Source organism: Carcharodon carcharias, chromosome 7 (genome assembly GCF_017639515.1).
Source record: "Carcharodon carcharias isolate sCarCar2 chromosome 7, sCarCar2.pri, whole genome shotgun sequence".
NCBI classification, from domain to species: domain Eukaryota; kingdom Metazoa; phylum Chordata; class Chondrichthyes; order Lamniformes; family Lamnidae; genus Carcharodon; species Carcharodon carcharias.
Window position 1 is genome coordinate 133,390,759 of NC_054473.1, and position 72,089 is coordinate 133,462,847.

Below are 72,089 nucleotides of genomic sequence, written 5' to 3' on the forward strand. Positions count from 1 at the left end.
GTATACAGATTTTAAAAACAAAATCAAATTCTCATGTTCCCAAGCTATTCAATAGCCACAACTCAGAAGACTTTAAATGTACCAAACAATAATCCTGACTGCTGCCCAATCTCAGAATCTCATTTTTCCCTTTGCTATCTAAAGAGACAGGCCCATTTGATGTTATTCATCTTCCTTTTTCTCCTCAGCTATTTCACTTATTTATTTTAATTTGTTAATTTTAGTTTACCTATTACTTCCTACATCTTTTTCAGCTCCTAGCTTTATTTCTATTATATTTGCTCATATTCTGACTTTGGCCTCATGATCTCCCAGCACGGTTTAAATTCCCATTGCCCATCTCTGTGATTCTCAACTCCATCCACACAATGTAAAGTGTAAACTCTGGTCTTCTCCCCCCAACCAGCTGGAGTCCTCAAATCACTTCAGTAACATGTCACCAGAAAAACTGCCAATCTGACAACATTATTTTTCGTGGATCTAACCATTTACGTTAATTTTAGTGTTAAAATGAGAACCTGTTATATTGTAAGTTTTAAGGACAATGATTTAGTTAATATGTCAGTTGTTTGAAACTGTTGTACATAAGCAGTGATATGTAGATTGGTGAGGCAATGTAGCTTTCTAAAGAGCTCTTTCTGGCCTTTGAAAAATTAATCCTTTTCTCTTAATTAAATGCAATCGAAATATTAAGATTGATTCGGTACCCTCATGGTAAAGAAGTTTAACTCGTGCAGCTGGACCTAATTAGATATTTACACCAAAATTTTAATTATTTCTTTGTCAGAAGATGCCAGGGTCCTAATTATGCTTACAGAAAGTCTTTGAATAAACAGCAGCCTCCTTCATCTGATTGGCACTTGTTGCATCATATGCACTTGTGACATGATCTAATTTCCCTGTGAGTGAAGGAGAAGGGCGTGGTTATCCATGATGCTCAGCCTAGTGCAGCTGTTGGTGGCTTTGCTGTTGAAAGCTGCAATTTAGAGCACAATACTATAAGGTCTCATCATTGTGACAGTAAACATTTTAAGTTTTCCAGCTGAGTAAGCTAGGAAATTGGACTAATCGAGATACAGCTGGCAAGTGTGACCAGTAGGTCACTTATCTTAATGAGGTAGATCATTTTCAATTCTTATATAAAACACAAACAGCTATTAAAAACTCTACCAAGGGAAGTGACATACCTTAGTACCAATATTTGCTTGGATAAGAATTCTACCTATCACTGTAGTCCAAATGTTCCAGGTTTGCTGCATACTACAAAAATAACATTCATGCGTTCACTTCAGTGTCAGCCATGGCTCAGTTGTGAGCTTTCATGCCTCAGCATCAGCAGGCTGTAGATTCAAGTTCCATTCTATGCCTTGTGTACAAAAATCAAAGTTGACACTTCAAGTGCAGGACTGCGGATGAGACATGAAATGAAGGCCCCGTCTGCCCTCTCAGCTGGAAGATGCCAGGACAGTATTTTGAAGAAAAGGATGGGAGTTATCCTGACCAATATTTATACCCTCAATCAACATCGGTGTTGCATGTGAAAGTCGGACAGGTCGTTCAGAATCCCGCAATATGCGTCCACCAGATCAGATAGGTGTGCTTTTAAGTATTCAGTGTCCACTGTTCAGCTATTTCATGCTGCTACTATGCAGTAGCAACACGAGTGGTATTTGCCACAAACAGAATGCTGCCATCAAGCCAGAAAGACGTTCTGCCTATCACAAAAATGAGTAATGTGGTATATGAATTTCAGTGCCAGTGTGATGCTAGATAGGCTGTACTTCCCAAAGACTGGCAGATCATATCAAACAGCATGTCCCAACCACTGTTCACAATGGGCAGGGTACAGACCGTACCCAACCAGCCCTTGCTTGCAAAACTCAAAACACAGTGTCCAACGTTAGATGTGTTTCCGCAATTGGACAACATTGCTAAGGATTACGCTACAACTAAATTAAGATTGTCAGTCAGGCTCGAATGTGGCACATTTTGTGTAATGGATGCTACATATATTAATGCATGGAGCCCTGTTCTTTGCAGACAGGAAGAAGTTGTACATACATTGCACCAGTTTCAGCTAAACAAAATTGGTGACAGCCATTCACTGACTCATTCCTCAGGGCAATACCTTGACCAATCAAGGTCAAGCTGCCTGGTTTAAACTAAAACAATGCTTGGCAGTTAACTGTCAGTCACCATCAGCGGCGCATTCTCCATGACAACACCACTTGCCAGCCAATCATCACTTTCTTTACATACAATATAAATTGTTGTTTTCCCTTATATTGGTAGTCCTGCAAGTGTCCTGATGAGTGCAAGACAAAAAGCTTAGACATTTCTCTTTCTTCAGCCATACTCAAATAGAAAGCTGTGTGTATTTTTCAGTAATATGTGTATATTATCAACATCTCATGTGAGGTTTAATTTGAGCCCTAAATAAAGGTTAATGATGCTTATGGTAAGCTTAATCTGATTTGACAACCTTAAGAAAAATGTATATGTACTGGTTAGCAATCATGTAATCATGTTCCAGAGCTACCTTTCAGCAGCTGGCATCACTGGCAGTAACACTGCTGTTATTTTGACTTCACCTCAACCATGTAGAAAATGTTTTTTATTTTAGCTGCCTGGAATTTATTTTAGCTGCCTGCAGTTTCCCCTTTCTCACAAAGCTTTCTTCTAGTTGCAGAGGATGAAATTGGGCCTTGTGTCCCCATGTGAAAATGTACAATGAAGTCCAATATCAGGGCTGACCTCCCATGCCCAAGCAGCACTGGAAACACATTGAATGCCATATTTGCTTAACACCATCTTAGCCAATGGAGTTCACTTAATAGAACTTGAAATTATTGTCACCATTCAAAAATTGTATATTAAATTACACTCTACTTTTATTTTAAATGCTAACATATACTTACTCATGTACAATGTGCTTTGATGTCTCTATGAATCATTGTGTTTCACTAATTTCATTCAGATCGCATCAATAATCTATATGACAACAAGCAGGGTAAAGATTGAACAGATCTCATTGTTGTTATTTTTCTATTCTACAATGTGGCAAAGCAAGTTAAAAAAAATAAAAATTGTAATTTGAGCAAAAGAGGAGGTGTAGCCACTTGCAGCATCTGTGTTGAAAACTGACCTTGCTGAACTTTGTAAGGTTAACCGCTCTTTCTCATTTTAATAGACTCTCTGCAAAAGGTGCTTAAAGGGCTGCTGCTCTCCCTTAAAAGGGCTGGGCATTTTTTGATGTGATAAAACAATTTTTCTTTAGCAACAGCCAGTAATTGTTCCTTGCACAGTTTCCATAAGTATGCCATGCGAAGATGGGTGGAAGGAGTGTTGGGAATTCTAAACCATTGACTGAAAATGCCTAGAAGGTCCTGCTATATGAAGTGCAACAGCAGAGAGGGACACTACAGATCAGAGGGGAGCCTTTGTAAAGCAGAAGTGTAAGCTGTTTGGATGGAGGTAGTTCAGGAATTGAATACTTAAAGACCTGGGAACAAGTGAAGAAAAATACTTCTGTAACTGAAAGAATGTAAAGATAAGTTTACTCACTTTTCAATGCATTATTCTTGGGGCACCACAACACACCCAAAATGTGATATACCAAAATATAGATTATCAAGGCAATATCATGTAAAACAGACTGTTCCTGGTTGCATATGCATCTGCATATGATCATGCACTTCATCGGAGGTGGGAGGTGGGAGGGGTGGGGGGTGGGGGGGGGGGGGGGTGTTTGCTGGTGCAGGGTTAGGGGCAACATTATGTTTGCATGTTAGTCCCCAGCCTGTGCAGCAGAACCTGGTCTCCAATTGTCTTAGCTACCCCTACCATTGGGCAAAGACCTTGCTCCGTCACGACTGCGTGGTAGCTGCTGTGCAACAGCCACTCCATGTTATAAGAACGCACATATGGGTATCTTCTACCCCATCAAAATGAATTGCGTGATGTGGAACATCAGGACTCTTACGGACATTCCCAGCAGTGACAGACCAGAACCTTGCACCGCTATCATAATCTGGGAATTCAGGCACTACCATATCGATATCGCTGCCCTGAGCGAGACATGGCAGGCAGGAGAAGGTCAGCTCAAGGAACAAGGTGAAGGATATACCTTCTTCTGAAAGGTAAATCAGAAGAAGAATGCTGCCTCCATGGAATTGACTTCACCATGAAAAACGAATTAGTTGACTTGTCTCAGTGAGCCCCCCTTGTTGACTAAATGAATGTCTCATGTCCCTTCAGTTCAGCCTAGCCCAGAAACAGTGCACCGCAGTTGTCAGCTCTTATATCCCAACCCTAGATGCAACAGATGACACCAAAGAGGGATTCTAACCAGCTTTGATCGTCCTGTGTCCCAAAGGGAGACAAGCTGATACTCCTCAGTGATTTCAATGCCAAAGTTGGGAGGTGCACAAACCATGGAAAAGTAATTGGCATGGAAGCTGTAGGGAAAGCTAACACTAATGGAGTCCTCCTTCTGAAGTGCCTAGAGCATAGTCTGGTCATAAAGAATACCCTATTTCATCAGAGGGACAATACAAGACCTCATGTCAACACCCTCATTCTAGACATTAACGCCTGCTTAACAATGTCTTTGTCCGAGCGAGGGACCATAAAGATGCTTGCATCACTCATGCAATGGCAGGAGCTAACGCCTGCTGGACCAACCATTGCCTAATCAGGGCTACTATTTCCATCAGCTTGGCTCAAAAATGGCAGAAGTGCTGCTGCAAGGAAATCAATGTCAATGAACTCAAGGACTCTGTGAAGAAAGATCTATTCAGTCAGTGCTTCACAAGCAACCTGGCCACACTCAACAAACAGGAACCACAGAACGTCCACAGTGACTGGTCTGCCCTTAAGTCTACCAAAATCAGCACCGGCAAGGATACTGTTGGTTTCTCCACCAGAAAATATCAAGACTGGCTTGACACAAATGACTAGGCGATCCAGGAGCTCATAAATTACAAGCATAAACTGTTCCTGGACTGGAAGCACCACCAAAATTCAAAGGAAAGAAAGCAGGTCTACAGACAAGTGAAGGCCAAGGTCCAACAAAAACCTGTGACCAAAGGAACAAATAGTGGGTGGAAAGAGCACAGGAAATACAGCAACTCATCAGCAGCCATGACATGTGTGGATTCTTCAGTGCAGTCAAGGCAATTTATGGCCAAGCGCTCAAGGAACCACCCCACAGAGCTAAGAATGGAGCAACTCTCATCAAGGACAGGGAGGCAGTCAGCACTCATTAAAAGGAGCACTTCGAGGATCTCCTCAATGGGGACTCAGTCCTCAACATGAGTACCCTCAACCACAACCCACAGCCTGTTACCTGCCGCCACCTCAGCACAATCCCAACCTGACTTGAGGTTGGAAAAGCCAATAAGGTCACCGGCACAGATGGAATCCTGACCAAAATAATAAAATACGGCAGAGAAATACTATTGGCATGAATACATGACCTCATCTCCCTCATCTGGAAGGAGTAGATCATACCAGGGGATCTGTGAGATGCCGTAATCGTGACCACCTTCAAAAATGGAGACAAGACCAACTGCAGCAATTACAGAGGTATCTCTGCTGTCCATCACAGGGAAGGTCATTGAGTCCTTCTCAGTCACCTTCTCTCTTAAGAACTCCTACCAGGGTCACAAAGCGAATACCGTCCATTAAGAAGCACAGTGGACATGATCTTCACAGCAAGACAAATCCAAGAAAAATGCGGAGAGCAGCAGCAACCTCTATTCATGGCCATTTTTGAACTCATAAAGACCTTTGACTCTTTCAGCCAGGTGGGATTGTGAAGTGTCCTCCCAAAATTTGGCTGCCTGCAGAAATCCATCGCCATCCTCCGTCTGCTGCACGATGATATGCAAACTGTGATACTTACCAGTGGGTCTACCACAGACCCAATATGAGTGCAAACTGGGTTCAAGCAAGGCTGTGTCATTGCACCAACACACTTTTTTATCTGCCTTGCAGCAACACTACACCCCATCTCCATGAAGCACCCCACCAATTAGAGCTACTTTATAGGATGAGCAGGAAACTATTCAACTTACACCACTTCCAGTCCCAAACCAAGATCACCCCAACCTCTGTCAGTGAGCTGCAGTATGCTGATGACACTTGCATATGCACACACTCAGAGGCCAAGCTCCAAACTATCATCGATGCATTCACGGAGGCGTATGAAAGAATGAGCCTTAGGCTTAGCATCGGGAAGACAAAGGACCTCTATCAGCCTGCTCCCGCTGCTTAACACTGCCCCCTGGCTATCAAGATCCATGGCAAACCACTGGACAACATGGGTAATTTCTCATACCTTAGGAGCCTCCTCTCAGTGAGGGCAGACATTGATGATGAAACTCAACATTGCCTCTAGTATGTCAGTGCAGCCTTCGTCCAACTGAGGAAAAGAGCGTTTGATGACAGAGACCTCAAACCCAGCACAAGCTCACAGTCTACAGGGCTACATGCTACCTGCCCTCCTGTGTGTCAGAGACATGGGCAACATTGAGCAGCCATCTCAAACCCCCGGAGAAATATCACCAGCGATGTCCCAATAAAATTCTGCAAATTGGCACGATAGGAGATCCAGTATCAGTGTTCTCAGTCAGGCCAACAACCCCAGTACCGAGGCACTGGTTATGGTTAATCAGCCATGTATGGTGAGCCACATTGTCCACATGCCTCACACAAAACTCCCAACACAATCTCTCTACTCTGAGCTTCATCACAGCAAGCCATTACCAGGAGGGCACAGGAATCGTTTCAGGGATGTGCTCAAAGCCTCCTTAAAAAATGCAACATCCCCACTGATATCTAGAAACCAGATAAAAGCAGAATACTGTGGATACTGGAACTCTGAAACAAAAACAAAAAGAGCTGGAAAAACTCAGCAGGTCTGACAGCATCTGCGGAGAGGAATACAGTTAATGTTTCGAGTCCGTAGGACTCTTCATCAGAACTGTCAGATATCTAGGAATCAGATATCTAGGAATCTCTTGCTCGAGACTGCCCAAACTGGAGAAGAAGCATCCGCAAAAGTGCCAACCATTTTGAACGTCTCCGGGTAGCCCAGGAGGAGGCCAAGCACAAACAGCGGAAGGAATGTACCAAAATCTGAGCCCCCCACCAACTCATCTCATCAAACAGTACCTGGCCCACCTGTGGCAGAGTGTGTGGATCCAGCATTGGACTTTGTAGTCAGCTCAGGATCCACAACCCCAGAGTGGAATGAAAGTCATCCTTGCTCCCGAGTGACAGCCTAAGAAGAAGAAGAAGAAAAAGAAGAAGATCATGTCAAGTACGGCTAACTTGAGTGTGACTCTCTACACCCTATACACTAGAAACCCTGGTACCCAGCACAAATTGTGACTGTGACCTGCTGATGCCTCCTTTACGTAATGATCAATGATGATGGTCTACCAAATATCAGGGTCTAAACTTAACAATGTTGCACTCAGGAGAAGAACATGGGGCAGAATTTTTAAGTCGGTGTGTGGGGGTCGGCCCGACACGCTGACGCGTAAAACGACGCCGGGCGTGCGTCCAGATGTCATCACGCTGAGCAGCGATGTTTTGTTCGGCAGAGTTGGCTGTGCACCTGCCGATATGTAAACGGCCTATTAAGGCCATTAAGGATCTCATTAAGGCTATTGTAAACGCTGCCCACCCAAGCTTATGGTTGGCGGGCAGACGAAAAAGCCAAGCGGCCTCCGCGTTTTTTAGGAAACCTCACCCACGAGTGGGATGAGGCTTCCTAAAGCTTTTATTAAATAAATAAAAACTTTTCCCTAAAAATATAAATATGTCCCAGTCATTTTTGACCCATTTATTTAATTATTTCAGCTCCTTGACTCAGGGAGATTGAAGCGCTCTTTCGTGTGAATGCATGAAAAAGCGCTGGCCCTGACTCTTCCTCCTGCCCTGCCCACAGAGGTAGTGCTGAATGCTGCCAATCAAGATTACGCTGGTCGGGCCTTAATTGGCCCGCCCACGTGAAATGGCAGCGTGGAGCTGATTATGGGCGTTGATCAGCTCTGCAACTGCCCCCGTCCGCTCCCTCCGAGCCCACCCGCCATCTGAAAAATTCAGGCCATGAAATTTGGTATGAGGCTGCTTACCAGAACTTTTGAGGCTGTAATGAGGCTTATGCTGGTCTTCAGTGCAGCTTTCTGAAAACTGGCTTTGGTAGTTGTCAACTCTGGTTGAATGTATTCCTACAGGTTTCATCAAATCACCACCCACACTGCTTAGTCAAATAGCCTTTCTTCTCCATCTCCAATACTTTTACAGCTAATAAACAAAAGTGATCAAAATGCTTCTATGATTTTCTTCCATGGGTTACTCACATTCGTACCCAGGAGATTAATCCTTAATTCCTGGAAATGCCAGAACAATTCTGTGGGGTTGGCCTCCCTACGTACAATGCAGTGTATCGGATACATAGACTAAGTTCTTTTCTATGTCTAACCCTGGGGCACTGCTGCTATCCGCAGAGCTTTACATTATCGGGCTGTAAGTCTCCTTAAAGCCGAATAGCTGTTTTATTAGGCAAGCTATAGCAAAAGAAATGTTTTAAACCTAGAGTTCCAGGTCATTGCCACTCACTGCATAAAAAAGTCTTCCTCATATACCCCCCCCTCACCTCTTGCCCAAAACCCTTAAAACTGTGCCCCAAAGTTCTTGTACCATTAGCTGATGGGAGCTATTTTTCCTTTTCTACCTTATCCAAACTTGTCATAATCTTGTATCTCTATCGAATCTCACTGCAATCTCCTTTGCTCCAAGGAGAACAACCCCAGCTTCTCCAGCAAAACCTTGTATTTAATTCTCTTATCCCTGAAACCATTCGGTAAATCTGCTCTGCACCCTCACAAGGACGTTCATATCCTTTCAAAAGTGTGGTGACTGGATGCAATACTCTGGTTGTGGCCTAACAAAAGCATAATAAGGGTTCAGTATAATTGCCATGCTTTTGTAGTCAACACCTCTATTTATGAAGCACAAGGTCCAATATGCTTTGCTAACTGCTCTCTCAATATGTCCTACCACCCTCAAAGATCTATGCAAATGCACTCCCAGGCCCATCTGTCCCTGCACGCTCTATAGAGCTGTGCCATTGAGGCCTTATGACCTTTCCCTATCCTTTCTCCCAAAATATTTCTCTGTTTTAAATCTCATTTGCCACTTGTCTGCCTATTCTGCTAGCCTATGTCCTGTTATGTTCCCGTTCTGTTGAAGGGTCATGAGGACTCGAAACGTCAACTCTTTTCTTCTCTGCCGATGCTGTCAGACCTGCTGAGTTTTTCCAGGTAATTCTGTTTTTGTTATACCCTGTTATAGTTGATTTGGATCATCCTCACTGTCACTCCTCCAAGTTTGGAACATTTTGTATATTTTATGTTTTAGATCTATACAGCGATGACACTAGCTTGTGTGTGTGTAACAAGTTATATTCAGTGTGTTACAATATCTACTCCATGGTTCAGATCTGGTTTCCAGCTCTTCCTACAGTTTATTTACTTTGCTCTGAATCCATACACAAGCTTAATCAATCAAGCACAGTAAGCATCAACAGTAAATAGATTCACATAATCAAACACAGACCAACTGAACATTACAGTATCATTGGCAAATTTTGAAATGTTACTTTGTATTCCAATGATCCAAGTCATTTATATGAATCAGAAAAAAGCAATGGCCCTAGCACTGACCATTGGGAAACACCATTGTCTATCATCCTCCAGTCTGAAAAATCACCATTTAACACAACTCGCTGTTTTCTGTCAATTTATTAATCCAAGCTGGCACTAACCCTCTTCTTCCATGAGCCTCAAGTTTTTAATCAATCTTTTATGTAGTACTTTGTCAAAAGCTTTTTTAAAATCCAAACAGAAACATCCATTGCATTCCCTTCATCAACATTCTCTTTTACCTCATCAAAAAATTCAGTTAGTTAAGCACAATCTACCTTTACAAATCCATGCTGGCTGTCCTTAGTTAACTGCTCCAAGTGTCTTTTCTTTTTTCCGCTGATTGTTGTTTCTAAAACCTTACCCACCACTGATGTTAAGCTGAGCAACCTGTAGTTACCAAGACTGTCCTTACACCCTTTCTTGAATAAGGATGTCACATTTGCCACTCTCCAATCCTCTGTCACCTCCCCTGTATCTAGGGAGACTGGAAGATTATGGCGATTGTTCTGCTATATCACCCCCACTTCCTATAGCATCTGGGATGCAAGCCATCCAGGCCAGTCTACTTATCCACTCTAAGCATAGTTAGCCTTTCCAGTACCGTCTGCTTCTCAATCTTCATCCATCCATTGCTTCTGCACTTCTACAGGTACTTAGCACCCTCTTCCTGAGTAAACATCAATACAAAGTACTCATTCAGTATTTTAGCCTTGCCCTGCACCTCCAAGCATATATCACCCTCTTTGTCCCTAATAGGGACAATTAATTTTACATGCCATTAGAAGATTTTTGAGTTCTCTTTTATGTTGACTGCCATTCGATTCTCATATCCTCTCTTTGCCAGTCTTATTTTCATCTTCACTTTCCCTCTCAATTTATTGTGTTTGACCTGGTTCTCACTTGAAGAATTCACGTGACATGCATCATACACTTTCTTCTTTTTAGTCATTATATTCTTTATCTCCCTCTTCATCCAGGGATCCTTGGCTATGGTCCCCTACCTTTCAACCTTGTTGGAATGTACCTAGTCTGCACCTGAAGTATCTCCTCCTAATGATTGCCCATTGTTCCGTAACTGCTTTTCCTGTCAGTCTTTGGTTCCTTTTGACCCAAGGTAGATCCCTCTTCATCCCATTGAAATTAACCCTCTCGCAATTTAGAAGTTGTACTTTAGATTTTTCCTTGATCATCTCCATTTCTAGTCTAAACCTTATGATATGAATTTCTGTTTAGTTCCCCACTGACAGTCTAAGAAAAGGACCGCCACTGCACATACTGCAATGTCTTTGATGAGGCAGCCAAGCAAAAACAAAATCATCTAGCAAAGGTAAGAAGTCACAGTTGAGAGTATTGGTGGGCAAGTATGGTTTACACAATTTTCAACAAGATGGGTTGATTTTACTTTATTGTAGCAGGTCTGGATCAGCAAGTGTACTTATATTCTTCACTCAGAGGTAACAAACCTGTAGAATTCTCTACCACAGAAGGCTGTGGTGGCCAAGTCACTGAATATATTTAAGAAGGAAATAGATAGATCTCTAGACTCTAAAGGTGTCAAGGGGTATGAGGAGCATGCGGGAGTATGGCGTTGAGATAGAGAATCAGCCACGCTCAGTGAATGGCTGAGCAGGCTCAAAAGGCCAAATGACCTCCTCCTGCCTCTATTTTCTATGTTTCTATGTTTCTTTATTAAACAGTAATTAAATATGTACAACTTCACATGGACAACCTTATGTAACAGCCATAGATCCAACAGAGAATTCACATTAGTGTACACTTGGAACAGCATTGCATTGATGAAAAGTGGTAACATTCCTGCCATACAAGTGCCAGGAAATGGCCATCTGCAAAAGAAAGAATCTAACCATCCCCCTGACATTCAGTGGCATTACCATTGCTGAATCTCCCACTATCAACATCCATTGACCAAAAACTGAAATGGACCAGCCCTATAAATACTGTGGATCCAAAGGCAGGTCAGAGACTAGGAATTCTGAGGCAAGTAACTCACTTTCTGACTCCCCAAAAGCTGTCCACCATCTACAAGGCACAACTCAGGAATGCGATGGAATACTGTTCACTTGCCTGAATGAGTGTGGCCCCATCAACACTCAAGAAGCTCAACATCATCTAAGACAAAGCAGTCCACTTGATTGGCACCCCATCCACCAACTTAAAGATTCTCGGTGGCAACATGTACAAGATGCACTGCAGCAACTCAAAGAGGCTTCTTTAACAGGACCTTCTAAACCCATGACCTCTACCACCCACAAGAACAAGGGCAGCAGATGCCTGGAACACCACTAACTGCAAGTTCCCCTCCAAGACACACACCATCCTGTGTTGGAACTATATCACTGTCCCTTTACTGTCAGAGGATCAGAATCCTGGAACTCCCATCCATGCAGCACTGTAGGTGTTTCCACAACACACGGACTGCTGCAGTCCAAGCGGGTGGCTCACCATTAGCTTCTCAAGGGCAATTAGAGGTGGGCAACATATACTGGCCTTGACAGCAACATCCACATCTCTTGAAAGAATAAACATAAATCAACTCTTAGACTATAGATACTTCTGACTTTAGGGAGAAAATGGGAACTAATTGCAGTTTAATAATAGACAAAGGGACTGATTAGCCAGGTTGACTAGATTGTGGGGCAGAATAACGGCAACAGCATGGGTTCAATCCCCATACTGACTGAGGCTGCCATTGGGATCTATCTTCTTTGTCTTGCCCCATAGTGATATCATGGTATAAGCCATGATTAGCAACCCTCAGACAAAGAAGATGCTATATGAAGAGAGAGAGAGAGAGAGAGAGAATTGGTTACAGTTAGGTGCAGAGTCAATGTCCAAGAATCGAAGGGGGAGGCTGAAGCCCAGGTTTGGCCAGTGCCACATAGCAACCCTTGTGACATCCCTCAAAGTTACTCTAACGTTTGAGTCAGGCTCAAAACAGCGACACAAAGGGAATTTAAATGTTAAGCAAATTAATGATATGCAGTCAGTTTTGTCTGAGTCCTGACTTACAAAATTAATTGACCTCAAATTGATTGGATGGGGAGTTGGGGTGGGAGGTCATGATCCCTTTGTCTCCCCTCTGCTCCCATTACTGGTTAGAGGACACTGAAAAATAAAATTTAAAAGAGCCCATTCATGATGTGATTCAACACACATTTGCAACCTTATCCAAAATTAAACCCTATTACAGTTTGCTAAACTATGTTTAATTTTATCAAATATACAACATTTAATTTCTAAGCTCAAGTTCTGTGGAAAGCTCTATAATATGATTCTGCAGCAAAAGCAATTAGTCCATAATAATATATCAATGGAACTTTTGACAATACTTTATGCGAGAGGAGTTTTTTTTTAAATATGTACAAAGTTCTGTCATGGAAAATCCTATTGATATAATTAATTGCTTTCCATTGAGAAAGAAAAGAATTGGAAAGATTTCAGGACATTCAACTGACTCACAGTGTATTTGCACAATATTGTCAGACTTGAACGCCAACCCTTGTAAGATACAAGTGTGCACCACCACCTAAAAATTTGTCAGGCTAAGCAGAAACTTCAGATAATATAGGATAGCACAATTCTTGACCACTAAATGTATTTGGTGTACCTAGCAGTCACATTAGGCCAAACAATTATGTTCAAAGAGCACATCAAGAAGCTGTTAAAGGAACTGAATTCTAGGAACGGAATAGAACCCAAAACTGACACCATTTGAGAAGCTGAGGCCAAAATATTCCGAGCAGCCATTTTTGATCTACTCAGTTGTAGAGTACTGTGTCCTAGTATTCTCATGCTTGATCAATGCACACAAAGTTGATACTGAACTCAGTCATGTGGGATCTTCACAAGATCTTAAAAGCTGACTTAACCCACACTTCCTGCACAGTGCACCACCAGTGTAGTGGGATGCCTTCAGTTAAAAAGAGATAAAAAGAGATGGACAATCCAAGACAACAACTGACCAAAAGCATTTCACCATCCAAAAGGCTGAAGTCCATTAAGATCTTTGTCTCTTAAAATCCCTTATCCTAAAATATCAATGTGGAAGGCTACAATGCAATAAAATGGCAGGAAATGCTGACAATTTTTGAGCGCCTTGTTCCTTCAGAACAATTCCTTCCTGGAACTGACCTTGAACAAACACACTGGCATTCTATAAATTGAGTGAGAGCTGGGGTAAATGTGGAGAGTCCAGACAAGCACTCAAACATTGCCTGATGCAGTGTTTCTTGTGAACATCCTGTGTTTTAAATTATTTGGTTCGCTTTGTCCGGTGAATGTGAGCTGCACCCTTGATATTCACATATTGGTTGGAGCTTGAAACAATATAGGCAGAGGCACCAACTAACTGAACAAACACTGAACAAACACTGGTGGTTTTTTGGAGCTTAGAACAGGACACTAACACCATGTGTGCTTCTTCAATCACTTCCAGCTCTAGACATACAGTTGCCCAAGTAGCCCCTGTTGTATTGGTCGATACAATCATGTGGTCAGTTGACTACATTACCCCAAAGGTACATAGCACTCCACCTTACTACAGACCTCTGGGGAACTATTTAACATAAATGACTAAAGTACACTAGCCATTCAATGGAAACCAGATAGCTGGACAGTTAAAAATCAGCATGGTTACTTAGCTGCCCTTGACCTCCCTGAATACTGCTAAACTGGAGTTTATATGCTGGCTTCTGTTGGGAAGTGAACTGGTCGCATGGTAAAGTGACTCTGCAGTTAAGATAGCAGTTGAGTTTAATTCATTTTGGTGCCTAACGGCCCAAAATCTACCTGGAATCAAAATTTGGTTCATAGTAAATCCTGGCTGTGCTTTAGAAGACGCAAGCTACAATGATGATCCTGCATCTTTCACCTCTTCCTGTATTTGTTGAACAGCACAAATTAGCTGCCATGTACATTTCAAATGTACTTCAATGGCTGTAAAGTGCTTTCTGTGAAGAGCTTTGCGATGTCTTGAGGTAATGAAAGGCACTATATAAATGCAAGTTTCTTCTTCACTTTTTAGCTACTTCTGTAAATATAGCTGCGTTGGCCCTTAATCTATCTCTGTCCATTTCTCTGCCCTCATAAGAGTTCGCTCCTGCCTATCCTGTACCAGTTCTGACAAAGGACAAACATTTTTATAGTTCAAGTACTAATGGATTTTGCTGTATGTTTCCTGAACTTTGTTTTTGATAACAAAAATCACCATTTTACACATTGTGATAATACAATGGTGGTGCTGGTCTGTGGATGCAAACTAATACTTTTTGTTTTGCGGGTCTATTCATCACATGATCACCTTAATGTTTGTCGATTTTTAAATAAAAGCAGGTTTTTGATAAATGGATGGGATCAAATAGTTTCTAATTTAAAATTTCAAACCAGCAGTGACATCCGAGTTCCTCGGGCAAATGCATAGATGCCACTGACCATTCGCACAAGATGAATTACTCATTACCCTCTGTTTATCTGCTTATAAAGGTCCCTGCTCCAAGCAACTGAAACTTCTAATTTACAAAGATTGATCATTTTGCTTGCAGGCTGTTATTTACCAAGTGTCTTGGCTTATCTGTTCCTTTCGTAATTTCATCTTCATCTAATTTGGGGTATTTCTGCAATTAGATAGCCAAGTGATACTCAACCTGCCATGATCTTTTTCAGTCAGATTATGCCATTAAGTGTTTTGTGTCAAATGTTGATTGAAATTTGGCTTATTTCTAAGAAAAACAGACTACACTGGTAAGCAAATAACAAAAAAACCATTCACGGAACTGTGACAGATGAGAGTAGAGCCTCACTAACTAGATGGCCCTTAGAAACTGAAATCCAGCTGTACAGCTGCACCAACAGGAGTCAACCCTATATCTTTTATCTTACATTTGAGAAAGTGTTCAAACTTTCACAACAAAGCATTCTTTCTTTTGGCAACCAATGAAAGGGCAATCTCAAAACCTTGTGAATGTATTATGAACTTTTAAACAAAAAGTCATAAACTCTTCTTTCAAATTTTTGAAGTGTTGCATAATCATTGGGTGTCATAAACCATTTCACAATTCAGAATTTTAATCTCAAGTTCTAAGTTACTTTTTATGTTTGTTCCTGAAGAATAAAAATTAAAACAACAGTCAAACTGTTTGCGCTATTTCTCACCAAGCCTAAGATATGGAGTTCTTGTCCAGTAAAGCAGTGTAGGGTAATGTTTCCATGGAGCTCCCCATTTCTGCCTGGAGCTTGAGGTAGATCCATGCTTGTTTGCTGGTTTTCCTCCTCCTAGTATTCTAACCACGACAGTAGATCAAAGACCACATTAAGAAAAGGAAGTTGTTGCAGAAGCCCCTTGGCAAGAAAATCTACCTCAGCTCCCACAAATAGCTTGACACAAACATTTGCAGTCAGCTGCATCAGCTGATATAGCCAGGGACAAGCAGAAGCCAAAGCAGAAACCAGGGACTTTACTGAGAGCACTTGGAGGTCTGTTTAAAAATGCTACTTAAACATCTGCCTTGACTGTTGCTAAACAGGATTTGTGGGTGAATCCAACAATGAGGCACTTCAAATCCAATCAGCATAAATGTATTAGGCACACACATCAGTTTTAGAAGTGGGGTTGGGTTGGGGGGAGGCGGGGGCGGGGGCACCCTGGTCTCAAAATAGTGTCAGGCACAGGTCTGGTGGATGCTAAGCAAGTGGGTACCCCAGGAAAAATTCCGAGGCTTTGGCTTGTTCATCACTAACAGTGGCTTCATAGCACTAGTGCTGACCAAGTCCTGATGGACATGTCTGCCAGATTGGACCTGTGGCATGTTGTAAGAGAACCAACAAGGGGGAAAAGCCTGTTTGACCAATATCTGACAGATGCATCTGTCCATGACAATATTGGTAGGAGTGACCACCACACAGTCTTTGTGGAGATTAAATTTTGTCTTCGCACTGAGGATACCATCCACCGTGTTTTGTGACACTACCACCATGTTAAATAGGATAGATTTCAAACAGATCTAGCAGCTCAAAACTGGCCATCCATGAAGCACACTGTGTGGGCCATCAGCAGCAGCAGAATTGTATTCAATTACCATCTGTAACTCATGGTCTGGCATATCCCTCACTCTACCATTACCATGAAGTTAGGGGCTCAACCCTGAATTAATGAGAAGCGCATGAGAGCATGCTGGGAGCAGCACCAGGCATATCTATAAATGAGATGCCAACCTGATTGCAATGGTCATGAGTTTGAAAGGTGCTGTCTAAGGAGACTTGGTGAATTCCTGCAGTGCATCTTGTAGATGGTACACACTGCTGCTACTGTGCATTGTGGTGGAGGGAGTGAATGTCTGTAGATGTGGTGCCAAACAAGCAGGCTGCTTTGTCCTGGATGGTGTCAAGCTTCTTCAGCATTGTAGGAGCTGCACTCAACCAGGCAAGTAGGGAGTATCCCATCACATTCCTGAATTGTGCCTTGTAGATGTTGGACAGGCTTTGAGGAGCCAGGAGTTACTCGTTGCACAATTCCGAGCCTCTGACCTGCACTTGTAGCCACAGTATTTACATGGCTGGTCTAGTTTAGTTTCTGGTCAATGGTAATCCCCAGGATGTTGATAGTGGGGGCTTCAGTGATGGTAATGCCATTGAACATCAAGGGCTATGGTTGGATTTTCTCTTGTTGGAGATGGTCATTGCCTGACACTCATATGGTGCGAATGTTACTTGCCAGTTGTCAGCCCAAGCCTGGATATTGTCCAGGTCTTGCTGCATTTGGACATGGACTGCTTCAGTATCTGAGGAGTCACGAAGGGTGCTGAATATTGTACAATCATCAGCAACTATCCCCACTTCTGACCTTATGATGGAAGGAAGGTCATTGATGAAGCAGCTGAAGATCATTTGGCCTAGGACACTACCCTGAGGAACTCCTGCAGTGATGTCCTGGAGCTGAGATAACTGACCTCCAACAACCACAACCATCTTCCTTTATGCTAGGTATGACTCCAACCAGTGGAGGGTTTTCCCCCTGATTCTTATTGACTCCAGTTTTGCTAGGTCATACTCAGTCAAATGCTGCCTTGATGTCCACATTGTCAGGTAAATTAACATCTACCTGACAATGTGGAAAGTTGCCCAAGTTTGTTCTGTCCACAAAAATCAGGACAAATTCAATCTGGACAATTACAGCCCCATCAGTCTACTCTCATTCATAAATAAAGTGATGGAAGGTGTCAACAACAGTGCTATCAAGTGGCACTTACACAGCAATAACCTACTGACCAATGCTCTGTTGGGTTCTGCCATGGCCACTTGGCTTCAGATCTTATTACAGCCTTGGTCAAAACATGAAACAAAGAGCTAAATTCCAGTAGTGAGGAGAGAGTGATTGCCCTTGACATCAAGGTAGCACTTGACTGATAGTGGCATCAAGCCCTAGCAAAATTAAGTCAATGTGAATCAGGGAGAAAACTGTCCACTGGTTGGAGTCATACCTAGCACAAAGTGGGTGTGGTTGTTGAAGGCCAATCATCTGAGCCCCAGGACATCACTGCAGGAATTCCTCAGGTCAGTGTCCTAGGCCTAACCATCTTCAGCAATGACCTTCCCTCAATCATAAAGGTCAGAATGGAGATTTTTGCTGATGATTGCACAGTATCAGTACCATTCATGACTCCACAGACACTGAAGCAATATTTGCTCGCATGAAGAAAGACCTGGATAACATTCATGCTTCGGCTGATAAGTGGCAAATAACATTTGCACTACACAAGTGACAGGTAACTACCATCTCCAACAAGAGAGAATCTAGCCATCTCCTGTTGACATTCAACAGTATTATCATTGTTGAATCCCTCACTTTCAGCATCCTGGAGGTTGCCATTGACACAACTGGACCAGCTATATAAATGGAGCAAGTAAGAGGCTGGGAATTCTGTGGTGAGTAACTCACCTCCTGACTCCCCAAAGCCTGTCAACCATCTACAAGGCACAAGTGAAGTGTTTGGTGGAATACTCTCTACTTGTTTAGATGAGTGCAGCTCCAAAATACCAAGAAGCTCAATACCATCCAGAACAAAGCAGCCCGTTTGATCAGCATTCCATCCCCCACCTTAAATATCCACTCCCTCCATCACTGGTGTACTGTGGCAGCAATGTGTACTATATACAAGTTCCAATGCAGCAACTCGCCAAGCCTCTTTCAAGAATGCCCTTCAAACCTCCGACCTCTACCACCTCAAAGGACAAGGGCAGCAGATGCATGGGGACACCACCACCTGCAAGTTCCCCTCCAAGCCACTCACCATCCTGACTTGGAACTATATCATCTTTCCTTCACTGTCACTGAGTCAAAATCCTGCAACTCCCTCCCTATCAGAACTGTGGGTATATCCACACCTTATAGACTGCAGCGGTTCAAGCAGGTAACTCACCATCACTTTCACAAGGGCAACTAGGGATAGACAACAAATGCTGCCTATCCATTAATGCCCACATCCCATGAACGAATAAAAAGTGTGACATGGGCAGTAGACAGCAAGTAGAAAATCGATGCTATAACATGTAAAGCTATTTAGTTTTGAAACAGAAAGAAATTGAGATTTCTATTGGTCCAGAAACAAGGATGAATCAGGATGTAGTGACAACATGTGCACAGCAAATGCAATAAAGTGCAATATTCCCATTGAATTTTAAGAGTAGAAATTTGTATTGGTCAAAATAGGCAGTACCGCATCAACAGCCTATTATACACAAAGTGGCATATTTGGTCCATTGGGTTTAATGGGACTGAATGTTGAGCATGAATTACAATCTGTGTCATATATTGTATCACCATCCATGCCAATTTGTACCCATGGTCTATAATCAGTTGTATTTCTTGAGGAATACTTACAAACACTTGAAATAGTATTTTACTAAAATGATATTGTAATGGTCTAGTTAGAACTGTAATATGTGAAGAGATCAAACAGATTTGTTACAATATTGCAAAACTGAATAGAATTATTGTTGAAGAGAGGTGTCAAGCTCATTCTACATAAAGTTAAATAATGCAATGATCAGATTTGGATTTGCTTGTGAATTGTTGTCATAAATTAGCCACGTGTTTTCCACAATTCCATCAGTTAAAGGGTTGTTGACTTATCAGACAGCGTTGTTCAAATTGCACTGCTGGCCCCAGAGTGTCAGCCAGTTTGGCTTTAGTACAATGAATATATTTGCTAACTCTGTAAACTGCTTTACAAAGATGTATAAAACCCAAGAGAGTTGTGTTGTGGATGCCATTTCCTGATCTTTGTGTCCTTTCCACATAAACAGCAAAATAATTTGCATAGGCCAAGTGGCTAACTTCTAGCAGTTAAGGCTCTAATTGATAGATTGAATATGTTAATTATTTTGACAGCAAAAAATATTTCCATCCACAGAAGTTTTCTTTTAATGATGCTAGCATCTAGCTTGATAAAAAATGGTCTATTTTCCTCATTGCAATTCAAACAGCTTGGAAGAACACCTTTAAGTATTTCTGATCCATTAGGATAGTTCATGTAATGCAGGATGTTTGGCAAATTTGTGAAGAATGAAACAAAGATCATATTGACAAATGTTCACAGACTAAATAAAATACTCCAAAAGGTACAATTTGTTATATAATTGTTTCTTTTAAAACGTTATTTGAGATAATCAGCCAAGCCAATAACATGGCTTATTTACGCTTGCTAGAAGTGACATACATTCATATGCAGGGACCCATTCTCTGAAAACAAATGGAATATGTTCAAGCCTTTCGCCTTTTTTGAATTAGCCAGGATCTTGGGGAGCTTATAATTTCCTATTGCTTTCTTATGACAAAGCCTCAGCTAATCAGAGTCAACAAGCCAACCAATCAGCACTCTTTTCTCCAGTAGAATAATTTGTTGAAATTGTTTGAAATTTGGCATTCTTGCATTTATCCTTTAAATTCATTCATGGGATGTGGGCTTTGCTGGCTGGACCAGCATTTATTGCCTATCCCTAGTTGCCCTTGAGAAGGTGATGAGTTGCCTTCTTGAACTGCTGCTGTCCATGTGGCGCAGGTACACCCACAGTGCTGTTAGGAAGGGAGTTCCAGGCTTTTGGCTCAGCGACAGTGAAGGAATGGTGATATATTTCCAAGTCAGGATGGTGAGTGACTTGGAAGCGAACTTCCAAGTGGTGGCGTTCCCATCTATCTGCTGCCCTTGTCCTTCTAGACAGTAGTGGTCGTGGGTTTGGAAGGTGCTATCTAATGAGCCCTGGTGAATTCCTGCAGTGCATATTATAGATGGTACATACTGCTGCTACTGTTTTGTTGGTGGTGGAAGGAGCGAATGTTTGTAGATTTGCACAATCAAGCAGGCTGCTTTGTCCTGGATGGTGTCAAGCTTCTTGAGTGTTGTGGGAGCTGCACTCATCCAGGCAAGTGGGGAGTATTCCATAACACTCCTGACTTGGGCCTTGTAGATGGTGGACAGGCTCTGCGGAGTCAGGAGGTGAGTTGTTCGTCGCAGGATTCCTAGCCTCTGACTTGCTCTTGTAGCCACAATATTTATATGGCTAGTCCAGTTCAGTTTCTGGTCAATGGTAACCCCCAGGATGTTGATAGTGAGGGATTTAGTGATGGTAATGCCATTGAATGTCAAGGGGCAGTGGTTAGATTCTCTCTTGTTGGAGATGGTCATTGCCTGGCACTTGTGTGGCACAAATGTTACGTGCCACTTGTCAGCCCAAGCCTGGATATTGTCCAGGTCTTGCTGCATTTTGTCCTGTTGAGTGCAAGACGGAAGCGTCGGCAACATGTCTCTCTCTTCAGCAAGATTGAAGTTACATTTCATTGCATTATTTCCTACAACAGCAAAGTATTAACCTGCTTTGAATTAGAAATAGCCTTGGGAACATAAAATTTCTTACAAAGTACTTAAGTGTTTATTCGGAGATTGCCGTGTGACAGAAGAGATGAGTAGATTTGTTTGAAGTAATGGTTGACGTACTAGATTTTTTAAGATGGAGAGAAATGTTCTTGTCATTTCTTAAAAGATATATAATGAATCATTTGAACTTTTATCTAGAAATGATCTGCCTCATGTTGTACATGCCTGATGTAAGTTAATTTTCCAATCCGGGTCTGAATGTCATAATATTCATTGCAGAGTTTGACATTTTCATTTTCCTTATATGTCTGTCTCATTCAGTATCTTGTTGGACATTAGTAAATAGAAGTATCAAAATCAAAACATTTCTTTCCAACTTAAATGTACAAGAGAATAAAATAAAAGTTCAGCAAAACCTGCTGACTAGTATGACTAAACTTCATTAAAGTGATAACTTATTTTACAGCCATTAGATTTGAAAATGTTTTTCAAGAATCTCGTAATTTTCTCAATTCTATCACCTTAAATATAAATCTGTTTATTAACTGAACCATAGGGCCTGTTTTTCTGAAATCTGACTTAATCATCTAAGTGTAGACAAGAGTAAAGAGATTGTCTTTAGCTAGCAAAACCATTTTTCCTCCTCTGTTAAACTACTTATATATAATGTATGGATATCTAATGTGCACTCAGCCATTTTGCAAAGGTCAGCATGAACAGACATAGCCTCTAATTGTACCAATCTTCTCATATATGAGATCAGAGCCTTAATTTAATGTCCTTACCATATCTACACTGAACCAGTCCTCCTGTTTGAGCTTTTGTTGCATTTTCAAACCACTGAGGATAGTCGCAGGTCACGGGATGTGATAAATAAGATCATGAGATGCATTGTGACAGATAAAAAAAATAAATGTACTCTGTTTGGAAGTCAGACAGTTCTGTGATAGTCTGCCAAAGCTAACATCACAGATTTACATCACATTACTCCAGCATTTGCAGACAACTTTAACAAAAACATGAAGCATTGTTTCTCACAGAAGTGCCAGCACTTAAAATACAGCTTTAAAAGGAGACCAGTTGGAACAGGTAATGTGAAGGTTCTGGAGTTTCAAATGCAAGACTTAAAGTTGTTATTAATAGGAATTAAGATTCAACCAATATTTTTACTGCCCAGTATCTTGGATGGAGTACTGCCAATTATCAAGATCAGTATAGCATATATTTAAGCAATTGTGTTCCAGAAATTGAGTGAAGTTATTGGTTATGCCACTGGTGCACCAAAAAAACCCTTTTTTAAAAAAGTAGCCTCTCTCTTTTATGTCTCTCTCTTAACCCCATCTTTAGGAGCCTGAGTGGCTCACTGGGTAGTGTTGAGGTCCTTCAATACAGAACAGAAACCCAACCCTGTACATATTTAAAAGCTTTATCCTTATTATTATTTCTTATTTCTAAACTGGACTTTTCTGCTGAACAAAGACAATTAAGATGGTTGACCCTTCATCTGGAAATTATCCCCCAGTGGTCTCCAGAAGAAAAGAATTCTCTTCTGAGTTTCAGGAATGTCACGCCTCATTATGCCGAAGGAACTTTCAATGGACCACCTGGGACTGTATAGACCAATTTCAAATGGAGCTACAGGAATGCCATTTGCAATTGATAAGCCAACCTTGCTAGCACAGCCCATTGGTCCATTGAGATAATGGCTTCCCAAACACCAGACCCTCAACAGGAATGGCACCGCTTTCAATCCGTAATGGCTGAAACATTATCAGCCCTGAAAACAAAGCTAAATTCCAGACGCTGGATAACATCCTTTGTTGAAGTCACCATGGTGAAGGAAGGCCACATGACCTAAGACTCTGGCTTTTTGAGCAGTTTAATATGACCTTTCTGAGCTTGCATCCAATCTGCTGCTTAACATCCAACTGGTAGGTCACACAGAAGCAGCCCATCTAACCTGACACTCCTGGAAAATTTTGTATCATCGCCTACATGCCTACTTCATCTTGTGACATCAATGCCACCTGAAAAAAGCAAATCTTACAACACCGGTCTCCAGCCAACTGACCATTGAATGGCTATGTGAAGGACTTCCTCATTGGATTTTGACTTTGGGACTCTGGAACTCATGTGAACCAACATTCAGTTTTACTGGCGTCCTTGTACTGTAAACCTTGTTTCCTCTTTCCCTTCCTTTACGGTGTGAATGCAGAGTGGGGTTGTGAACATCCCTTTTCACAGGTTTTATTGAATGTGAAAAATAAACTTACCTTCTGAGTTAATCCTAACTTGAGTTTGCTGTGCGGTTATCAATAAAATTGGAGATTTTAAAAGCAGAGGGGTTTTAAAAATACATCATCGTTTATTCTTTAAAACATCTTCTGTTTACAGACAGATAGCAAGAAGAAAACAGTGCTGTTTGAAATGACGCCCTCCTTTCCATAACAGTAGCTACATCTGAGGTGAAAGAACCTTGGTTCAAGTCCCATGACTTGTTGGTCATGGAAGGATTGTTCATGTGACTCAAAGCAGCTCAACACTGAGTCACTACAGTGACTCAACACTCCACACCCATCTCCAAGAGAGAAAAGAGGCTCAAGATTTGCAAATAAAAAAAAATTGCCTTCTGTACATGATTTGACATTTGCCTTGTAGATGGTGGACAGACTTTGGGGAGTCAGGAGATGAGTTACTCACCTCAGAATTTCCAGCCTTTGACCTGCTCATGTAGCCAGCTGGTCCAGTTCAGTTTTTGGTCAATGCTAATCTCCAGGATGTTGCTGGGGTGGGGGGATTCGGCGATGTTAATGCCATTGAATGTCAAGGGGAGTTGGTTAGGTTCTCTCTTGTTGGCTATTGTTGGGACTGTGTGGTGTGAATATTACCACTAGTCCAAGTTTGAATGTTGTTCAGCTCTTGCTGCACACTGGCACGGACTGCTTCAGTATCTGAGGAGTTGCGAATGGTGCTGAACGTTGTGTAATCATCATGGAACATCCCCACTCCTGACATTATGATGGAAGGAAGGTCAATGATGAAGCATCTGGAAATGGTTGGGCCGAGGACACTACTATTAACTATACCAACTGACACTTCGTGGTTCAGAATGTGTGTGACTCAGTAAAGATTCTTCAATCCAACTGGTTCATGAGATATAAAAGTTATTTGTTCAGTACAAGGAATTGGGAATCTCTGAAGAGAGCACAACACTGCTTTGAATTTCTAATCAACACAATTTTCAGTGCAAAAGCCCATAACTAGTCTCTGGGCAAGTTTAAGTGCAATGAATGTTTAGTGTCCTTCTTTGTAACTAACCACAGAATCTGGACCAATGTGAATACCATGTTCAAAATTGAATTAAAGTACTTTGTGACAAGCAGACTGTTGGTGCTGCAATAAAGCAGCAGAGTATTAATTATTGGCACTTAAAGAAAATTGTCCCAAACCAAAGCAAACCAATGTAAATCAGTCCACTGGTAGGAATTCAACACAAGTTTGGCTAAAACAGTTTGATATAAAAATGATTTAAAAATCACAGAAAATGTGCCAATGGAGAATACATTTGATCTGATATTCCTGACATCTATATAAATAAGTACATCACATAGACAGCACATAAAAATAGCATTACTATGCTTGATATCTGTACTGCGTGCCTGAATTTTGCCTTGGGCCTCATTTATACCTCTACAGCATGACTCTGCCAGACACTAAGGCCTTCTACTTGGTACAGTCAGGCTCGTCAGGAGATAAAAGCAGAGCTACAGGTTTTAAGAGCCACACGTGCTCAAAGGAGCTGGTGCACCCTGCAGGGTCTGGAGTAAACAGTAAAGCTTGAACCTGAGTGAATGTTTTTCGAGGCCACAAATGCTTTTAAGATGAGGTTACTGAGTAACTGCTACAAGAAAGGCAGCAAAGGAAGGATAAACTATTTCTTCATTCATGGATGGTCCTGAAGGCACTGACACACAGGGCATTGCAAGTGGTAGCTGAGATCAGCAACAGCAGCACCGCGCCAAAGGCAGGAAGGCAGTGCCAGAAAAAAGTTTAATGACCTCATTGAGAGAGGGAAAATAACTGTGAACCTTTATCCAGATGTAAAATTGTGTTTTGCCCTATGGCTATGTGATAATATTTCCTGTTACTCAGTGCTTACTAATATAACATTTTATAAACATGGCACAGTCTTAAGTTCAAATAGGAAACACTAAACTCATAGAATCACAGAGACTTACAGAGCAGAAGAGTCAGCGAAATGTGCCTGTGCTGGTTCTTTGAAAGAGCAGTTGTGTTTAGTTTTGCACCCCAACTCTTGCCCATAACTCTAAGCACTTCATCCACAAATACCTGTCCAATTCCCTTTAAAAAATATTTATGAAATCAGCTCCATCACCTTTTATACATTCCAAATCCTGACAATGCTGAGTAAAAAAAAAAATCCTCTCAACTCCTCTCTAGATTTTATGTCAGTGATTTTAAATCCATAATCTTTTGCTATTGATCTAGTCACTAGACAGAATAGTTTTCTCAATCCAAACCTCTCGTCATCGTGTAAACCTTCATAAGGTCACCTCTTAACCTTCTCTGTTCCAAAGAGAACAGTCTGAACTTTTCCAAACTCTGCTCATAACTGAAGCCCCTCATCCTTGTAACATCTGGCAAATCTCCTCTGCACCATTTCTAAGGCCTTTACATCTTTCTTAGAGCGTGGTGCCCAGAATTGACTGCAAAACTCTAGGTGAGTCTGAAGTAGTGATTTATAAATTTCTAGTATGACCTCTTTGGTTTTATATTCTGTTCCTCTATTTATAAATTCAAGGAACCAATATGCTTTTTTAACCACCTTTCAACTTGCCCTGCCATAGAGTCAGAGTCAGAGGGAAGAATTTCCCCACCCCCCTGTTGGGGGGGAACTGCAGGAGCAGGCGTGGGCGGGCATGCCTCTGATCGGCGCATCCGATTGGGGGCGTGCTGCCATTTTACATGGGTGGGCCAATTAAGGCCCACTCAGCGTTACATCAGCCAGGAAGCACTATGCGATCCCTGTGCAGGCGGGCGATTCCCTCAGCCAGCAGCATGCTCTTTCACGCATGCGCGCATAAGAGCACACTGATCTCCCTGAGGCTAAGGGCTGCCTCAGGGAGACTGGCTCAGAATTAAAACTTTTGACATAAATGTTTAAAAAATTTCCCTAACATGTCCCCTCATGTGACACTGTCACATGAGTTGGGACATGTCCATCACTTAAACTCAAACATTTATTAAAAATTTAAAAACCCTCATGAAACCTCATCCCACCCATGGATTAGATTAATGACTTTTTAAAATGGCCTCAATTGGCCATTCACAGGTCGGCGGACGCACAGCTGATTCGGCTGCGCTCCAGCCAACCTGAAAATGGAGATGACGCGGGGTGAGTCAGGAATTCTGCCTGACATCACCCCGTGTCATTTTATGCATCAGCGAGCAGGCCCCGCCCCCACTCCCCCCGCCACGCCCTGGAGTCACATCTATGGCCGCAGAAATGCCTGTCTCTTCCCCTTACTGTCAAGTCTCCTACCACTATTGCTCTTCCCCTCTTTTTCCTCCCCCCCACCCCGTGCAGCCGAGCCACTCACCATGCCATGAGCATAACTGCACTCCCCAGAGGAACCGTCACTCTCATTGTTTTCCAACACAGAGAAACAGTTCTTGAATGAGATGCACCCTGAAGATTTGCTGACTACCTGCCTGACACCTTTCTTCTGACTGATGGTCACCCATTCCCTCTCTGTCTGCACTTCTGTAAGCTGTGGGGTGACCACGTCTAAAAACATGCTATCCACAAAATTCTCAGCCTCGTAGATGCACCTCAGTGCCTCCAGCTGCCTTTCAAGCTCTGAGCTCAAGTAGCTGCAGCTGGTAGCACTTCCTGCAATGTGGTCAATCAGAGCACAAGGGACATCTTGGACTTCCCACATGTTGCAGGCAGTACATAACATGGGACTGAGTTGCCCTGCCATGCCTCTAGTTGAAAAAAAACCTTAAAGTTAAATACATTAATTTATGTACTTTAAATAAAAACCAGAACTCTTACCTTTCCTTAGCTTAATCTATTTTAAATTGGAGAAAAAATGGACAAAAAAGTGGAGAAAAACACTTACCCATTACTTACCAATCAGCTCTCACCTTTGTGCTGACGTCACTTTTTGATGCTTCCCCGCACTCGTGCTGGTTCTGATCTCTCTGCCATTCTCGTGTTGTTTTGTGATGTCATTCTTGCCACCTTTTAGTTTTTGTGTATATGGACACTGAGGTCTTTTTGCTCACCTACGCTTTTGAAAATTATGCCATTTATAGCAGACTGTCTTTCCCATAGTCCCCCTGAAGTGCATCGCTCCACATTTCTTCACATTGAACCCCAAGCTGAGAGAAAAAGACAGATTTGCACTTATGTAGCACCTTTCACGACATCAGGACATCTGAAAACACTTTACAGGCAATGGAGTACTTTTAAGTTGTTGGCACTGTAGTAACATGGGAAGTGTGACAGCCAAATTGCACCCAGCAAGATCCCTCAAACAGCAATGCGATAATGACCAGAGAATTTGCTTGACCTTTAATTGAGTAGTATCAGCCAGGACACTGGGGATAACTCAAATAAAAGTGGAAAATGATGGAAATATTGGCAGCTCTGATAGCATTGGCTGAGAGAAACAGAGCTAATGTGAGCTGTAGCCTTTGGCTGGAACTGGGAAAAGTTAGAAATGTAACTGCAAATGTTAGAAAAGTAAATGCAAATGCGGGAGGGCAGGTAAAAGAACAAAGGGGAAGGTCTGTGATAGGGTGGAGGGCAGGAGAGATTAAATGACAAAAGGATTCATGGTGCAAGGTCAAAGGGAGTGGGTGGTGGGACTACTGAAGAAACAAAACATATATCTAGAGCAGGTGTGAATGGCAGGATCATGAACTGCTGTCTGAAAGCAAATGAAGGAAAACAAGAAAAGAACAAGAAGAAAACTAAACCAGGAAAGATAAAGGAAACAAAATGGGGTGGGGTTCTGGTCTAAAATTGTTGAAATTAATGCTGAGTCCAGCAGGCTGTAAAGTGCCCAGTTGAAAGCTGGTGCAGTTCCTTGGGCTTGCATTGAGATTAATTAGAATACTGCAGGAAACTGAAGACCTAAAAATCAGAGTGGGAGAAAGGTGGAGCTTAAAATGGCAAATAACAAGATGCTCGGGATCATGCTTGTGCACTGAATGTAGGTGTTCCGCAAAGCGGTCGCCCAGTCTACATTTGGTCTTCCCAGCGTAGAGGAGACCATATCGTGAGCAGCGAATACAGTATATTAAGTTGAAAGAAGTACAAGTAAATCGCTGTTTCGCCTGGAAGAAGTGCTTAGGGCCTTGGATGGTGAGGAGGGAGGAGGTGAAAGGGCAGGTGATGCACCTCCTGCACTTGCATGTAAGAGCACCATGGAACAGCGAGTGAGCTACTGGGGTTGACTGAGGAATGGACCTGGGTATCATGGATGAACAGTCCCTTTGAAATGCTGACGGGGGGAGGGAAGGGGGAGATGTGTTTGGTGGTGGCATCATGGTGGAAATGGAGGAGGATGATCTATTGAATACAGAGGCTGGTGGGATTGAAGTGAGGACATGGAAAAAGTTACCATGGTTCTGGGAGGCAGGGAAAGGGGTGCATGAGATCAGAAGTGCAGGAAATGGAATGGACACAGTTGAGGGCCCTGTCAAACATGGTGGCTGAGGAAAAAGGAAGACATATCAGAAGCACTGCATGGAAGGTTGCTTTGTTAGAACAGATTCAATGGAGACAGAAGCTGGGAGAATGGAATAGAGATCTTCCAGCCGAAGTGTAGTCAAGTTGGCTGTGAGGATCTGAAATAAAAGCTGAAAATACTGGAAGTACTCAGGAGCTCTGACAGCATCTATAGAGAGATAAGATGAGCTAATATTTCAGGTAGTGACCTTTCTTTCCACGGCTGCTGCCACACCTTTTGAGTATTTCCAGCATTTTCTGTTTTGTCACAGATTTCCAGCATCTGCAGCATTGTATTTTTGTAGCTGTGGCTGTCAGTGAGCTCATAGTAAATATTGATTGATAGTTCATTCTCAGGATGGAGACAGAAACCAAGGAAAGGGAGGGAAGAGTTGAAGATAGACTGTGTGAAGGCAAGAGAAGGGTGGAAATTGGAAGATAAATTGATGAAATATTCCACTTCAGAGTGTGAGCAGGAAGTGGCACTGATACGGTCATCAATATATTGGCAAAAGGGGTGAGGAAAGGAGCCTGAGTAGGACTGGAAGAAAGAATGTTCCATATGCACACAAAAAGGCAGCCAATGCTCAGATCCATGCAGGTACCCATAGCAACACTTTTTATTTGGAGGAAGAGAGTGGAGTTGAAGGAGAAATTATCAATGTGAGAATAAGTTCAGTCAGGTGGTGGTTAATGGGTTGCGGTTGCCCCTCCATTCAAGGAAGAGGCAGAGAACTCCCAGGACATCCTGGTGGGCAATGGAAGAGATGTAGAGAGTGTTATGTCTTGCAGTACCCAGAAGTTCAGAATAATTAGACTTTTAGACACAAATACTGAAGTTTTCATTGCATGTATTTCTCATATCTCACCATTTGGGTGGAATGATACATGTTTTTCTCTTGGAAAAAGGCTGATGGGTGACTTAATAGAGGTTTTTAAAGTTATGAAACGTTTTGATAGAGTGGATACATAGAGAATGGGCAGAATTTGATTCTGGCTGAAACACAGGCGGAAGGCCTGCATCACCTCCATTGGGGAAGGCCCACTGGAATTAAGTGCCAAATTGGTGCTTAACTGACCAGCATTGGGCCTTCCCTGGGATTAAGGAGCCTGGGGGTGGAAATCCAGCCCCCCCCCCCCCAAGATTTGCCAGTTTATCAGAATCTGGCAGCTCTCCATTGCTCTCAGTGCCATGGGAGTGGTGACAACTACTTGCAAATGCTTGTGGTTGTTGTCGGTCAATTACCTTGGTTCCAGGCCATCACTGCAGGAGTTCCTCAGGGTAGTATCTTGGTCCAACCATTTTCAGCTGCTTCATTAATGACCTTCCTTCCATCATAAGGTCAGAAGTGGGGATGTTTGCTGATGATTGCACTATGTTCAGTGCCTTTCGTGACTCCTCAAATACTGAAGCAGACAATGTCCAAATGCAGCAAGACCTGGGCAATATCCAGGCTTGGGCTGACAAGCGGCAAGTAATATTTGCGTCCCACAAGTGCCAGGCCACCTCCAACAAAAAAGAATCTAACCATCGACCCTTGACGTTCAATGGCATTATCATTGCTGAAACCCCACTATCAACATTCTGGGGATTACCATTGATCAGAAACTGAACTGGACTAGCCAAAGGCTACAAGAGCAGGTCAGAGGCTAGGAATCCTGTGGTGAGTAACCTACCTGCTGACGTCCAAAGCCTGTTCACCATGTATAAGGCACAATTCAGGAGTAAGCGGGAATATTCTTCACTTGCCTGGATGAGTGCAGCGCCAACAACAGTCAAGAAGCTTGACACCATCCAGGACAAAGCAGCCCACTTGATTGGCACCACATCCACAAACATTCATTCCCTGCACCACTGACACACAGTAGCAGCAGTGTGTACCATCGACAAGATGCACTGCAGGAATTCATCAAGTCTCCTAAGACAGCACCTTTCAAATCCACAACCAGCCCCCATCTAGAAGGACAAGGGCAGCAGACACATGGGAACACCACTATCTGAAAGTTCCCCTTCAAGCCACTCACCACCCTGTCTTGGTAATATATCTTTGCTCTTTCACTGTCGCTGGGTCAAAATCCTGGAACTCCCACCCTAACAGCACTGTGGATGCATCTACACCACATGGACTGCGGCAGTTCAAGAAGGCAGCTCACCACCACCTTCTCAAGGACAATTAGGGATGAGCAATAAATGCTGGCCTAGCCAGCAACACCCACATCCCATGAATGAATTAAAAAAGTGTGCCCTCATCTGATCTCTGAGATGGAGGAGGTGAAATGCAGATTTAATACCACAGCCAAATGCACCATGGAGGCAATGCCAGCCAATATTGAACCAACCCGGATAGCCTACGTGGATAAAAGCCGGTACTACATCACCATGACCCAAGAGACATCTCAATGCCAGTTGGAAAATCAAACCGTATGCTTTGGACCACAGGTTCCATCATGGATGGGGAGGGCTGAGCAGGTGAACATACACCAATGAACCAGTTCACCTTTTCCATACCCCCACTACCGGAACATTTGGATGATATCAAGGCAGAGTTAGATAAGGCCCATAAGACCTATTACACTCTCCGTCAGGAGATGGAGCGCATTAAGGATCGGGCCGGTGGAAATCCAAGTCACAACTTGGTGATAGCATATCTGGAACTGGGGGCTTAATGTATATCTAGCCCTGGATTTGGTGGCCATGCAGTCCATAGTGATGTATGTGATTTGCCTCACACAGAATTTGGAGGAAGAATATTGAGAACTTGGCTAAAGCTGTAAGGAAGACCAAAGCAGTGCCACCTAGGAAGGAGGGAGCTTCAACTGGAAGCAACCAGTGTGAGATTCCAAAATAATACAGGAATATCTTGGTTTATATTGCTTTATTTGCTAGCATTTGTCCAGACCAGGCAGAGGCTAATGCAAATTCATCAGAGACATGAAGCTTTAGTTGGTTGGAATCATACCTAGCACAAAGGAAGATGGTTGCGGTTGTTGGAGGTCAGTCATCTCAGCTCCAGGACATCACCACAGGAGTTCCTCAGGGTAGTGTCCTAGGCCCAACCGTCTTCAGCTGCTTCATCAATGGCCTTCCTTCCATCATAAGGTCAGAAGTGGGGATGTTCGCTGATGTTTGTACAATGTTCAGCACCATTTGCTACTCCTCAGATACTGAAGTAGTCCATGTCCAAATGAAGCAAGACCTGGACAAAATCCAGGCTTGGGCTGACAAGTGGCAAGTAACATTCACACCACACAAGCACCAGACAATGACCATCTCCGACAAGAGAGAATCCAACCATCGCTCCTTGATGTTCAATGGCATTACCATCACTGAATATCCCACCATTAACACCCTGGGGGTTACCATTGACCGGAAACTGAACTGGACTAGCCGTATAAATGGTATGGCTACAAGAGAAAGTTAAAGGCTAGGAATCCTCCAATGAGAAATTCACCTCCTGGCTCCCAAAGCTTGTCCACCATCTACGAGACAAGTCAGGCGTGTGATGGAATACTTCCCACTTGCCTGGATGAGTGCAGCTCCCACAACACTCAAGAAGCTTGACACCAGAAGTGGACAGAGCAGCCCGCTTGATTGGCACCACATCAATAAACATTCACTCCCTCCACCACGAATACACAATAGCAGCAGTGTGTACCATCTACAGGATGCACTATAGGAATTCACCAAGGCTCCTCAGGCAGCACCTTCTAAACCCAAGACCACTACCATCTAGAAGGACAAGAGCAGCAGATAAATAGGAGCACCACCACCTGGAAGTTCCACTCCAAGTCATTCACCATCCTGACATGGAATTATATCACTTTTCCTTCACTATCATTGGGTCAAAATCCTGGAACTCCTTTCCTAACAGCACTGTGAGTGTACCTACATCACATGGCCTGCAGCAGTTAAAGAAGGCAGCTCACCACCACCTTCTCAAGGGACACTAGGGATGGGCAATTAATGCCCAAATCCCTTGAATGAATAAAAAAAAAAACAGGATCTGAAGTTTATGGAACCCAGAGGACCTTTGGGACAACCATAGCAGAGAATTCTAGGGTATGGCTACATTGGGCCAGAAGCTGGCCAAAGGCCAAAAGGAGGGACTGTAAGGGACACTGATGAATGGGGATTATGGGATACTTGACATAAAACCTAAGCTGCTAAAACTTGAGAAAAGCTCGTCTGTGAGACAGAGTCATATGAAGAATCTAATCAAGGGGTGTAGGGGGGTCAGTGGGGGGAAAGGGACAGAGGGACATATGACATATGATTAAGGAAAGATAAGATCAGGGGAATAAGGTAGAAAGTTCTAACTAAAGACAGAGCAGCTGGTCAAGGGAATTTCTTGTAACTGTATAAATTGCCTGCTCAAACATTGTAATGTAGAATCCCTACTTGTGAGAGTGGGGCTTCTACTTGCACGCTCATAATGAAGATCACTCACTTGAAGAAGAGTTCCAACTCTTGAGGCGGTTTTGGGTACCGGGGCAAGCCCTCATTGTCATGAAGAGATATTGATGTCTATAATGTTAATGGAAATTATTTTTAAAATAGAATTGTAGTGTGGTGTGTGTCTGTGTGTCTTAATTGGATCAAAGCCAGCTAGTCTGGTTGCTTTGATGTATAGAAAGAAGTAGGTTTGAAGTGGTAATTATATAAACATGGGGAAATTTAGAAACATAGGTGTCAAGGGGGCAATTTGGATTTTTAAGTAAAGCATCCAAGAGTGGAGGCAAAACTTTTTACCTACCTGGGAGTCGCCAAGCAATGTGTTTAAATTCCTAATAAAATTAGTGGGATGAAAATGTTATTGTTAGAACTAACCATTAAAAGCCTAATGATACAATTGAAATTTTACATTCAAAGGGGAAACTAGGTATAAATAGAAAGGAGTTTGTGTGCGCAAGTCAGAGGCATTTAAGATCTAACCAGCCTGTAAGCCTACAACTGTGCCTACAAAGGAACCAAATTACAAGGAACCTCTTTTTGAATTCATAGGGTCAAATGTGTTTTGCCTGGTGACTGTTTAAAGTTAATGGGTTACTGTTGCCTTGGTGAAGATTTACCTGGAAGTAATTAATTTGGGGATTTGTTTAAAAGATATGATAGTAATTTATAGACATGTGTATGCATTTAATTTGTTATTAAATTAATAAATGTTTAATTTAGTTTTATATAAAAACCTCAAGGCTCGGTGGTCTTATTCTTGACTTCAGAGCTGCATCTCAAACATTTCAATTGAAAATATAGGTTATGACAGTTGTTCAAGTTTCTCTCTGGGGCTTTAGCAACTCAGCCATTACCAACTGCTGTGTCATGACACTCACCCTTTCACTACCACAACAAAAAGGGCACTGCAGCCTGTAGCTGTGCATGGCAGTGGTTTACAACTGTCATCTTCCAGTCCAACTCTCTCAGGTGAATGACATGATTGAAGCACCAGATCAATCAGCCAAGCAAAATGAAAGCCAGGATTAGAATGAGAAAGCAGCGAGGTTGAAAGTAATGGATAATTTCTGCAAAATAAATGTAGAAGTTGAGAGGTCAATGAAGTAAGCTTTCTAGATTATGTGAAATAGTAATAAGATCTCCAGATGGATAATACTCTGCATTCTTGTGTACGCTTCAAATATGCAGGATAGTTGGGATGGAGGCAAGGTAAGGCTTCCACTATTATCAGTGAGCACTCCAGGGTCAGAGCAGAAATGGTAAGGAAACTGTTTTCATGATCAGGTTTCTCCTATGGCTCTAAACTGATCAAAAAAACCTTCAGATGGCAAAGCACGGGGTTCTGGGGGCCATGGCAACATTAGTAGCCATGTCTTCTAGCAGCTAGCTCCCAGATCCCCAACTTCCTTATGGAGTAATGGCATGCTGGATTGACAATGCAGAAAAACAAAGGTCCTAAAATTCACTTCCTTATTCCCATCCCAGTAGTCACCTGCCATTGGCGGTTTAGAAAGTTCATGAAAGAGGCACCCCTATCTTTAGTGACAGTTCTTAGTAACACGACTGTCAATTACTCCTTGCACCTCAGCAACCCAGCCAGAGAGTGAAAACCAAGGGCACATGCTTGCTGCTCCATGATATCCATTGTACAGACAAGAATTTCATTAACCCTGGTAAACAGCACAATTCCAGCCCCGTCGTTGGGACCCTCAACGCGAGAAGATGATTCTGCCCAGTAAAGTTAATTGTATGTGACACATTCATTTTTCTTTTTCAAAGCTCTTGAATTATGGAGTTCTAAAACATGAGTTTGTAATATTAACTGCCCAGTTAGCAGGTTCCCACTCAGCCAAACCTTATGTAATGAGAGAAGAAGGGAAAAAACCAAGTTAACCCACACCTCTCACATACCTCCCTGCTGAAGATCATTAGTAGATTGTTAGAAAAAAGTTCCTTCTTACTCAAAAAATAGTGAGTGGCATGGGGAATTCACATTTTTAACTTATCAAGTTTGATAATTTACCAGAAATTGACAGATTTCAAAGGATTTTTTAAAAAAGTCAGTAAAAAAAGTTCTGTTCTGATAGCCTTTATGTTCTACTTACCTTGCAATCACAAATTAAAGGCCATTTACACAGGGCTGTAACCCTACAAATTAAAAATATAACCTTGTAGAAAGCCCAAGTTTGTAGTGTTCTGACATTAGAGAAAAAAAATATTGTGAAACTTAATTGTTGGCACTCAAAATCTTTTAGGTCAGCATTTCAAGAAATAACACCGAGGGTTGACCCAGCAGGCAGTCTCTGAGGATTTGGAAAATGTAAATACTTGGAATCTATGAAGCAACTCAAAAACTAGAGTCCTTAGCATGTTAGCCTCATTAATTAGTCTCATAATTAGGCATTAGAGAAAAAAAAGTCAGTGGACTGTCCTGCTGTGAAGATAAGGAAGCTGCAATTACAACATCATGATTACTGAATAAGTGCAGCTGTGGCCAAGGAAAGGCCGGAGAGCTACAATTACTAAACTCTCCTATTTTTTGCATGACTGTTTCCCGTTTTTTTTAAAAACTGAATTATATTAAATTGGTTGAAACAATAAACAGTTCTACATCAGTTAATTTTCTTCAAATGTTAACATGCATTAAACAAATTTAATGAGTATTAAAGTCTGGCCAAATTTATGGATGGTAAACCACAGCCTGTTTTTGAAAAATATCACGTGCAGCTCCAATGCTGCTTCTCCCTGATCTGTTTTGTTCTTTCACAATAATCTGACACTATAATTCTACCACATCACATTCTGGCTACCTTCCTTCTTTCTGAAGGGCAGCACAGAACTCTTAAGTTGTGTTCTACTCTTGAACATACTGAAGCTGTTGCTTTGGACAAATATCTTATGCAGTAAACATCAAAGAATTTTACACTACAATAAAAGCAAAATACTGCAGATGCTGGAAACCTGAAATAAGACAGAAAATGCTGGAAAACTACAGGTCTGGCAGCATCTGTGGGGAGAGAAACACACAATGTTTTGAGTCCATATGACTCTTCTTCTTCTGAAGAGCCATACAGATTTGAAATGTTAACTGTTTCTCTCTTTCCACAGATGCTATCAGACCTGCTGAGTTTTTCCAGCACTTTATTAAAAAACAAATAATTTTCCATGCTATTAAATGTTCTGTGATAAGGTAGGTTATAGAAGATTGAAAACTGACACTATATACTGCAATACTTCTAAACAGGATCAGGTAATGTCATCAATGGTGGCTATTTACAACAATATTTATACACTTAAATGTTTTGATTCTTGAATTTATTGCTGCTGGGGTTAAAGTGGTAGATTTCTTAGGCCAGTGTAATGGAATATACTGGAGGTAATTTTTAAACTTACTTCGGAAGAGTAAAACTACAGACCAAGTGCCCATTTTCAAAACAGTCTCCTTTCCATTATGATCAACACTTGCTTTACCTTTAAGTGATCAGTTGAAAATGATTCCCATTGTGTGTGACTTTTTGTCAGTCATTCATTCATTCATTCTCTCCATGTGAACCACAGACAAATTAAACAATTGGACAGGGATGATATTTAATCCATTTTCATCATAGTTCATTATTTCCCTCTCCGCTTGTTAACCATAAGAATTCCTCCACCCTCCCATCCCAGTACTCCAGTTTTGCCCCACTTCCTAATTTTGAGGTCTGCCATAGTTTACTACAAGCTCCAACTTCACTCACCTTGTCTACCTGAGCTGGCCATGGGTAGAGCGGCCAGCTCCCTGCTTGCCTGATCCCATGTAGCTGCCAGCTCTGCACCTGGGCTGACCTAATTCTGAGTTACGATGTTCTTGGCATTGTTAGACTAATACAAAATACTTAATGAGTCTGAAGAGGTATATGAAACAGGAGCTTTATTGTCACTTGCTGCTCTGGCTTACACCTTCTATGAGGCTGCATGAGGCACCAAATCAAATGATGTTGCATCACTTCCTGTGATAACGAATACAATACATGCTTAGCATATTAAACAATTAGAATTAGCCCATTAACAATCTAATATCGATTTGAAGCATGAATTCAGTTTCTTTCTGTATTTGTGATAACTTTGCTAGACTTAATCTATAAGGATGTTGCCTTATTTAAGATGAATCCCTTACATTCACATCATGTGTAGCTAAATTTGGCCTCCCCTGCTTATTCCCACAGATAGCTTTGTGTGACAGCAATAGCTTCCCCAAATCACTTTGACACTTGTCTGGAAGGTAACCCAATTTTGTATTTAAATTTTTAAGTACCCCTTCATTATCCAATTTGAGTAGAGGAAAAACAATTTCAGAATCCTTTATTTCTACCTCTTTCTCCTTATCTACTACCACTAATACCTCCTTTTGGTCCTCTTCCCTGTCAAAGTACATTTTAAGCATATTTACATGACATATCCTCTGCTTCTTTCTTTTATCTGGAGTATTTATTAAATAATTAACTTCACTCAGTTTCTTTTCAATCCTGCAAGGCCCACTAAACTTTGCCTTTAATGATTTACCCAGTACTGGTAACAAAACTAACAATTTTCCCCAGCAACAAAGCTATGAGCTGTGGCTTTCCTAGTTGCCTTCACTTTCATTACTTGCAGTGATATCTTCAAATGTTCCCTAACTAACTCACATGCACTGTTCAATCTTTCTCTGAAGTTTGTTACATAATCCAGGACAGTAGTTTCTGAATTTTGGCTCATCAATTTCTCATGAATTAACTTTAGTTGTCCCCTTACCTCATGATCATAGATTAATTCAAAATGATTAAACCCACTTGATGCATTAGGAGCATCCCTAATAGCAAATAACAAGAATGGAATTTTCCTATCCCATTCCTGTGGACAGTGTTGACTATAAGCCCTCATCATGGCTTTTAAAGTTTGATGTCATATTTCCAAAGCCCCTTGTAATTCAGGATGGTAAGCTGTTGATTTAAACTGTTTTATCCCAAACTGCTTAAACATTAAACTTCCTTAAACATCTGTGACATGAAACCCTGATCTGATTGTATTTCTTTGGGTAAACAATATATTGTAAAATATTTAGTCAACTTTTCCACAATTATCTCTGCTATAATATTTCTCAAAGGTATTGCTTCCAGAAACCTTATAGACAAATCCATTATTGTCAGCAAGTACTGATTTCCACCTTTAGTCTTAGGGAGGGGTCCTACACAATCAATCATGACCCTAGAAAAAGGTTCCTCAAATGCTTGAATTGGAATTAAAGCTGCTGGCTTAATCACTGGCTTGTGGTTTCTCTATCTTCTGACATGTGTGACATGTTCTATGGTATTTAACTACATCTCTATGCAATCCAGGCCAATAAAAATGTTTTTGTATTTTCGCCCATGCCTTTCTAATTCCTAAATGCCCCCTATTGGAATTTCATGAGCTATTCTAAGTATTTCATTTCTATATCCAGATGATATAACAATCTGATGGACTTCCATCCATTTTGCATCTGCTGAAACTTGGTTTGGTCACAACTTTCTCATTAACACAATACCCTTAAGGTAATAACATTCTGGAATACATTCTGCCTCTGTTTCTGAGTAAGCTGTCTGCTATAACTGCTTTATTCATGGATCTTTTTGTTGTAGCTCTACCAACTGCCTCGAGCTAAACACCTCAGCTGCATTTTCTTCCATTCTCTCTTCCTGAGCAATGTTATCAAAGCTATTATCAGCTAATTGAACTTCAAAGCCTTTTCTCTGCCTTTTAAATTCCTCTTCTTCTTGTTTCAACCTATGAGCTTGTGGTCTCATTACTACACAATTTGGAAACAATCCAGAATGTTTTTTCTGCAATACTTCCATTGAAAGCATCTCCACAAGTTGCTCAACTACCACGGGCATCACCCTCATCTGTGACCCAGGTGTATCATTACCCTAAAAGAAACTGGTCGGTATTTTTTCCACTAGCCTAAGAATTACCTTACCTGCTTTCCATTCACTCAGAAATTTACCTTCCACAATGGAATAGGTTTAGTATCTCCATGAACTCCATTGATGATAACCTGTTCCAATACTCCTTCTGAACAATAAATATCACTATCTCATAACATTAAGGATTGACTAGACCCTGTGTCTACACTGCACACATGGAAATACTTCCCTTTCACATACAAAATCTTTAAATATTTCTACAACTTGTTGTTCAGAACTGCCTTGGGTAATTGTGAACACATTCCCACTTCTTTACCTGTCACTAATTCTTCCTGCTTTACCTGTACACAAACCATTGTTTTTTTCCTGTGCCTGGACTTCAGAACCCACAGTACTTTTACTTCCAGAACTTTTCTGCATTCCAATTACTGTAACAGATTTTCCCTGTAACTTCCAACACATTGCCATAAATTTCCCCCCATTGGGGAGATTCTGCGGGGGCGGGTGTGAACCTGATCGGCGTCCCTGATCGGGTTCACGCCTCCATTTTATGTGGGTGGGCCAATTAAGGCCCGCCCATCATGACGCGGGCCTGGAATTGCTGAGCACTCCCTGTGCAGGAGGTTGGGGGGGGGGGGGGGGAGGTTGGGGGGAGGGGTGGGGGGGGGGTGGTGTGTGGAATTCCTTGAGTGGTTCCCTGTGCTCTTTTGCGCATGCGCGCAGAAGAGCACAAAGATCTCCCTGAAGAACAGAGATTTCTCAGGGAGGCTTGTTTAAGTTATGGAAATTTGAATAAAGATGGGAAAAAAATTTAAGGACATGTCCTCTCATGTGAAACTGTCACATGAGCTGGGATATGTCCATTATTTATTTCAAAAATTTTTATTTAAATAATACACCTTTCATGAAACCTCATCCTGCCCATGGATGAGGTTTCATGAAAAATGCGAAGGCCGCTTGGGCTCTTCGCCTGCCCGCCAACCTTAAAGTTGGGCAGGCAGCTCAGTTAGTTACTTTAGTTACTATTTAACAGGCCTTAATAGGCCTTTGACAGTTCGGACTGAATATTTGAATGGCGTGCGGTGACGTCGGGACACCTGCCCAATGTCACCGCATGTCATTTTATGCGTCAGCGAGCGGGCCCTGCCGACGGGAAAATGCTGCCCATTGACTTTGTGTGCCTAACTTTATTACAATGAAAACACCTCTATTTTTGAATATCACTTCTACCCTCCGCACCTTCCTTTTCAGTCTGAGAAAAAAACCACCTAAGAATTTCCAGCTACTCCTTCTCTTCCCTGACTACCTATCTTCCTTTTACCTTTCCACTTTCTTTTATTCTCTGATTTAAATGGGTGATGATAAAAAGGTTTAGATCTATGAACTAACTCATAGTCATCAGCTAGCTCTGCTGCTTGTCTTACAGAATCAACGCTCGTTCCTCCACATGAGTTCTCACTATGGAAAGAATTGTATCTTTAAATTCTTCCAAAAGGATTACTTCTCTGAGAGCTGCATATATTGTCTCTATCTTTAATGCCCATATCCACCAGTCAAAATTACTTTGTTTTACTCTCTCAAACTCAATATAACTCTATATAATTCAAAATAAGCACCTCATCTTCTGACTAGGCACTTTGCAGCCTTCCAGACTTAATACTGAGTTCAACAATTTCAGATCGTGAACACTCTCCTCCATCCCCACCTCCTTTCCGATCACTCTTTCTCCAATAATTTATAATTTTTTTACACTATATTTTTTCTTTTCCCTCGTATTTTTAAATTTATTTCGATCTATTGTTTCATCTTCGCCTTTTAGCCCATTTTGATCCCTTCCCCCCACACCACCTGCAACAGGGCCATCTGTCACTAGCTTGCTTCCCTTAATGTCCCCATTAGCATATCCTTTAGATAATATCACCACCATCAACACCCCTTTGTCCTTTTGTCTATGACATCTTTGGCAGTCTCTTCTTGGCCTCCACCTATCACTGGCCCCCTATCGAGCTCTTCTCCCACTTCTACCAGCTTATATTTCATCTCATTTCTATATGTCTTAGTTCTGATGAAATGTCATAAGGACTTGAGACATCAACTGTATCCCTCTCCGCGGATGCTGTCAGATCTGCTGAGTTTTTCCAGGTATTTTTGTTTTTGTTCTAGATTTCCAGCATCCACAGTATTTTGCTTTTATCAATGTAAATTTGCCCAGGCTGTTTTCTTATATTCCTAAATTTCTGCCTGTACACCTCAGGAACCAACTCAAATGCACTCAATATAGCCTTTTTTACTGCATCATAATCCACCAACACTTCTTTTGACAGTGAAACATAAACTCATGAGCTCTACCGACTAACCTAGATTGTAAAAGCAATGTCCAGTTTTCTTATGGCCATTTCATCTGTTTATCTATCTTCTTAAATGAAATAAAGGTTGCCTCTATATCTCTTTCTTAAAACACTGGTCAAGCTTGCACAAATTTAAACATCTCCCCACTGCATTTTATGTTGAAAGTTTTTCGTGATCAGAACCTTCCACAGCATCTGAGATCATTTTTTTAAAGTCTAGCTTTTTAAGCCTGTATTCTTTTTCTCTTTCTTTCTCCATTGCTAACTTTTCTCTCTGGAGGTTGAATTTTCACATTTCCATTTCTCTTTGAAATACTCTCTCTTTTACTCTTTCATTCTCTTTCTCTGCCCTTTCTTTTTCTGCTGCCTCTATTTCAAGTTTTTTCATTTCTATTGCTTGTTCAAATTCATGCTTCTTCATTTGTAACTGAAGTCTCTCTACCTCCAGCTGTGATTCACTAGTGTCAGGTATCACTTCCAACTTCAAATGCTATGCTATCACTTTAACTACGTCTGCTTTCTTTGCCTCTACAGGTAATCTCAGCTGCAACTTATCCACCAACTCTGTTAACTTACCCTTAGGTACTTTTTGTAACACAATAAGAGTTATATCTTCTACTTCCAAAAATGTTTTAGCCATGGATGCAGCCATTTTTGCTATCTCACCACTTTAAAAATCCCTCACACCGACTCCTGAATTCAAAATGCTTCTCATACTCATAACCTTGAGATTCACCAACTCCAAATCAATCAAAGAATTTCAAATATCCCGGATGGACCCCCAAATTATTATGACGTGGCAGATGATGTGTGCTAGGTGGATTAAATCCATGAGGGAAACTTAGTCACGCTATCACACTGGTTTTGCAATTTATATTTATTACAAGATGTGTGCACTAAATTCAGAAGTAATAAGTTCACCAAGACATTAAGAGATTTAAAAACATTGACTTAAGATATTTATTTACAAAATAAAAGATGTTAAGCACAAACGTAAGACTACAATTATGATTATACTCCTAAAATTCCTAATTAACCTGACCCCTTTAAGGCAAAAGTCCACAATAGATTTTAGGTTTAAAACAAACTCAGCAGGTTAACACAATACCCTGGACAGTGGAATTCCAAATGGCTTTTCCCCAACTTCAGTTCTGATAGACAGCAGACTTATGCACAAATGCTGGAGGTTTCAACAAGGCTATTTCACATACCTGTTAGATCTTACATGGTCTCCTGACACATAACCTTTCATTCTCCTTTATATATGTTTCTCCCTTTTTAATATGCAAATTCTATTGTGCTGTATGTCTTTGAAACTATATCTTCCTCATAACATAAAACGATAATGCTGCCCGTGGGAAAAATAAACTCATTCCTTAGCCTTGCTTATCTGCCTGGTTGTAAATAGACTAAGATCCCTTTGAAATCCAAATATCCCTTAATTTATCTAAAAATGCAAACTCCTTTCACACCTTAAATGCTAAGCCAACATTCATGTCTACTCATTAGCAAGTCAAGCACCTAGCTACTATTGATGATTTAAAGCATGCAGTCTATTTGGCTACAAAATGTAATTAAATCACACACTGACCCAACTATATTTACCCCTATAAACCTACTTCACAATAAACTAGAAAAATATTATGAAAATTATTAGACTTTCATCACGGTTCATAGTGTTGTCTGAGAATGGGATTGTGTAGCATTCATGCTGGCAATACTTTGACACAGTATTCTCTGACCTGAGCACCTTCATCAGATTTCGGTGCATCTCCGATTTCATTCAGTCACTGGTAGTTGTGTTGCTGTTGATGCAAAGCTTTCTATCTCTTCAGCATGGGCTACCTAACCTATATCGGGCCTTGCCACTGGGATGTGGGACAGAACATCTTTTGTGTTCTGCTGCTTTACCAGAACATACTTTGTCTTTGCATCAAGCCTCATCACCTTCAGTTGCAATCGTGGAGTCATTTTTGCTAACTCCTTAGATTTTCAGACCGTCACAAAGGGCTTGAGGTCTGTCGCTATCTTGATGTGGATACAAATAACGTAATCTGCAAACCTCACACAAGCCCATGTAGCAACTAATGCTTGTTTCTCTATTACTGCATATCTCTGTTCAGTCTCTGTCAGTGAACGGGATGCATAGTAAATTGGTCTGCACCTTGTATATGTCTATTTGAAAGAGTTCAACTCCCAGTCATGTAATGATGCACCTGCAGCAAAGATAGTGGGTAGTTCCAGGTCACAGTGAGCTAAAATTTCAGGTGATATCAGCATCTCTTTGATTTTCTCAAAGAATCTCTGTTGTGCTTCCTTCCAGCCCTGTGTATTGTCCTGTTGTAACAGCTGAAGTCATGGCTCATAGACAACAGATAGGTTGGGCAGGAGCTTTCTTGTTGGTTTTACTATACCCATGAATCACTGGAGGTCAGTCATGTTCCGAGGAGCTGGAAACTCCTTGATTGCTCTTGTCTTCTGTGGATCAACTCTGACACCGGACGCATCCACAATGTGTCCAAGGAACTTGACAGTTGGCTGTGAGAACTTGCATTTGTTATTGAGTGTAAATCTGCTTCCTGTAGGCATTTCAGCACTGCTCGGACTCTAGTGTCATGTTTTGTCTGAGTGGATCAATGGATCAGAACATCATCCATGTGATATATGACTCCATGCTTGATATTGTCCTCTGGAAGATTCCTGATGCTGATGTGATGCTAAAGAGTAGGCTGTTGAAACAAAACCTTCCAAACAGTCTAATGAAGTTTATGAGCAACTTCATAGTTGCCAAAAATCACTATTTGCATCAAGCTTCGAGAAGATTGAACTCTTTCCCAATTTTGCTTTGTTCTCATCCACAGACGACAGGATGAACATCATGCTCAACAACTTTGTTCAGTTGTGTAAGATCTACAGATTCTGATGGACCCATTGGGTTTTGGCACTGGAACCATCCCCGAGCACCAGCATGTTGGTTCTGTCGCAGGTGAAATAACCTCTTGCTTCAACATAGAGTCAATTTCCTTCTTTACTTCTGGCAACAGTGGATGAGGAATTTTTTTGGTTGTAACCAGGCACACTGGCTTTGGTTCAGGATGTAGAGTGATGTGGTAAGCTATCTTCAGCTTTCCTAGGCCTGTGAACAGCAATGCGAATTCAGCTCTGAAGTTTTTTTCTTGGCTTTCTGTTCCTTTACTCTGCAAATCAGATGCAAGATGATACAGACCTTCCTGCTCAGAAGTGGCCAACTCTGGTTCTGAACCATATACAATGTTTCTATGATCTCTTTCTCTCAATATTGGAGGGTTACTTTCAGTTCTCCTATGACCTTGAGTTCAATCCACCACTGCCACCGCCGCCCCCCCACCCCCCCAAAACCCCGGCCCATGTAATTTTTTTGTGTGATAGCTGAAAAGAGCTTCTCTCTAACCATGGTTCAGCATCAGAAAGAACTAAAACTGTGGCACCTGTGTCAAATTTAAAGTGCCTCATGTTTCCCTCTACTAGGATATCAACACTCCAGCAACTTCTGTTTGGTTCCTGTATCTCTCTAAGGAAAGGCAGCTCAATATCATGGCTATCATCAACTTCATGGACCTTGCCATCTTTTGAAGGCTCCCCTTTGCCCGTATTCTGTACAGGCTTCTTGCTAGGGCACATAGCCTGGAAATTGCCAATCTTTCTCCATAAATGGCATTTGACCTTTGGCAGGGCAGTTTTCAGGCCTTTTGTTTTTCTCTGCCACACCAATTACAGTTAGATTGAGCTGTTTATAGATGCCCTTTCTGTCTTCCCTGCTTTTTATGACAGTTTTTCCTTTTTTATATTTATCTACTCTACTGAGTCAGCTGCTTTTGAGATTGGGTTCTCCCTGTCACCTCAAGCCACAGATTGATTCTGTTTCCTGACCTCAGCTCATCTGCTCAGTTGGATTGTCTTTGCTAAGGTTAGGTCATCTCTTGACTGCAAGTGGCCAAACAAGGCATAATCCAACACTCCCACAATGATTCCATCTCTTATCAGTTCATCTTTCAAGCTGCCAATGTCACAGTCCTCTGCAAGTCTACACAGGTTGTTTATGAATGCACCAACACTTTTCCGTCGATGTTGGTATGTTTGTTAAATTTAGTCTGAACAATGGTATTATTTCCCATATCGAAGTATGTATCAAGTGCTTTGATTTCTTCATTGTATGTGGCTTTCTCCTCATCAATACCCTGCATGATGAGGATAGCTTCTATACAATCACCTATCTGCTCACCTTTGCAGTCAGGCCAGACATCTGCGATACCTGGCAAATCTCTGATACCATTTCAGACATGCTTCTTCTTCTGGAAGCCTGCAACCTTCTCAAAGCTTTCAGGCAATAGCTGAGACTTCTCCATCACTGCCACCATACAGTATTCTTGGTATTGTTAGACTAATACAACATACTTAACGAGCCTGCAGAGGTGTATGCAACAGGAATTTTACTGGAACACATCTTACTGCTCTGGCTTCCATTTTCCACGAGTCTGCATGAGATCAGGTTATGTGATGTTGCATCACTTCCTGTGATGATGTACATAGTATATGATTAATATATTAAATGATTAGAGTTAACCTATTAACTATCAATATCCAATGTAACATATTACACCACAATCGTCAGCTCCTCACTTGAGATGAGGTGACCAGATTCTGAAACTGAAAGGAATGTAAACATTGATGATCTTTTAAATGCAAAAGCCTAGAAACATTGTTTATTTCTTTCTATCTTATGATTAAGATTGTCACAATGATAAGAACGAAAATTGTGCCTTTATTATATATATATATTCTTAGTTTAAATAAAAAGCTCCAGTTAATATGGAAATTGCCTTCCTTAGCAAGGTTACAAAACAAAAACAGAATTACCTGGAAAAACTCAGCAGGTCTGGCAGCATTGGCGGAGAAGAAAAGAGTCGACGTTTTGAGTCCTCATGACCCTTCGACAGAAGAAGGTGAATCCCAGGGATGGTTGAAATATAAGCTGGTTTAAGGTGGTGGTGGTGGGGGTTGGGGTTGGGTGGGGGGAGAGAAGTGGAGGGGGGTGGTGTAGTTGTAGGCAAAAGCAGTGATAGAAGCAGATCATCAAAAGATGTCACAGACAGCAGGACAAAAGAACACATAGGTGTAGAAGTTGGTGATGTTATCTAAACGAATGTGCTAATTAAGAATGGATGGTAGGGCACTCAAGGTATCGCTCTAGTGGGGGTGGGGGGAGCATAAAAGATTTTAAAATATTTTAAAATAATGGAAATAGGTGGGAAAAAGAAAAATCTATATAACTTATTAAAAACAAAAGGAAGGGGGAAGAAACAGAAAAGGGGGGGTGGGGATGGAGGGAGGATGTCAAGACCTAAAGTTGTTGAATTTAATATTCAGTCCGGAAGGCTGTAAAGTGCCTAGTCGGAAGATGAGGTGTTGTTCCTCCGGTTTGCGTTGGGCTTCACTGGAACAATGCAGCAAGCCAAGGACAGACATGTGGGCAAGAGAGCAGGGTGGAGTGTTGAAATGGCAAGCGACAGGGAGGTTTGGGTCATTCTTGCAGACAGACTGCAGGTGTTCAGCAAAGCGGTCGCCCAGTTTACGTTTGGTCTCTCCAATGTAGAGGAGACCACATTGGGAGCAACGAATGCAGTAGACTAAGTTGGGGGAAATGCAAGTGAAATGTTGCAAGGAGTGTTGAAAGGAGTGTTTGGGCCCTTGGACGGTGAGGAGAGAGGAAGTGAAGGGGCAGGTGTTACATCTTTTGCGTGGGCATGGGGTGGTGCCATAGGTGGGGGTTGGGGAGTAGGGGGTGATGGAGGAGTGGACCAGGGTGTCCCGGAGGGAATGATCCCTACGGAATGCCGACAGTGGGGGTGAAGGGAAGATGTGTTTGGTAGTGGCATCATGCTGGAGTTGGCGGAAATGGCGGAGGATGATCCTTTGAATGCGGAGGCTGGTGGGGTGATAAGTGAGGACAACGGGGACCCTATCATGTTTCTGGGAGGGGGGAGAAGGCGTGAGGGCGGATGCGCGGGAGATGGGCCGGACACGGTTGAGGGCCCTGTCAACGACCATGGGTGGAAAACCTCGGTTAAGGAAGAAGGAGGACATGTCAGAGGAATTGTTTTGAAGGTAGCATCATCGGAACAGATGCGACGGAGCTGCCCAAAGAAGTGAGCCCAGAGACGAAGACGGTGGAAGAAGAGTTCAGCATCGTGCCGAGCCCGAAATTCATTGAGGTGACGGTGTAGGGGTATGAAACTAAGTCCTTTGCTGAGCACTGAACGTTCAGCATCGGAGAGGGGAAGGTCAGGGGGTATAGTGAATACACGGCTGGGTCTGGGATTGGAAGATGGGGTGGGGACGGAGGGACAGGCAGGGGTGGAGGGTCCTAGATGGGTGTTGGTATCGATGAGTTGTTGGAGCTTGCATTCCTTAGCACTTGAGAGAAAGAGAAAAAGTTTCTTGTTGAGGCGTCGGATGAGCCGAAGAATAAAATGAAACTGGGGGCACGCGCAGCTTTGAAAAAGGGTACGGCGGTGCTGCTGGAGGGAGAGGTCGAGTCTGTTCATATGGCGGCGCATGGCACTGAGTGTGGATCTCAGGATGCGACGGGAAAAGCAGTCCGAGGAACGTTTTATGTCCCGGAAATACCTGTAATCCTGGGTGGGTTCGAAACATGAGGGGTGGAATTTCAGTTGAAATCCACGTGGGGTAATTCGGAGACGGAGACAGTCACTGAGAAACGAGATATGGCTTTGAAAGCGGGTTTTAGTAAACACCTTGTCAAGCACCAGGAGAGAAATGGAAAGCAATGAAGGTGAACAAGGCAAAAGAGAGATACAGAAATCTTGTCGCAGAGACGAACAGAACTTCTTCAAGGAGGTAGGCATTTCTTGAAGAGCAGTGACAGTCTTATTAAACACAGCACAGAGATAAAAACAAAAAACAAAAAACAAAGGTTACAAAATGGCAGAGACTCAGTCAGTAAGAAAACAGGTAGACAACAGAATTCCATTTGTTGGCTTTGGGATGAGTTAGCAGGTGAAAATATGCATAGCTCAACAAATAACTCCTCCTCCTCCAGGTACCATTCCCTAAGAGGGTGTTGGTGACTATAGACTTCCATTGGATTGGTCCATGATTATGCTTGGCACAGTACTGCAGTGGTTTGCCATTGCCTTCTGCAGTACAGCTTTTACCACCTGCCACATTGGACGGATTTACAGGCTGATAATCAGCCTGTTTTACCATGTTATGAACGCACTTTTCGTGGACATCAAGTCTTGAAGTGGGACTTGAACTCGGAGCTCCTGGCCCAGAGATAGACACTACCACTGTGCCACAAGACCTCCAACAACCAACAACTGGCCTCTCTAAATACAGAAACATTGGCACACTATTATAAAGGCTGGAGACCTATTGTGAAAAACAAAACAATAATTTTTCAGACTTGAGTACTTCCCCTCATATGATGTAACAGCTCTCAACTTATTAGTTTACTTAAAAAAATAGTTACAACATAAAAGTCATCCCATGGTATAAATCACAACCCTGGCTGTTAACCTTTAAAACCTCCAAACTCTGGAACTGGAATTTACATCTTTCCCATCCAAGATTGTATTTTGGAGATAAAGCAGACTGTTGTTCCAAATATCTTGTTGTTTGCCAGATTCTAAGAATCATTGTGGAAAAAGTGACACTAACCCCTTATGGACTGATTCTAGTTTCTTTTTTATTAAGTTTTGTGCATTTTTCAATCTTGTAGCTTTTTTATTCTCTGTAATTTTAGTTTCAAATAAATTATTTGACATAAGAACACAAGAAATAGGAGTAGGAGTGCACCATATGTCCTGTTGAGTTTGCTCCGACATTCAATATGATCTTGGCTGATCTTGGGCTTCAGCTCCATTTTCCCACCCATTCTCATAATGCTTGATTCCTCGAGAGACTAAAGATCTGTCTATGGTAGCCTTAAATGTATTCAACAACCCTCTGTGGTACAGAATTCCAAAGCAATTTGAGTGAAGTAATTTCTGCTCATCTCAGGCCTAAATGATCAGTGACTTATCCCCGTAACTGTGCCTAAGAGTTTTGGATTCCTCGTTAAGTGGAAACAATCCCTCAGCATCTCGAGCTCCTTCAGGATTTGTAAATTTCAATGAGAGTACCTGTAAACTCCAGAGAATATAGGCCCAATTTACTCACAATGGTTTTAAGCTGAATATGTTGGTTTGATGGTCTATAGACAGGATAGGACAACACGATGGGGTTCCCACATATTCTACACAGAAGAAATAAGATACAATTTGGGGTTAATTGTTAAGCCTTTGTATGTTAACTCATACATAGCATGAATAATCACCCACCCAAAAAATCCTCCATTCCCTTAACAGCTGCTTACAACACAAAGCTTACCTTTAATGGAATGGACTAATATTAGGTAAAGTTCTGGAGAGCAAGAAAGCACCTATGCCCATTAGAAACCTTACACCCATAAAGATACATGTTTACATAAACCTCTCATGTATTTCATGCAAGAGGAAGGCAAACTTTAAGCAGGGAATGTATGAGATTACGCAACACTCAGCCCTTGAGAATAATTCTGAGGTGTGTTCAGAGTGGGTGGATTTCGATATTGGGTGGGAACCTAGAAGAACTTTCAACTGTCACACTGTGGCATTCATTGTAACCCCTACTATAATATTACTTCCAAGTTTGTCATTTGCCTGGCGGTGGGCACGGTATGGATTTGTATGACACAATCTCAATTAGAGTATATAAAGGGCCAATCAAAATATGGAATATGGAAGGGTTAGGAGTTTGGATAAAGGCAGGGAGAGGTTACATCAGGTATTCAGGAGGGCCATTTATTTGATGCGTTGCTGTGTCCAGTGATGGGTTGGAGAGGTATGGTATCCCCCAGTGATGAGAGGAAGAAACCTGCTGCTGACATGAAGACAGTCTGACTGGAGGTAGCTGAGGAGTTCAGCAGCACAAGTGTTGTGCCACACTCCTGGATTCAATGCAGTAGGTACTTTAATGACTTAACCAGGTCAGAAAAGGTGAGTACCATTAGAAATTCACCTACTTCCTGTTGTACAGTTACCTCCATAGTACCTCAGTCTGCATTCTGAAGTCTATTCCATGATATCACTCCTCATACTCACTCGCACTGTTAACAAATCAATTCTTCTCTTTCTTTGAACTTCCTTACGCCCCCATTTATCTATGCACACCCACAATCATCCTCATATAATTTCATGCTTCTCCTGATTTTGTGTATTTACTGGTTGGAAATCACTGATTGAATTTTAAAAAGACTGAGGCAATATTCCAGTGACTTGAAACTGCAGTTTCAAAGATAGCCAAACATTTGCATCACTGTACATGAAAAATTCCAAAGTCTGCAGGAACCAATCAAAGATAATCACCTGAGATGAATGTGAACAGGCCACATCTCCTGACCATTTGCAAGACATCCAGACTCAACTGAATGGGGGAGTAGGTCATTAGATGTAATCATTTCAGACAAAGGATTCTGTCTCAATGAGGAATTTACCCAGCTATACTCTAATCAAGTTGAAACCTGCATCTTGAATCCACCAGCCATGACCATATTTGGGTCATTGGTCAGTTGATGAGGGAAGATCATGTCACAAACAAGCTAATGTTCTTTTGTGTTTTAAGAAACTGTTTTCTACAGATCAGACAGAAGCAAAAAAAAGGCAGAGGCAGTAAAACTGGTGTGGGCCTCTCTCTTTCTCTCTTACACTCACCAACTTGCAAATTTGGGCTCTCTCTATTGTTTGACTGGTCATGTGCCACAGGAAGAGTCTTTTTTAAAAGTTCCACCTAGCAACTGCTATCTCCGGACAAAAAGATAAATTGTTTATTAACTTATTTAAATTGTCTCCATGCCGGAACCAGAGTGGCCACCAAGCTCAGCCTGAAACCATTCTAATCAATTTACAAGACCCATATACCTTTAACTTTTATTGGGCACGTAAAGCCTTTTTAATCTATCCTCTCACTCTGTAACTTATTGGTGTGTTTGTGTGCGTAAAGTTGAAGCGTGTGCAAACGTGGAAGTTGGAGCATTTTTATTATTTTGGTTAGGCCAGATTGGCACAATAAATGCTATCTTCATTTCTTCTCAAAGAAACTCAAGAAAACCTGCCTGTGAGTGTGTCTTTTACAATCATAGCACAAACAGTTAAACATCCACTGAATTGGTAAGCACATCCTTTTTAAAAAAAACCTTTTTTGGTAAAACAAGGAATGGGAAAAGAAGGGAGCCATTCCACCTCTCTTCACCTGATCATAACACAAGGGAAAGGGAGAAGACCAAAGGTCATCCTCCACTGATAGCTCAGTTGACAGCTGCAAAGGAGGAAGTGATAAAGATCAGTGGTGCTTGAACATCCCTCACCATCACAAAAGTGAGAGATTGGGCCCTACCTAGTGACAGAATTAAAAATCAGTGACTGTCATGAAATGATATCAATGTGTATAATATTATTGGAAATTATTTTTAAATTGGACTTTTAGTAGGGTCTGTGCCTGTGTGTGTATGTGTGGTTTAACTGGATTCAAGCCAGATAGCCTGGGTGCTTTAATGTATAGTAGTTTGAGATATTACTTAGATAAACGGAAGACTAGGAGGTAAAGACTATATTTGCATTTGTTGAATAAACCATTCAAAAGAAGGGAGTAAATTCTTGCACCTAGCTAGGCGACACAAAGCAATATGTTTATATTACTTGTATAATTAGTGCTATGAAAGGGGATTTGTTCGAAGAAGTGGAGTTCAAAGACCTAGTGATACAATGAGAACTTACAGTCAAAGGGAAGGCTAGGTGTAACAGAAAGGAGTTTTGTATGTGCAAGTCAGAGGCATGTAAGGTCTAAGCACTCTATAAACCCTACAACAGTGTCTGCAAAGGAACCAAACTGCAAGGGAAATCATTTTGAATTTGTAAGGTCAAATGTACTTGGTGTCTGTTTAGATTCTATGGGTTATTGTAGCTTTGGTGAAGATTTACCTGGGAGTGATTAATTTGGGGATTTGTTTAAAAGTTATTATGGTAGTAATTTGTAGACATGCATATGTGTTTAATTTCTTGTTAAATTAATAAATGTTTAACTTAATTTATATTAAAAAAACCTCTTGAGGCTTTGTGGTTTCATTTCTGAATTCAGAGCTGCATCTTAAACATACCAATTGAAAATATAGGTTATGACAGTTGTTCAAGTTTCCCTCTGGGATTTAAACAACTCAGCCTTTACCAACTGCTGTGTTATTACATACAGCACACTGTCATGTTAACCTGATTTCAGGAGTGAGTACAATATGACCATAATGATAAGTTGCAACATTCTTAGCTTGCCATTCAATATTCATATCCTTTCTCTCTGACAGGGCATTCATGCCTACTGTGGTGATTATTGCTTTAAGGCCAACCTTACTGAGGAAGGGTTATGTGGTCAGAACAGCCAATCAGCACTGAGCACGGGGAAGCTTATAAGGTGCGGAGTTTTCCTAATCTAGGAAGTGTATTGTAGCCTTGCCAGAGGCCTGCAGCTAATCCAGCAGCTCTGTAAATAAAGCTTGTTGTTCAACTAAAGAAGCCTCTTGGTAGCACATCTCTACATCTGGAGGTGAAGATAAATGGTCCTGGTGCTGCCCCTCGTCCTCCAACTGTGAGTATCTCATCTTAAAGAAGGAAAAAAATATATACTCAACAGGATGCCTCTCTTTGGGATGATCGACCCATTTGATTCCTCCATGGAGAACTAGATTCAATACATTGGATTTTATTTCCAGGCCAATAAAAAAGGGGAGGAGGCAAAGCACAAAGCAATTCTCTTGAGCAACTGTGGGAGTCAAGCCTACAACCTTATTTGCAGTCTCAGACCCCAAAGCGTGCCTGACTCCAAATCGTTCAGTGAGCTCATGGATTTAGTGTAAGGCCATTTTCAGCCCAAGCCATCAGTCATTATGCAAAAATTCAAATGTAATATGAGGGTGAGCGCCCCAGGTAAATCGTTTGTGACTTATATTGCTAAGTTGAAGCAATCGTCAGAGCACTGTGATTTTGGAGCAACCTTGAATGACATAGATTCATAGATACATAGATGTCTACAACACAGAAAAAGGCCATTCGGCCATCATGTCTGTGCCAGTCAACAAAGATCTGACTACACTAATCCCATTTTCCAGCGTTTGACCCATAGCCCTGGAGGCTATGGCAATGCGAGTGAATATCTAAGTACTTCTTAAATGTTATGAGAGTTTCTGATTCAACCACCCTTTCACCCTCTGGGTGAAAAGAGTTCTCCTCAGCTCCCCTCTTAGCCTTCCACCTCTTACCTTAAATCTATGCCCACTGGTTATTGACCCCTCTACTAATGGAAAAAGTGCCTTCCTATCCATCCTATTTGTGCCCCTCATAATCTTATACACCTCTATCAGGTCCCCTCTCAACCTTCGTTGCTCCAAGGAAAACAACTCCAGCCTATCCAATATTTCCTCATAGCTCAGACCCACCAGCTCAGGCAGCATCCTGGTAAATCTCCTCTACACCCTGTCCAGGGCAATCACATCCTTCCTATAATGTGGTGACCAGAACGGCACACAGTGCTCCAGTGCTGGCCTACCCATCGTTTTATACAGTTCCAGCATAATCTCTATGATTTTGTATTCTACACCTCGACTAATAAAGGCAAGTATCCTATATGCCTTCTTAACCACCTTATCTACCTGCCCTGCTACCTTCAGGGATCTGTGGATATGCACACCAAGGTCCCTCTAATCTTTAGTACTTTCCAGAATCCTACCATTCATAGTGTAATCCTTTGCCATGTTAGCCCTCCCCAAGTGCATTACCTCACACTTTTCGGCGTTGAATTCCATTTGCCACTTCTCTGCCCACCTGACATGTCAATTGACATCCTCCTGCAGCTTACGGCTATCCTCCTCAATATTTACCATCCTCCCAATTTTCGTATCATCCGCAAACTTTTTGATCATACCCCTACATTTAAATCTAAATCATGCTATGGGGTCGGTTAGCTTGTGGCATACGCAATGATGCCATTCAGCTTAGATTGTTGGCAGAAGTCAATTTAAATTTTAAGCGAGCAATGGAGATAGCACTGGCCATGGAAACTGAAAAAGATTCACAGGAGCTACAGAACTTACAAAATGGTGCCGTTTACCAGTTAGGGCAGGAACCTGCAGCCAAGTATGGTGCTAAAACCGCAGAAGCAGCCGCGAAGTGGGAATCATTCCCAATCACCCAGAAATTTAAAAGGCAATCGGATAGCGATCCTGAAGTTGAAATGTTACTGATGTGGGGGTAACCACATTCCTGAAACATATAGATTTAAGGAGGCCGAGTGCTATTACTGTCGTAAAAGAGGACATTTCATAAAGCAGTGCAGAGCTAAATCCAGATTGCCAAGTAACCAGCCAGCAAAGATGTTAGAAGTACATAATGTGAAAGAGCCTGAAATAACTGATTCTGACATTCTCTCTCTTTTTAATCTTAAAGCAGTCAAGGCAAACCCTATTACTGTCACATTTCACATAAACGGGAAGCCTCTAGTTATGGAGGTGGATACAGGGGCACCAACCACAGTGATGGGTGAGTGCGCATTTCAGTACTTGAGAGAAGGTACCCAACCCTTGAGCCTGGAGAGAACTTCTGCCCAGTTGAAGACTTAACAGGAGAAACCATGAAGGTAAAAGGCGCCACCATGGTACCTGTGAGCTATGGGCAGCAGTCAGCCCAGCTCCCAGTAATAATAATGACTGGGGAAGTACCAAGCCTTCAGTGCCAAGATTGGCTAAAAGAAATCAAATTAAATTGGTCCAAGGTTTTTTAAGTGCAAGCAGGAGAACAGCTAGAATTGATTAAAAATATAAAACAGTGTCTTTTGCAACGAATTGCAAAAAATCAAAGGTTTGCAAGCCAGGATTTATGTTGATCCAGAGGCAACTCCCCAATGTTTTTTTTAAGGCAAGGCTGATACCATATGCCTTAAGAGAAAAAGTAGATGCTGAATTAAACAGGTTGGAGGAACTAGGCATCATTTTCGGAATGGGCAACACCTATCATCCCCATACTGAAACCGGATAAGACCGTCTGCATTTGCAGAGATTATAAGCTAACAGTTAATTGGGCCACCAAGTTGGATAAATATCAATTCCAAGAATTGAAGATTTGTGTGCAAAGCTGGCAAGAGGTCAATTCTACATTAAGTTGGATATGAGCCATGCATACCTGCAACTCAGGTTAGATAACATATCTTGGGGGTATGTCACAATAAATACACAAAGGCCTATTCCAGTATACCCAGTCTACTTTTTGGCATGTCCTCAGCATGTGCAATATTTCAAAGGACGATGGAGGGTTTGCTACAGGATTAGCAAGGGGTTATAGTATACCTTGACGATGTCCTCATAACTAGATCAAGGTGGAGCATTTGTCAAATTTAGAGGAGGTAAAAAAGGAGAAATGCACTTTCCAAGCCACTGAGGTTACCTATCTGGGACACTGTGTAGACACACCAAGATTACATCTTGTGGAAGAAAAGATTAAGGCGATAAAGGTGGCGCCTTCCCCCACAAATATCACTGAACTCAAATAATTTTTAGAAATGGTAAACTACTACAGGCAATTTTTTACTCAATTTACTGGCTCCCATGCGCATACTGCTGAAGAAACACTATTGTTGGTCCTGGAAGCCTACACAGGAGGTAGCCTTCAACAGAGTAAAACAACTACTGCATTTCTCAACCTTGTTAGTGCACTTCGACCCACCTAAAGAATTGATATTGAGTTGTGACGGCTCTTTATATGGCGTTGGTGCAGTATTTTCCCATGAAATGGATGATGGCTCTGAGAGATCAATAGGTTACGTACCAAGAACTCTCTCAGTGGCCGAAAAAGGTTATTCACAGATCGAGGAGGAAGGACTGTCAATAGTCTTTGGAGTTAAAAAATACCACCAGTATTTACATGGAAGGCACTTTACTGTCATATCTGGTCATAAAGCGCTTTTGGGCCTTTCAGTAAGACAAGGCTATCTTGCCAATATCCTCAGCAAGAATTCAGCGATGGGCATTAATTCTGTCCACCTACATATACACTTTCAAGCACTGACCTAGGATACACATAGCGAACTTGGACACCTTTAGCCACCTAACCTTGCAAGAAAGCATCTCGTGTACTCCTGTGCTCCAAGAAATCGTCCTTGCATTGAATATTTTAGACACATCGCCCAGGGACTGGACCAATTGAGATCCACTTCTGTCCAAAGTGAGAGACCAGATACTTTCAGGATGATTACATGAGCCAGTCTTCGAAGAAATGAAACCATTTTTTATCCGGAACTATGAATTGAGTTGTCAGGATGGCATCATACTCTAGGAGGAAGAGTTCCTGTACCAGGCAGAGAACTGCTCCTAGCTGAATTACACAGCTCTCACCCTGGCATTTCTAAAATGAAAATGCTCTCCAAGAGTTGGCCTGGTATAGATGCAGATATCGAGAAGTTAGTCAAGCACTGTCAACAGTGCCAACTGCAACAAAAGTTGCCAGCCACAGCCCCACTACACCTTGGGAATGGCTTGGCTGACCATGGGTGCGGATCCATGCAGACTACATGAGTCCATTCCTAAGCAGAATGTTTTTGCTCAAAATGGATGGAAATTGTTGAGGTGAAATCACCTACATCGCATGCTACCATCAAAAAGTTACGCCAATACTTATCAACTCACAGATTGCCCAAAATCATTCTATCAGACAACGGAGCCATATTTACAAGTGCTCAATTTCAGAACTTCACAATCTAAACAGGATTACACACCCGAACTGTACCTTATCACCTAGCATCTAACAGACTAACTGAGAGAGCTGTCCAAATTTCCATGTCATGACAGAAAAAAATTGTCAGCAGGAACCTTGGAAACCAAAATCTCACACTTCCTTCTTAGCTACTGCACGACTCTGCATGCAACAACTGGAGTTCCACCAGCAGAACTGCTTATGAATTGTCATCTCAGAACATGACTGAGCCTCGTATTTCCAAATTTGCCAGGGAGACCAGAGAAGAACCAAGGCAATCAGAAAACAAGCCACAGTTTGCATTGTAGAGCCCAGAAATTTATAGTAGATGACGCCCAATATGTAAGAAACTTCGGTAGCCATCCAGGTTGGATCCCAGGAATTGTCTGTGAGACCGGACCCCTTCCATACCAAGTAGGCGTGGAAGGCTGTACTGTTGGTAACCATGTGTATCACCTGAGGAGCAAGGAGACGCTTCCACAGTCAGTGTTACAATCAAGGAATGTTATTGAACCCGTAAGCCACCGAAGTATCTTATTGACTTGTTATAGGTATAACTGATGTCTCCAGTGAATCAAATAATGATGAACTGCCTGTGCCAAAAGAGGTACCCATTATCGCAGTTCCTGTTAGTGTCAACCCTGTAGGAGAGCCTCAGGATATAGAATTACACTGCTCTACCTGGAACAGAAAAACCCCTCATAAGTGTATAATCTGAATTCCAGGACAAAGCAGCCTGATTGATTGACACCACATCCTCAAACATTCACTCACTCCACCACCGACGCACAGTAGCAGAAGTGTGCAGCAAGATACACTGCAGGAATACTCAAGGCTCCTTAGAGAGCACCTTTCCAAACCCATGGCCATTACCATCGAGAAGGACAAGGACAGCAGATAGATGGGAATACCACCACCTGGAAGTTTCTCTCCAAATCACTCACCATCCTGCTGGGAAATATATCCTCGTTCCTTCACTGTCGCTGGGTCAAAATCCTGGAACTCCCTCCCTAAAAGCACTGTGGGTGTACTACACAACATGGACTGTAACTGTTCAAGAAGGCAGCTCACCATCCCCTTCTCAAAGGCAACCAGGGATGGGCAATAAATGCTGGCCCAGCCAGCGAAACCCACATCCCGTGAATGAATAATAAAAAAAAATTCATGACAAAGTGCCAGTGTGATTATCTCTAAGATTTTTGATATTGTTTTCTATTCACTTGAATAAAGTAATTTGTGTAAATAAGGAATGTAAAATGATAAATGAGAGGGGGAGGGATGAGGTGATTGTTAAGGCCAGCCTTACTGAGTAACGGTCTCATGGTCAGAACGGCCAATCAGCACCAAGCATGGGAAAGCTTATAAGGTTGGAGTTTTCCTAGTCTAGGGAGTGTATTATACCCTTGCTCGAGGCCTGCAGCTAATCCAGCAGCTCTATAAATAAACTTCGTTGTTCAACTAAAGAAGCATCTCGATAGTACATCTCTACATCCACAATAGTAATCAGTGGAGCTCTGAGATGAAAAATTCTGAGGTGTACATTGCAGGACTCACACGTAGCACCAGTGCAGATATTGACACTTTGGTGGGTCCAGTTAGGCATTTATTGGGATTTCACCTGGTTACTCACAGTTCATAGGTGAGCAAAAGCAGACAGTGGTTGCAGGGACAGCTTTGGAGGGTGTGTGCTGGAGGGGTCACAGCTCTCTCTAAGTTCTGCTCAGTTGAACACAGATGCTGTACCCTGGAATAGATTGATGAAGAAGAGAATCACTGGGAGGCAACACAAAATTCATAATATATTGGCAGGCCTTCTATGCACACTGCCTACTGTTGCATGGGGCAATGGGAGGGTCCAGCTCAAGTGTCAGTGAGTTGTTATCTTCTTCCATCAACAGAATGGAGAACTCCATGGAACATTAAATGCAACAATCAAATAGGTCCATTTGACAACAGCTATGCAGACCCTGGATGTCAGTATGCCTGAAACCTTAAATAGGGTGACAGGCTCCTTAGCCTTGGCCTTACAGGATTGCTTTCTATCACTGGGATTGGGTGAGGCTATGTGAGAGTGACTGTTGGACGTGATCATTACATTGGTTATGACTAACTGAACTTTACAGCTATGATGCTGTAAGCTCCATGATAGCATTATGAGTGGTTGGTGCTGTGTTGGAGTTGCCGTCTTTAATCTTCTCTTCATTGGATTATTCTGGAGACAATGTTTCCTCCTGCAGCTTCAATCTTTGTTGCTGTGCAACTTTGTGCAGAATGCAGCACACCATGACCATTCAGGAGACCCTGACTAGCCAGAACCGAAAGGCACCTCCGAATTGGACCAAGCATCTGAAGCATGCTGACTGCTTACTCATTGACACATCTGGTTGCCATATGGCTTTCATTGCACTGCTCTGTGGCTTCACTGGTTGGGCTTCTCACAAATGTCATCATCCAAGCATCAAATGTGTCCTAGCAGTCACCCTTTCCAGTCTGCTTGCAGGGAGTTTGGACTGCCGCAGGACGAGAGCATCATGGCTGCTTCCTGTGAATCCGGCACATGCCAGCAGACACCTCTTCCTGTGGTAACAGACCAACCAAAAATTGATGGAATGGAACATCTTGTGATTTTTGAATATTTCTGGTTGATCTGGAGGTATTTAGATTGCCACATGTATGCAGTCGAAGACACCCTGCGCCTGTGGGAAGCCAGTCAGAGATGCAAATCCAAGCACCTGCTCATTCTGAATTAACATCATCAGGTTTACAGGATGAAATGAGAGGAGGCTGTCTACTGACTCACCGAGAAGTTACCAGAGCCATGAGGAGGGAGTGTTCAAGTGCCATCTTAATTGCTGGTGATGGACTAGGCAGAAAATATGACTCCTTCCACCTGGATCAAAACTTCAACAGAATTGAGCTGTGAAACCATTTGAAAAGCTTTTGGCCCTAAATGTTAGATATGCCTACATCATGTCCCAACCTCAACAAAAACATATTTTCAACCTCTATTGGTTTTAAAATTAAATGTAGGAAGAATGATTTGAAATATAAAGACTGCTGTTCCTCTTCAGAGAAGAATAAATATTTATGGTTCTTTCCATTAACTCAATGGTATTTATAACACTTGTGCATTTTCCAATGCGTGTTAACATGGAAGAGAGCCAAATTCATCACACTGCTATTAAAATTAGAATTTCTGAGGCTTTAATCCTTTAGCACAGATAGTCTGGTACAAGACTGCATTTTCTAACATGCACTGAGTGCCTTCATTTTTGCAACATACCTTTATAGCAAGGGTAGCATTTGCCTTGGGGTGGAGGTTGGGGGAGGGGGACGCTTGTGCAAAGCTTCAGTTTGGGACCCCTATGTTTTCCTAGACAATGATGCTCAATCTGGTGTCAAATCCACATGTTTGCAATAAGTAATAAAGAAACTAGTTGCCCAAATGTAATGGATAACAGGAGAATAAATGATGTAAAATGATTTTGATGCTTTGCACATCAAAATAAGCTTTTGCAATGAAGAGCAGAAACAAGCAGAAGAACAGGCTAACTGAACAAAGATTCATTCTTTCCAATAATTTTAGTTGCTAATTACCAATATAAAGTTGAGATTGATTCCAATCTTTAAATTTATCACTGGATCTGCTCTGTGTCCCTATTAGCTTGGGGTCCTATGCAAGTGCCAAGATTACATGGTTCTAGACCACCCCTACATTAAAGATAGACTGCAGTATCTGTGTCCAAAATTTCAGTCATTTATGCTTGATCCTGTTTGATCTGAACTGAACTTTTGACTCCATGAGCAGAATTTTTCCGTTGCCATGCAGAGGGTGGGACCCATACGCCAATGTGTGAAATGATGCGCAGTGATGTCAGGCGTCACCACGCACCATTGTGATATTTCGCTGGGCAGACGCATGACGATGTCCATTGCGTGGCCGCCAGTCATTACCGGGCCAATTAAGGTAGTTGAGTCTCCAATTGTCATGGATTGTAAGGTGCCCATGCAATAGTCGGCTTGTCGCAAGGGCGCAGCGGGCTCGCGGCTATCCGAAACTTTAATGAGCCTCATCCACGGGCGGGAAAGAGGGACCATTGTTTTTTGCGAATCCAGACATTTAACAGTTAGTGCTCAGAAGTTATTGAAAGTTGCGTGTGTGAGGTGGAGTGGTCTCAAACACATAGCATCTGCTTGGACTACACTCATAACCTTCAGGTCAGCGTTTTTCAGGGAGGATTTGTTTGGGGCCTGTAGGTTTCAGCAAACCTCCCTGAGCCTGGGAATGGGAGGTGATCTCTCCACTGGAAGCACCACATCTGAGAAGGAAGGGAGGGCTAGAAGGAGGAGGAGGCCAGGAGTGCACATTCAGCCTCCAGGGGAGCCACCTTTGGGAGTTCAGGTGCAGGCACAGGAGGTGCAGGGCCAAGAGGTAGTCCAAGGCGCAAAGGGCTGCAGAAAACATCACTATCCTGCTGCCAGTGTATACATAGCGTGAACCACCTACCTCAATATGCCTGAGGTGCAGTGCCGAAGGAGGCTCCATCTGTCAAGGGAGACAGTTGACACTGTCTAAAGGTTACAGCTGCCCTCAACTTCTCTGCCTCTGGCTCTCTCCAGGGCTCGGTGGGTGATCTTTGTGGTGTCTCCCAATCAGCTGTCCACACTTGTGTCAAAGAGATGACAAACGCTCTGTTCAGGCATGCACTGACCTTCATCCACTTCTGCTGGGATGAGGCCAGCCAGACACAGCGAGCCAGAGGCTTCGCAGCCAGTCCTGGCTTCTCCCGCATCCAGGGTGCAATAGATTGTGTACAAGTGGCCATCAAGGTGCCAGCGGGTGAGCCCAGTGCCTTTGTCAACAGGAACGGCTTCCACTTCATGAACGTGCAGATAGTGTGTGACCACAGGATGCTGATTCTACAAGTCTGTGCAACGTACCCAGGCAGCTCCCACGATGCCTACATCCTCAGACACTCCCAGGTGCTGGATCTCTTCAGTGCCCCAGCCCGGCTTAATGGATGGATGCTGGGTGACAAGGGCTATCCCCTCAGAAGATTGCTCATGACGCCTCTCCGCATTCCAAGAATAGAAGCTGAGCAGCGGTACAATGAGCCACAGCACCACAAGGGCTGTGGTGGAGAGAGCCATCGGTCTTCTCAAAATGCGCATCAGATGCCTGGACCGTTCCGGGGTCGTTCTCCAATACCCCCCAGATCGAGTGTTGCTTATAGTGGTTACATGCTGCGCTCTGCACAATCTAGCTCTGCAAAGGGGGGATGCTGTGGAGGAAGAAGATGTGACGGAATGGCTGCACCTGAGCACAATGAGTCCAGCAGTGAGTCCGAGGATAAGCACACACAGGGAAATGATGAGGGGGCACAGGCTGACCCAGGCATGCTCCAGGGAGGCAGGGACACCTGGGATGCTCTAATCCAAGAAACCTTCAGCTAGCACAGCACATATAGACCTGCAACACAAGCCTGGCTTGTATTCTCCATCCTGGAGACCTCATCTGCCTGGATAGGAGGATTGGTGATGGGCGCAGTGAATAAATCTAAAAGGCACACAAATCAGTCATCAAATCTCAGGAATCCATGCACCATTCCAAATAAAGAGGCAGCCACAGCCATATGAGATGATATAAATTTAATATTGTAACAAAAGTTTCTTCACATAACAGAAATAAAATTGTGTTGGGCTTCACACAAAGTTCTAAATAACTCTTGGCGAGGGGACAACAAAAAACCACCAGTGATGAACCCGAGGTGTGCGTAAGCTGCCTTCATCTTCCGTTTGCAGGTGCTACGTCTTTATGGTGCCCCCTCGCTGGCACTGGCGTCTGAGACAGCCTGCTCTCTCTGATGTCCTGTTGGCCTCGATGATCTTGGTGGACGTCCTCTGGCCCACCGAGCCTGTGATGCACCCGACTGGGAGGGAGCTGCCAGCTCCACAGCTGGCATCTCCCCAGTCGTCACAGCCTCATTGGGTGCCGCGGTCACTGCCTGAGGGGCGGAGGAGCTGTTGCCCTCATCCGCAGCGCCCTGAAAGGCGCCCGCAGAGATGACAGGCAGCTGCTCCGCTGCTGTGAGGTCCGTATGGCCTTCCCTGCTTACCGTAGATGGATGGGCACCAAGGTGGGATACTTGGTGACCAAACGACCAGATGAGGTCAATGCCACTGTGAGGGCTTGCAGGTCCGAGCACAACTCCAGGAACCCCTGATCCTGTCCCTGGTGCTGCCTCCCTATGAGAGTCACCACTCTCTCCATGGAGGAAGCTTGGTGCTCATGCGTGAGGCTCAATGCAACAGCCTTGGCTCCAGAGGCTCATCATCTGCCATGGCCTGAGTATGTGCCTGGGCCCATTCAGTCCTCCGGCTGCGGGCGTCATGGGCACTCTCTGTCTCCGCCAGCTGCTCCAGCGACTGTGAAGTGTCTTCACTGCTGTGACCCAGGTCACTAGCTGAAGCTATGATGCCCACTGAGGTGCCAGTATCTGTGCTGGTGCCTGCTTGGCGGAGATGGTGTGACATTTCTAAAGGTGCAACTTCATGGCCCTCAGGTGTCAGAGGGGAGCCCTGCTGCTCCTGCTCCCAGCCCTGCGCCACTGAAAGGAAGAGTAAGGAAATTCGATCAGTTAGCCTGCGGGCAATGTCAATGTACATGCCTGTCCCCTGGCTCATCAAGCGCTCATCATTCCACACGCACTGGGCAAGCCATGTTGGTAACATCACTCACTGAACAACCAGCAATGGCATGGATGTTGGGAGGCTACTGGTAACATGAGTGCTGGCCACACATACCTGCCCGTGGAACCCCAACCTCTCCAGCTCCAGTGGACCTGGGTGCGTGCCACCTGTGCAGGTTGAGGGCCTCCTGCTCATGGCGGCTGAGCATCAATATCTGGCCTGGCCCACAGTCAGTCCTCAGCCGCTCAGCGCTGCTATGAGAATTCTTCTCCTGCAAATGAAAAAATTGCATTGATAAATGATACTTGTACCGTCAATCTCCTTGTGGCCGGCCCACCCCAAGCCCAGTTGGCCATTGCAGGTCTGCAGTGCATCCTTCCCCCGCTGCTGGCCAGCACTTACACTAATATGCCTGGTCTGTCCTTTCCCCCCACCACTTGCTGCTTTCATCACAGATGGGAACACACAGTTGTACCAGCCGTTGCAAGGAGGCACAATGACATGGACCGCAGAGGGCAGCACATCCATCTGTGCCACAGCACCTTGAAGATCCCCTCACACCATGTCATCACCCTGACTTCTACATGTCGTGGAGTTCGACCAGTGTGCCTGGATGGAGCCCCTCCAGGTTGACTCCACCACAGTCACGTGGGTGTCAATTCACCACATGCTGCGGGTGCAGAACCCACCTCATCTCAACCCTCTCATGCTGATGAACACATAGGCAATATCTGGTGGGCTGCCCAGCTAAGGACACACATGCCGTCACTGACTCATTGCTGTCAGGCCGCTCAGACATGAGTGGTCCGCCAGCGGGGGAAAAGGTTACATGATGGGTGCAGTGAACGATGCCAACGTGCTACTCACCCTTCCCGTGTGCAGCAGGTCATTGAAGCTTTTGCGGCACTGGGTCCATTAGTGCCACACCACATTGTGGGAGCTCAGGACCTCCGCAACCTCCTCCCAAGCACAAAAACAGAATTACCTGGAAAAACTCAGCAGGTCTGGTAGCATCAGCGGAAAAGAACAAAGTTGAAGTTTCGAGTCCTCATGACCCTTGAAGGGTCACGAGGACTCGAAATGTCAACTTTGTTCTTCTCCGCTGATGCTGCCAGACCTGCTGAGTTTTTCCAGGTAATTCTGTTTTTGTTTTGGATTTCCAGCATCCGCAGTTTTTTTGTTTTTTTTCTCCCAAGCACGCTTGGTCAAGTAGGGTGGCCTCTACCTCCTGCCCTTGGGGACAAGCACATTCCGCCGTGCTGCCACCTCCTCGAAGAGGGCAGCAAGGCACTCATTGGAAAACCTGGGGATACACCGCCCTACCCTCCTACATGGCTGTCTTAGATGCACCTTGCCCCCAACCTCTGGCCATGAACAGCAGCCTCGGTGCGGCTGCAGCTTGGCCTTTAAACAGGCCACCGGATTGCCATTGGACCTGGCGACGATTGCTGTTCCGCCTGCGCCCGCCCACTCCCGCTGTCCCCGGGAGTCACCAAACACGCTGGGTGGGCTTTAATTGGCCCGCCCATGCAAAATGGTGGCATGGTCCCGATCGCCGCTGGCAATCGGGACCGCAAAAGCCAGAGCCTGCTCCCACACGACCCGTATGATATGGGGAAAATTCTGCCTCATACCCTTTCCATCACTAAACTGCCTTCTTCCATCATCGTAATATCACTTATCACCACCCTGACTTTAGCTCTTCTGCTCAAACCCTCAACCATGCTTTAGCTACCTCCAAAGTCAACTATGCCAATGTTCTCCCGAACGCCCCATTCACCACGTAAACATTCACTCCCTCCACCACCTACGCACAGTGGCAGCAGTGTGTACCGTATACAAGATGTGCTACGCAGCAACTTGCCAAGGCTCCTATGACAGCATCTTCCAAACCAATGACCACCATTTCCTAGAAAGACAAGGGCAGCAGCTGCATGGGAACACCACCATCTGCAAGTTCCCCTCCAAGCTGCACACCATCTTGACTTGGAACTATATCGCTGTTCCTTCATCGCTGGGTCAAAATCCTGGAACTCCCTCCCTAATAGCAGAGTGGGTGTTCCTACAACAGATGAAATGCAGTGGATCAAGAAGGCAGCTCACCACCACCTTCTCAAGGGCAATTAGGGATGTGCAAAAAAATGCTGACTTTGTATAGAGGATGTTAATCTTAGTTCAATTGTTTTAATCAAATGCATTTTTTAAATAGACTAGATAAGGGAACACTCAGCTCCATTTGTTACTATGTTACTCTGGCGCAAAAAATTAGGCTGGATCTGGACTATTCTGTTTTAACACTGTCTTAAATCAGCATTGCAATCCATTTCATCCTATTAAAGTAAGGGACAGCACAAACATGGGGAGCTTATCTACATTCCTTCTTGAAAGACTGGTATTCCATTTCATTGAATTCTGATGAAGTAAAATCAGCAGCGTAAAGCACTTTTATTCTGTCTTTGGACTCAGTCATGTAACAGCTTAGTCAGCAAAATTCTGTGCTTCAACTTAATCCATTGAATCAAGCAATATGTTATTAAAATCAATGAAGCAAATATATTTGAAGATGAACTAAATTGAAGCAATTACTTATCCCCTATCTATTAAAACAATCTTTAAAAAAAGCTACATCTATCATTAATAAATAACTAATTAAAATGGAACAATCTTACTAGCTAGTGAGTCCTGGCAGATTCCCAGAACATCACTTAAATGTCAAAGTGGAATTCACAGTGGTCTTAATCTCCATTTTAGTGTGGAACTGACACAGCACTAAAGTGAAGCTGCACAGACACTTGCAAGGGAACCATCTGTATAGATTACCATGTTTAAAATTAAAACAAAATATACTATAATATGATCACTATAGTACTAAGAAGCAACAACATCAGCATCACAGTATTTGACTTCAGTGAAATCTCTATTCTGAAATGTGCAGCAGAATTCCCACCAGCCTAGCCCACACCTTGTTAGCGAGAAACCAGTGAAGTTCCGCAATCATTATCATCACATACTTTAACCCATGTCATACTCAAAACACTTCTACTTAATCAATTTCTAGCAAAGTACCAAAGAGAATAATCACAGTCAGAAATCTTAATTTTAAATGTTTGACATAAATCCCAGTTAAGATTAGGTTATTGGCGGGGGGCAGAGAAGAGGAAGTGAAGGTGGGGGGTGGGCGGGGGAGGGTGGGGAGCAGGGGTGGGGGTGCAGGGGGGGAGGAGGAGGTGGGGGTGGGGAATTTCCATAGGGATTCTCCTGCTTATCTGCTGCAACTTCAAGAGAAGGACTGAACCCTGAAAAAAAACGGCATCATCTTTGAGGTTGTTTTCATGGCTCATTTGACAAAGTTCTGGTGCAAGACGAGAACTTCATTCCCATTATTTTTAATTGTTATACCTTAGTTGTGATTTCTGTAAAAATTGATAACATGACCAGTGACTACATTTTCTGTTTAGTTGTAATTTCTTTCTGTAGATCACATTAAGAGGATGGAGCCGAGGCCGTAACTTTCGAACTCCCCAGTGTCGATTTTAGATGCTGGGGAAACCCTTTTGGACACTCCCAGGTAAGGGTTTGCATGGCAATTGCCCAGAAGTGCACACTCCTCTGGACAATTGCGCTGCGCTGGGAACCATCCGAAAATGCGGTTTAAATTGCAAACTTCGGATAGCCAACAGGGCTATACCAGCAGTTGCTCAGAGAAAGTTAGAAGAATTAAAACATCATCTAACTTCTGGGTACCTATTGTAAAGACCCAGACCAACCCCACGAGACTCCCCTGACACCCCTGACACCACCCCACCTCAAACCAGTCTCCGCCCACCACCCCCACCACCCGACCTGCCCAACCCCCACCCCCTGACCCCTCAACCCCCACCACCCCCACCACCCAACTTCCGATCCCCCAACCACCGCCCCAAACTCCGATCTCTGACAATTCCTGCTCCCATGCCCCCAAACACAGACCCCACCCCGGATCCACCCCATCACTCCCAGAATCCCCCTCCACCTCTGGTCCTCCAACCCAGCACCCCTCAAAGCCCACACCCCAGACTTCAGACTCTGCCCGCCCCCCCCACCCTCCTCCCCGGAACAATGAACCGCCCTAGGCCTCCGACAATCCCTGCCCCACCCCCCAGACTTTGGACACCCCCCCCACCGTACCTCCAACACACTCATCGTGTCCCTAGGACTCCCCCCTGACATCCCAGAACTCTGACCAGCCCCCCACCCCAGACCTCTGAATCCCTCCCTCCCAACTGGACCTCTGGACCTCCAACACCCACCCCCCCAGATCTCTGCTGCACCCACAGGCCCCTGACTCCTGCTTAGAAGAAACAAATGCACACTTACCTGGCCTTGAAAATTATGCTGACCCTTCCATTTGCCGACTCCTACTTGGGGCATGTGAGGTGTCTTTCGATGCAGGTCCCAAGCAGCTCCGGCAAATGGAAGGGTCAGCTTAATTTTCGAGACCAGGTAAGCGTGCGTTTATTTCTTCTAATTCCTGCGGGCCAACATTTTCTGACACTAGTTGGAAATTATGGCCCGTGAGCATTCCTTTCCAACAGTCTGTTTGTCACCAACATTTTGGAGAAGAAATTTATGATTACAGTTATCAGCCAAAATTTGTCATTACTGCATCTTCGACGCAACAAAATAATAATTCTGTGTTTGTCCAGAATCTGACTGTTCACCATTTTGTGAATAATGAGGTAACTGACCTCCTGCAGTGCCTGCTGAGAAATTGGATATACCCACTTCATGTGGACAAGTGCTAGAGCGCAAGCAGTTGGAGAAGGCAAGGCATCACTATGGCACCACAGGATGGAAATGCTCTTTGAAGCCTATAGGGACTAATTTTTTGGCTAATGTTTGCGAAAAAGCTGCTTGTCAATTTGTGTAATCTGTTAGCTGCATGAAGTCAAGGCTTTTGGATATACAAATAGGCACTTGATAGTACAGAACTTGAGTATCGCTGAAGAAAGGGATATGCTCTTCAAGCTTTTCATCGTGCACTCATCAGGGCAAACGCATCAATGTCAAATTTCGAAGGGAACAATAGTTAGTGCTGATTCGTTGGCAGGTCAACTCTGAGTAAAAGATGCATTGCCATGGGAAATGCACCAGGGAATTATTGTCCCCCACCTCCCATAGAATAGTACAACACAGGAAGAGGCCATTCAGCCTATCAAATGTGTGCCGGCTCTTTCAAAGAGCAATTCATTTAGTCCCAGTCCCATTCCCTGCTCTTTCCCCATATCCCTGCGCTTTTTCCTCCCTCAAGTGTTTATCTAATTCCCTTTTGAAAACCACTATTGAATCTGTCTACACCTCCCCATCAGGTAGCACCTTCCAAATCCTAACCACTCATTGTGTAAAAATGTTTTTCCTCATGTTGCCTCTGGTTCTTTTGTCAATCATCTTATATCTGTGCTCTCTTCTTATCAAGCCAGCAGCGTTTGGAAACCATTTGTCTTTATTTACCCTATTTAAACCCTTATTGATTTTAAACAACTCTATCAAATATCCTCATTGCCCTCTCTGTTAAAAAAAAACAATCTATGTTAGTCGATCCACATAAATGTAATCCCACTTCCCTGGAACCACTGAACTAACCTTCTTCTGTAATTTATAAATATTCTGTCGCTTTAAAGCCTTTACATCCTTCCTAAAGTACAATGCCCACAGTTGGTCACAATATTCCAGCTGGGGCCAAACTAGTGTTTTACATAGGTTTAGCATAATCTCCTGGCTTTTGTACTGTATAGAGCTCAGGATTCCTTTGGCTTTGTTAGCTGCTTTGTTAACTTGTCCTGTCACCTTCAAAGGTTTGTGCACAAATATCTTTAAGTCTCTGACTTCCTGCGCCTCCTGTAAAATTGTACCATTTAATCTGTATTGTCTTTCCTCATTCGTGTTAGCAAAATATATCAGCTTACACTTATATTCATTGAATTTCTGCCATATGCTTGCCCATTCTATTGGCTTGCTATGTCCTCCTGAAGTGTATTACCATGTTCCCCACTGCTTACAGCACTTCCAAGTTTTGAGCCATCTAACAAATTTTAAAACCGTGCCCTGCATCCCCAAGTCCAAATAATGAGCATCAAGATCAGCAGTGGTCCTATAGTACTGAATCTTGAGGAGCTTCACTGTATACCTCCCTCCAGTCTGAAAAACTGCCATTCACCGCAACTCTATTTTATGTTCCTTAGCCAATTTTGTATCCATGTTGCTGTATCCCAAGGGCTTCAGTTTTTCTAACAACTTTGGTAAATTTCTTTTTAGCAAACTTAATATATGGTACTTTATCAAAAGTCTTTGAAAGTCCACAAACATTACACTTACATCAACTACACTGTCTTCATCCACACTCTCACATCACTTCAAAAACATTATAAACCCTGAAGGAATAACATATAAACATGTACATATTTGCATAAATTTGCATATATTTGCCAATGGTAATGATCATTCACATTGATCATTGATGGACTGGAAGTCTCTGCTGTTCATGATGGCTGCTAACTCATTAGGAGGTGGTCTGATGGCTACATTAGTGCAGTCATTCACAGCCAGAATTTGTAGGAACCTTCTATGACAATAAACTCTTCCCTGCTGACTGCTGGCATCCAAGGCCAATGGTTCAGAATCTTTAACCATGGCAAGTGGGGCACCATTGACTTAATTGATGCAGGTATGTACTACAAACTGACTAAAATGACCAATGTTCATCTACTGCAGCATGGAAAGAGCCTGAGGTGAGAATATTAAGGCCTGTACTCTCTTTGACTGCCACAGTCAATGCATGGCCAGCTAGGAGACTACATTGCAATTATCCTCATAAGAGGCTGAACTGGAGAATCTTAGCCTCCTGGTAGACTTTTTCTGGAAAAAATTGGAGGTAACTGACTCTGAGTACATGGACCCTACAGGCAGGATAAGAATGCCTGCTAGTAGCTCTCCTCACTTGTGGGTTCCTTAGAGCCCCAACAGCAGCTCCTTGAGATTCCTTGACCTGCTGCTGCTCCTGTTGCTCCTTTTCCTTTAAATGTAATAGAGTGGCCAAGATGGCTTCCATCGGGTCCCCTCAGCTTATTGAAGATTTAATAGCAAATTAAAAGTGAAAATCAGTGAGTTGCAATGGAAAGTTAAAATCCAGCCAGGTAAATTCCACACTGGTATCACTAATCTGATTGTCTGCAGGTGAGTGCCCCTTCAAATTTCAATTGCTGTTTCATGTCTGTCCCATGCTACTTCCATTGCAAAATAGTATCTTGACAGCACAGAATTCTGATTTAAATATTTCAATGAGGCCTTTCTCAAGCAAAACGGCAGCAGTTTCTATCAGAGTGGTCATATTGTAAGTGTATCACTATGATATCGGTCACTACAGTTTTGTTCCTGCCTGATTAAAATAATCTCTTATATCTCAA